The following is a 70,488-nucleotide window of genomic DNA, read 5'->3' as shown; positions in this document are numbered from 1 at the left end:
CCAGGGTGCTCTGTGCCCAGGTACCTCACTTGTCACATCTGTCTATGAAGGATGTGGAACCAACCTTTGTGGACAGCAAAAAAAAAAGGGGGGGGGAATCCTTAGTTCCCATTGGTCTTCACTTGTACAAATCCATCCCCAAGGGCGGGGTAAGAACCCTCCAGAGGCCAGAAAGGTACTAAGAACAGCATCGTCCCCCACGGAACCATGCAGCAAAGATTATATATGTGGGATGTGTATGCATGTGAGTGCAGGCACATGTGTGTACCTGTGTATCTGTGGGGTCTAGTCTAAGACTGGTGTGTCGGGGTATTTGTATTGAGGGAGCATGCTGTTCTCCATAGACTGGAGCATGTATCAGACACACAATAAAGACTTCATACTTGATAAACATTGCAGGCTTTACCAAGAGCCAAACTTAAATCCCTTCAGTTACAGGTAGGGATGAGGGCAATCCCTTGCAACAGTAACTTGGAGAATATGCTGTGAGTGACGTTCTGCTCCTGGACCTGGCATGTAGGAGCAGTGGAGGCTGTGTTTATTTTTAAGTTATTTATTGAGGTCTCAGCTGTCTTACCTTGCTTGAATGGGGAGTATTGTAAAGATGAAGTTTGAAAGTTCGGGTAGAACAGTCGGTCAAGTATGTGACAAGTGCTGTCCTTCCTAGGAAGAAGTGACTTCTTCAGGTTGTGCAGCTGGTTAGGGAGCAACCTGAAAAACAGCCAGACTTCTGAACTCAGTGCCATGTGCCTTTTGCTCTGGGCCAGAAAAGAATGCAGAACACCATCCAAGTGGAATTTAGTTCAGAACTGGGTAGTATTATGCCCTTGAAGGGGAAGCTTAAAGAAATTATGTTATTCATTGATAAGTACCACGCACCAAGCATTACCTTCCACTCCGTGCCGGAGGTGCTATTCATGCCCTGGAAACGCCCCGGGATACTATTATTACCCCTGTCTTACAGAGGGAAAGTAAGGGTTAGGCAGCCAAAGAAGTGTGTACAGACCTCAGTTTGTCTGGCTGAGCCCAAGCCCAAGCCTGTGTGTACTCTGCCCTGTGGGGGACAGAGAAGGAATGTTGACACAGATTGCCTAGAACTGCAGGTAAACCAGAGCCAGAACAAGGCTGCATCAGCTAGCCCTTTGCCACAGGCAATCTCTCGGGTGGCTGCTGTTTTCAACACATTTGTGGAGGCGGATAGTATGCCTGGAGCGGATAGGGCTGGCTTCCCTGGGTAAGGGAAGCTGGGATGATAAATGAAGAACCTGTCACCATCTCACCCAGAATTCCACAGGACAAACTCGGAATGTACCTTGATGTCAAGCAAAGGTGCTTCGGTTTCCAGAATGGAAAGCCAAATAGTCCAGGAACGATAAGATCACCCTAGTTTTTCTTATGAACTCCTAGAAGTCATCTTTGTTGGTATAAATGAGATCATTTAGCCTAATTAGTTCCAAGCTTAATTAGCAGTAATTATCCCAACATGGGAGTAATATCCGAGCAGGAAGTGCCGAGTCCTCCATTAGATAGATCTCTAATTGGTGTTACAATATTGTAATTAAAGCGTGTTTGTACGCCTGTGCCGCAGCACGCGATTTGTTTCATGTCTGATTAAACAGGGAGGAGCTGCAGCCTTTGAAGGGGCCAGGATTTTAGATCTGATTCATGGAACGTATTAACCCTGTGACTAAAGCGCTTTGGGGACCTGCTCTTGTGGTCAAGGTGAGCGTCCCTCACAGGCCAAGGGCAGGGTGAGGGAAGGGTGATTCTCCCATGGTGCAAGTGCAGGGAAACGGAAGTATTTGGTTGGAGGGTCACTTTGTGAGTGTTGCGTTTTTTAGAGAAGATTCTCGATATAACTTGAAGGCTGTACAAAAGTAGTAAGGACAGCTGTCATTTACTGAGTATTTACTGCAAGCCAGAAGCTGTGCTGACTGCTTTAAATTTCAACAGTCACTAAAACTGTTCAGAGGGGACCCCCCCCCCCGAGATAGCTTATTATAATCCCCAATTCAAAACAAGGACCGACCTGAAAAGGAGGAAGTGGCTTTTCCAGGTGAATTCTGGGTTATCTCTTCTGGGGATAACCCTTCAGGCTACTTCTAACTCCCAGACCACATTATCTCCCCAATATAGACCAGGTTACCTCACCCATGTAGACCAGGTTAGCTCCCGAATACAGACCAGGTTAGCACACCTATGCAGACCAGGTTAGCTCCCAGATACAGAACAGGATAGCTCACCCATGCAGACCAGGTTAGTTCCCATATTCAGACCGGGTTAGCTCCCAGATACAGAACAGGTTAGCTCACCCATGCAGACCAGGTTAGTTCCCATATTTAGACCGGGTTAACTCCCCGATACAGAACAAGTTAGTTACTCCATACAAACCAGGTGAATTCCTTCATACAGACCAGTTTAGCTCATCCATGTAAACCAGGCTAGGTCCCCAGTACAGACCAGGTTAGCTAATGCATGCAAGGTAGGGTTAGGTCGGGTTTTTATTGCTATGAAGAGACACCATGACCACGGCAACTCTTATAAGGAAAACATTTCATCTAGATGGTGGCTTATAGTTCAGTTCAGTCCGTTAGCATCATGGTGGAGAGCATGGCGGTATGCAGGTAGACATGGTGTTGGAGCTGAGAGTCCTATATCCTGCAGACAACAGGAAGTGAGCTGAAACACCGGCTGGTATCCTGAACATATATGAGAGCTCAAAGCTCAACCCCACAGTGACACACTTCCTCCAACAAGGCTATCCACTCCAAGAAGCCACACCTCCTAATAGCCACTCTCTATGATATGATGGGAGTCAATTACATCCAAACTGCCACACCAGGTTAGCTCCTCCATGCAGGTCCTTGCAATTCTTTTACACTCTTTTTTTTTTTTTTTAACTTCTCTATTTTCCCCACAAAACCATGATATTTCTGCTCCATTCCTTCCTCTGTGTCCAGAACCTAACAACATGCTAGCAATATAGTGATTATTGAAAGTATGAAAGACAGATTAATGGTCCGTCTCCCCACCCCCCACATACGAGTCACCTGCCTTATAGGTTCAAACCCAGGTGACTGGTGATTTTCTGGTGTGGTTTCCATGCTTCCTTTTGTGGGAAACAAATCTAAGGTGGCGTTTCTGGGTAATGCAAGTATAATAAATATACATCTGGGGCATGGGTGGGAGAGTGGAAGTCTTACCTTTGCAAAATGCCGTCTTATAATCTTTTAGTAGATCCCTTAACTCCTCGTTTATGTTTATCTGCTTAATGCTTCGACTTTATGCTACAATTTAGGGATGTTTTTTAACCCATATCTAATAATTGGTAATTGAATCTAATAGCCCTGAGAGAATTGGAATAAACCAGATAGAATTGATGTGTCTTTGCACATCCCTGGAGTCGGCAGATTCTTTAAATGTACCTAGCACTCCAAACCCATACTTCAGGTGTCCATAACAATGGTTTTGACACATTTCAAGAATGTTTGGTTATTATGATCAGTGACAAAAAAAAAATTCTCAAGCATTTTTTTCTACTTAATGTTGCTAAATATTTAAATAAATATGTTACCTGGTGCATTGTGGAGGAATAAGAGGCAGGCTGGATCAAGATGGAGGCAATGGCTTTAGAGTTTGGAAGTCACTGCTCTTTTATTTTTTTTTTAATTACTTAGTTCGTGTGTGTGTGTGTGTGTGTGTGTGTGTGTGTGTGTGTGTGTGCAGGTGCACATGTGCCATGGCATGTGAGTGAAGGTCAGAGGACAACTTGCAGGAGTTGGCTCTTGCTTTCTCCTTGCTGAGTCGAATCTGTCCTCTCTGCTGCTGGGCTGTGTATCCCAGGCTAGCTGGTCCTAAGCTTCCATCTCCATCTCCCATCAGCTCTGCCATTTCCATCCTCCCCCATCTCACCGCAGAGACACTGGGGTTATGGAGGGGTAGCCTCGACCACATCCAGCCTTTTAGGTGGATCCTGGGACCACATTCAGGCTGTCAGCCTCAACAGTGAGCACCTTTACCTTCTATGCTGGCCCTCTGCCTCCAAATCATTGCTGTTTAATTTTAGTCCCCCACTGAAAAGTAGGGACGAGGAAGCTCAATGATAATTTTTGTTTATTTAAAACATTTTATTTATTTATTTTATTATGTGTTGCTCAGGATGCTCCCAATCTGACCAAACAATTTTGCTTCAGATTTTCAGGTAAATGGGACTATACTTGTGCACTACTATGCCCATCTAGCACTACATTTTACAAACAATGTATAATGAAATCTGGTGTATACATAAAATGGAATGTTATCCAGCTCCAAGGAAAAATTAAATCACAAAATTTTCAGAAATATTGATGGACTTAAAATGTGCAATATTAAGCAAGGCCACATTAGCTCAGAAAGAAAAAAAACCATGCATGTTCTCCCTCAGTACGTGGGTCCTAACCTATATTATACACATGTATATAAGTAAACATATAGGTAGCTATAATACAACATTTAGGAAGGAAGACAAGAAAGAATAATTTTTAAAAAGACAGGGATTGGAGAGCAGGCTCAGCAGTTAAGAGCACTGGCTGCTCTTCCAGAGAACTGGGGTTCAATTCCTAGCACGCACATGGTAGCTCACCAAGGTCAGTAACATCTGTTCTAGGAGATCTGATGCCCTCTGCTGGCCTCTTCAAGAACTGCATGCTCCTACTACACATACACGTAGGTGAACATTCCTACAATCAAATCAACAACAACAAAAAAGACAAAATGCTTAGTAATGAATTCACATGTGCAGTATACTTTCTGTAGGTCATTTGAATGCTCTCTACAGGTATACTACATTGTCACTGCAAAATACCTCCATAAACAGTGACGCCCACATATGATTCCATGAGGGGCTGTCCCTCTGCTAGGAGACCTGGCTTTTCAATCATATTTCACACTGACTATTCCTGCAGGATGCAGTTCTTTGTGAGCACCATTAAACTTACTGCATTTTATTCTTTAAATGTAGATTTTAGCTATTCAAACTATAGCGGGTAAAGACTGTTATAAGTATGCTTAAAATGTGTTTGAAAACTCCGAGACTATCTGGGAATGCTGATATGTTGTTCCTGAATCTCAAAGAGTAGCACGCCAGGAATCTGAAAACACCAAGAAACTTTTTGTTTTCACTGAACAATATGATTCTGAGTTGTATCATTGTTGATGAATAAGCATACTTTTAAATTAAAAAAATAAAACACTTAAATATATAAAGATTAACATCTTCGTAGAGATCTGGAGAGATGGCTCAGCAGTTAAGAGCACTGACTGCTCTTCCAGAGGATCTGAGTTCAATTCCTGGCAACCACATGGTGGCTCACAACCATCTATAGTGGGATCTGATACCCTCTCCTGGCATAAAGTTGTACATGCAGATAGAGCATATATATATATGTGTGTGTGTGTGTGTGTGTGTGTGTGTGTGTGTATGTATACGTATGTGTGTATGTATATATGTATGTATGTATATATACTTATGTGTGTATATACACATATATAATGTATATAAATTATAAATATATTATATATAATAAATCTTTAGAAAACCATCTTAGTAGATATATACTTGCCCAAAGTATTAAACTCACAAGCAAAGTAGAGAACCCCTTCCTCCGTTACATAAGCAGTTCCCTATAATCTGTATGTATGCTGATACATGTTTTGGTCAGGGGCAGCATAGGGTACTGAGCCCTGGGTTTCTCACAGGCAAGCCCTTAAGCACTGGCTCACATCCCCAGCCAAATCTAAAGGTATTAGCTTAGCTGGGGAAGGAGCCCAGGGCCGCTGTCTGCTAGATACGTACTGGGTCACTGAGCCACAGCCCCTGACTTTAGATGAAACATCATGGTTCACCCTGAACTTAGAGGTAAATTAACTCTCTCTCTAGTCCGGGCAAAAACAGAGAGTGAGAATGAGAAACTCATTATATAGAAACCAAAATCACAGAAGCTCCTAAAGACAATTTTCTTGCATCACGATTCTGAACCATGGTGGCGACACTTGGTTTCTAGGGGTGCATTTAGATCCAGTACTAATGAGTAAGAGGTGCTGCTGCATTGTGACAGTGGCGTCATCCAGGGTGGGCTCTGGATCTTCCTGGGGTTTTGTTTTGACTAACCTCGTTGAGATGATGTTTCTCTCAAAATCAACAATAATGAGGCTGAGGCGAAAGGGTGGGATCGCTGTTGTAACTTCACTTTCTCCTGGTCTCTTGTCGTTGGAGGAGTGAGGTGAGAAACTGAGGACAAATCTCACAAACTGTTACGACCAGAAGAAAAGTGTCTTATTTATACAGAGGGCCTCATCATTGCATCATTTTATGGGGCCAGCGCTTGGTGGATCCGTAGGAAGCCTATCTGAGCGCAGAAGTATGCATCAAGCTTCCTGCAACAATTACATGAAAATTCATTTGGTTTTTTTTTTTTTTTTTTTTTTTGGCTCCTGAATAACCATGACAGTAAAACAATTAGATTTGCATTTTGACAAGCGACAAAGTGGGCTAAATTCATGGCAATGTGAGCATCTTATGACACCCATGCAGCACATTAGCCAAGGTCGTTGTTGGCTTATTGTAGGTATATTTAGGGTTTACTGAGCCCTGCAGAGGCTAGCCCTGTAGAAAGCTGGTGTGGTCTGGTGGTCCTAAGTTATTTCTACCTCGCTTTATTTATCAAATACCCTACCTGCTATCTCTGTGGTTTTTTGTCTCACCTGTGGCTCTCTGTGGATGGAATTTGACTCTACAGTCTGATATTTCTTTTGTGACTACGGAAGACTCTCACAACTGAGCAAAGCGTGATCCCCTTATGGGAAACGAAAGGGAGGGGGGTGAATGCAGCAGAATGTTCTGGAAGCATTATCTCAGATTGTTGTAACTTTTAATCTTTATTTTAAATATTCCGTTCCAGTGTGTGCACAAGTTTATTTTGTGTCTTAATTTTGGGCTTGGACAATACAACTAACTGATGGCTGGAATAGAGTGGTACTGGTTTCAGCTGTACACGCTGTTTTTAAAAAGGCCAAGTTTTTGCTTTGTTTTGCAGACCTTGATTTCTGTTTTTGTTTTATTGAGACAGGGTTTCTCTGTGTAGCCCTGACTGTCCTGGAACTCACTTTGTAGACCAGGCTGGCCTTGAACTCAGAGATCCGCCTGCCTCTGCCTCCCGAGTCCAGTCCTGAGGCGTGTGCCGTCACTCCTAGCTCTAGATCTTGAACTGCCGTCTAATGCTACTTCTGGAGTTTTCTGAGCCTGGCATCTGAGCTTTTTAAAGATATATGTATTGTGTGTGCTGTGTATGTGTGTTTAAATGTCTTCCTGGCTCCAGTTCTAAATATGACTACAACCAATACGATGAATAAAATCTTAATATCTGTAGGGACTGCATTGGTCAGAATTCTGAGAGAGTAAATATGCATGTCAAATGGGGGCTTATATATTGGCTCATCGTATGTAGTTCCGGGTAGTCCACCAATGGCTGCCTCACACTGGAGAGGTCGAGAGTCCAGGAGTTGCTCAGTCTACAAGGCTGGATTCTCAGCAGTTCAGATCAGGTGTTAAAGGCCTGGAGGATTGTTGGTCTTCTGTCTGTACTTCTGTCTGTACTAACTTCTGTCTGAATCCTGAAGAAGTTCATTCTAACATGGGTGATGGAGTACTGTGGCATCAGGACAGATGAATTTCTCAGTGAGAGTGAGGGTGAGTAGGCAAAATACAGTTTCCTTCTTCCGTGACCTTTCACGTAAGCTGCCGTCAGTGGCCGCTGCCTGAATTTAGGGGGGTCTTCATAGTTTCAAACACACCCGATCGAGAAAATCCCTCCTGGGGGTGAGTGACCAGCCACTTGTGTTGTCGATAATTCCAGATGCAGTCAACTTAACAACCAATATCAGCCCCCACAGCCAAGCATTTTAAAAATGTAAGTTGGTTCCCCCACATCACACACACCTCACTTTCACTCAAATTAAATTTAAAAAACTTCTCCCTCTGAGGACTTAATACAGTGGTTCTCAACCTTTCTAATGCTGCGACCCTTTAATACAGTTCCACTCCCAACCATAAAATGATCTCGGTGCTACTTCATAACTGTGATTTTTGCTACTGTTATGAGTCATAATGAAAATATCTGATATGCAAACCCTGTTGGGGGCCGTGACCCATGAGTTGAGAACTGCTGCCTTAATGCCATTCTTTCTTTAGATTGGTTTATTAATTATGTATACAGTGTTCTGCCTGCCTGTATGCCTTCACACCAGAAAAGGGTGCCTGAGATCACTATAGATAGTTGTGAGCCACCATGTGATTGCTGGGAATTGAACTCAGGACCTCTGGAAGAGCAGCCAGTGCTCTCAACCACTGAGCCATCTCTCCAGCCCGCTGTTTATATTCTTTCTCTCAAGTTATATTCTCTCAACATTCCTAGGCAATAGTAGTAGTTATTGTTGTTGAACAGAGCCTCTAGGTAGCCCTGGTTGGTCTGGAACTAAGAGATCTGCCTGCCTCTGCCGTCTGAGTTCTGGGGTTATAGGTGTGCACTCTGAGTTTCAGCTCCAACTCCGACTCTGGCTCCAGCTCTGGCTCCAGCTGGTTTCCTCTGCTGTCAGCTTTTCCCTCATGCTGGCTAATGGTTAGTTACTCCCGTAGCTGATAAATTTGGACAGCTGTCTTTAGAGCAGGGCCCGGCCATGAGGTTCCCTGGCCTTCCTTCCCGCTGCGTCATATGCTTTGGGTGTATTAGGCATTCCAAAGATGGCTCTTGAATTGAAGAGAGTGTCTGACAGTCCATACACATCAGTTTCTTGGGCTTTCGGCTGAGGAAATCTTTCCAGAAGAGCTCACTTAAGACTTCACATTCAGCCGTGTTTCTGAGCACGTGGTTTGTGGCACACTGCAAACATAACTTATTTTCTTATTTGTTCCACTTACTCCTTCTGAAGTATAAGGAAAGGACCGAGACTGAAATTGGGAAATAAGGTTCCATCTCTGCTAAGTTACTGTGACTCGGGGGATGGTCACTCAGCTCCATTAGGTTTTAAATTTTAAAGTTTTAATCTGAAAGACGGAAGGAAGGGCAGGCCCAGGAAAGACCAGTATGCCTAAGGTCCTCTCTAGACTTGAAAATTCTGATTTTTAGCTCAATCCCTAGTACCGCTGGAGGGAAAGTTCTGATTTAGGATATATTGGTTCCCTGAAGGGGTCATAAACCTTTCAGAAGCAGACTTCTTTTTCTGCCAGTTGAAAGAGAAATGCTCTTGACATAGATGATGCTTAATAGATTCCTCAGATCTGACTGCTGTCCTACCCCTCTAGGAAGGAAGTTACACCAGAGGATGGGCCTCTTATGGGCCCTGCTGTCCCAAAGGGCCTCTCAGATCCAGTCTGGGAAATGCTGGGCGGCGGAGGCCATCTCGGTGTGACTCATGAGCAGGGGCACACCTAAGAGCTTTGACTTTCTAAGTAGTTGTGTTTATGGTTTGTGCTGCCGTCCCCAGTAAGATCATTACCTTGCAAGTAATGAGAGCTGTGTGTGATATGGTTGAAATCCCGTCCCTCGCCTGAGATGGAGAACTCACGTGATGCTGAATGGGGCCCATTATCCCAACAGCACTCGCAGGAATGCTAAGTCTGGCAGATATTAACCGGAGAACGGCAGCAGCCGGCAGGACACAGGCTTGCCACCTTGTCACTTTGGGGTGTTTTCTGGTTTTCCTTTCCTTGGCTTGAGCATTGAATTCATTTCTCCTTTCTTTCATCCTTCTTTCTCTTAGGAAGCAAACACAGCCCGGCCCATTTCCTCCATGCGTCTCTACCTAGAAATCCCGATGTTCTCATTCATTTCAGAGCAGAATGTGTTTCCTCTTTCCACTAAATGATGCACAATCCGCTTATTCATCCTCTTGCCTCTATGCCCCCGGCCTGGGTATTGAAATCACTCTGAAGAAGACGCTCCTGCAGGCAGCTGTGCATAAAATAGATGAGCCAGGAGAACTGCTCAAAACCGCTGCTGTGTGCTGGAGAAGCTTTCCTGGGAGGACCAGACTCGGAGGACGTGCCTCCATATGGTGGGGGAAGCAAGGGGCAGTCGAGAGGGAAGAGAGCCCAGCTCACATCTCAATGTATAAAAAGCAAATGCTCGGAGGGGCTGGGGAGGAGCCGTGGTTTAGGTTTAAACCGCAAAGGAAATGAAGGACGTTACCACTTTACAGACTGTCCTTTGGCCATCTCTGGGGCTCTGTGAGATTCGGGCTGCCTCTAGGAAAAGCTGCTCACCCCTACTCAGCTGCACAAGCACCATGTACAGCCGTCTGTGGTCTTACAAAGTTTAGACTTGATTTTTAAAGGGTAAACACGTTATAAAGTACATCCATTTCCACACCTGTTGTCCTAAAGGAGAAAAGGAAAGCCTTGGAAGACTGGGAATGAAGGGGGAGAAAAGCCTTCTTCCCCGTGACTTCACAGTTGCCCCCCTTCATGTCAACTCTCCTTTGTGTTCTTAATAGAGACCTTGTGACTGTTTTGACTTAGCAAAGGTTATTAGTAGTTCTGGTCCTTTTACTGAGGGTCTGTTGTGTGCTGTGAGTTTTTTGTTTTTTTGTTTTGTTTTGTTTTTTCTTGTATTACTTCTGAGTAGAAGGCGTTATTACTGCTCCTGTATTTTTATATGTGAGAAATTGAAGTGGAAGAAAGAGAGAGAGAGAGAGAGAGAGAGAGAGAGAGAGAGAGAGAGAGGGAGGGAGGGAGGAAAGAAGGAAGAAAAAATCTAGTAAGTCATCCTATGACCTTGAACTTTGTGCTCCAGATGTATTTGATGGTAACACCTTGCCACAATCAAATCTAGTTTTAGAAGTATTTCGGGCATCAGCGTCACATCCTTGAAATTCAGCTTTCAAATCTGGATAATTACAAAGATGACCGGGGGCTAATTATTGAACCCCTTTAAGCTGCAGGTGGTATGCAATGTCTGCCCAGTGTGACCTCTTCATTGGAGACTTTCATGTAGTGAACTCCCCCAAAAGACAGATACCCAAACCTTCCCTGCGTGCTGCGCGTTCACCTTCTGAATGAGTCTGTAAAATGCTAAATTGCTTAGGAGAACCCTCCATTCCCTAAACAGCCCGCCCCACTCCCTGCTCCTCTCACTTTTGAGAAAAAGGTACATACATCAAGGTCTAGAGGACTGTTAACTGCTGGAAGAGAGAAGCCATGCTCTCAACAGCAAAACAGAAGAGTCGGCTGTTGACTTCCATTCCTCTGAAGTCTGAAGGGGGAGTTATTTGGGTTCTATTGTTTGGGTGTAGGAGTAGGAAAAAGAGGCTTCCAAGTCCCCCAGCCTCCCTGTGCACCAGACCCTGGACCCTCATGAAGCCTTTGGTCTCAGGTCGCTTGTGCTGGATGCCTTCACTGAAGGGCCGGTTGCAGATTCCAGGCCTCAGCTGCTTTTGATCAGGCCACTACCCAGCCCCCGCCACCACTACTTCTGTGGTGATTTTGCATGAATTTTAGACCCTGGTGACTTTCAGTTGCCTGGGTCTGGTTTTCATTGCAGTTTTATCAGGATTGTACATCTAGGTTGAATTTGAAAAGCTTTTCTTTTTTTCTCCCCTAAATATTCTTTACCAACTTCTAAATCTGGATGTTTCTCCAGATCTTTTTTTTTTTTTAAGATATAATATTTGTATGTTTTCCTGATCACAAAAGTAGAAGCCATGTACAGTAGAGAATCAGAACAGTAAATAAGTAAGTAAATTGGATTTGAAAAGAACTTTTTAAAAAGAACTCCTGAAAAGACTAAAAATACAAATGACCTGAATTGAAAAGGAGTCGGAAGGAAACGACCCTCTCCGAGTATGTTTGCAAACTGGCATGGGGAGGTAAATCTATTTTTCTGTCCTGACTTTTTCAGGTGGTTTTTGTCCTGAGCATTTTCTTGCGTACCATAAAGATTTACATCTGTATAATATTTCATCATATGAATGTACTGAGGTTTAATGGTTCTAGATGCCTGTGTATAACATTCTGACTGCATTTCCTATTTCCTTTGGCCTTGTAAATTTTCCCCAGAAAAAGAATTATGACAGCAATTAGGACAAGGAAGATGAACTTGAACTTTTTATTTTAAAGGATGTTTGCACCCGGTTACTTCATTGCTGACAAGCCTGAGGATGGCCTTTTTAAAGCCTCTCTTGTAGATATGGCCAACTGTCAGGGCTCAGGTGGCTGCTTTGGGACAAGGGTTGTCAAAAGAAGGCCCGAGGACCAGATCTGTCCCGTTTGTGTGTGTACAGCTCCTGAGCTCCAGATGTTTTTCACCTGTTTACATGCTTAGCAAAGTACAAAAGGAAAGTAACATTCCAGAACATAAAAGTGGTGTGAAATTCACGTCAGAATGTCCATGAGTTCAGTGTATGTGAAGCTCGGCCATATTTCTTTGTTTACATACCATCTTTGGTTGTTTTTGCTACAGAGACTGTATGACCTGCAAGCCCCCAAATAATCACTAGCAGCCCTTTACAGAAAGCAGTTTACTGATTTGTGCCCGTCTGCAGTCTTCAACTGCGTTTGAAAATGTCCATTTGATAACACACGCATTAGGGAGAGTGCAGCCCTGGGCTCGACCCCTCGGCATTGTATAAACTGAGTGTGGAGGCTTTTGCTCCAGTCTTGGTGCTCTGGGGGGAGAGAAGCAGAGATGGAGTGTTCAGCGTCATCTTCGGGTATATGCTGTGTTTGAGGCCACCCCGGCCCTACCTGTGACGGTGTCTGAAGAAACAAACAAATATTTACCATGTGTTCACCACGTGCCAAGCCCTCATGGGAAATAAAACATGGGTATATTTTCTTGATTATTAGTTACAAGCTTTTTCACAAGTTAAAGTGATTTTTTTTCTCGGTTGATATTCTGTATGAAATGTTAAAACTAGATTTGGGCCATTTGTATTTTATTTGTATTTTTCATCTTTTTATGAATTCTTTTCTTAAGACTTTAAAAATTACATGTATTTATTTATTTCTGTGTAGGTGTGCATCCCCATATGTATGTGGGTGCACACATGCCATGGTGTACACGTGGAGGACAGAGGGCAACTCTTGAGACCTTTAAAACGTGAGTTTCAGAGCGGAAACTCAGGTGGCAGCAGGTGCTTTTACACACTGAGCCATCTTACCAGCCCAAGAGTTCTATACTAAGACATTAATTAATTTTCAGTCACGCTTGTTAGAAATGCTTTGTTCCCATCAGGTTCTCTGCCTTTTAATTTTGTGATATTTTCACGTACAGAGTTTCATATGAAATAAAATCCTTTTTTTTTTTCCTTTGAGTTTATTCTAAGAATCTCCATCTATCCCTGTGGCCAAGTTTATATAAATATGTACCTATATCCTCCTCCTTTTATTTTAACGGATTCATTTCTATTACATACTTATGTCTTTAGCTGTGGAATTTGTGTTGTATGAGATGAGATCTTAAATTTACTCCTGAACAGGAGAGCAATTGTGCCAATATTATTGTTGAGTAAAAATTTTTCTCCACTTAAATGTCACCTCTGCTAAATTCTTATTGTCCTGTGGTATGTTTCTGTTCCACATTCCAATTATTGTCAAGTGTGTAAATGTGTGTGTACATAGTCATTGCTAATTCCTTGTGACAGCCACTTTATTTTTCTTCCTTGGGTCTATACAATACAGAGGCTCTGGCTAGAATTTTGGATTTATGTTTAGTTTTTCCGTTCCTCTCACGTGGGTGGAGTTGCCTGTTGTGTGGACGTTGATTCTGATTCGTCCATTGTGATTGTGAGTTTTGGCCGTGGCATCCCCTCTCTTGGTCAGTAAGTCAGGAACGTATTATCAATTTATCTGTGAAAAGTACACAGACTATCAGGAGCAGTCCTCCCAACCCAGAGATGGAGCAAGGACCAGATCCCCACATACTTGAACCAGGAGCCACAGGGCTCCTTCATAACCACTCCAGGCGATAAAGGCTTATGCTTCGTAACCTCACAGGTTAGAGGTTTTCTGGCCAAATAGTATCAACCAGCATAAAAAGAGCAAATCTCAGGAAGGAGCTCCCAGAAGAGCCGTTACATGGTGCTGAGCCCCTAACCTTCTGTTAGCGGCTCACCCCAACCTGCCCTTGGTTCACAGTGGAGTTATTTCATTTACCAGGTGTGAAAATTGGATTTTACCACAGAGAAAGGGAGTTATTACCTACCAGGTCTGCTCTTCGGGGAAGCGGAGCTTGTGGTGGGATTTATTAGAAGAGCTTTGCTATGCGTGGAACTTATAATTAGAGATGTGTTCCTTCCTTTAAAACTGGATTTGCTGTCTTTGTCATGATAGTCGTGGATCCTTTTTGGTTTGTGTTTTTTCCTTTCCCTGCGTTTCTGTCTGACAGCCATCTCCCCTTGTAGCTTGCGTGCACTCTACCTAGGGTCTGAATATTTTATATGGCACCATTCTGCCAAGAGACGGACCTCAGGGGTGTGACAAAGAGCGCGGTGTGGAGATGGGGACTGCCTAATGTGTGTCTGTTGACATTAGCGGCGTAGCAGGGTACTAAAAAAGGAAAGGGATGATAAAGTAATGTCCATGTTAATTAATTGCTATATAGTCTAGGACTCAGTTTGATGAAGGTATTAGGGTCACTCTGAGACCCTCTAATGAGAGAACTCAAATCAGGAGTTTAGATTTAATTACCTGTTGTTAGAGGCTATATAACTCAAAGTTAGTACCTGGTTAACTACATTTGCTCTTTAAAAAGACACCTTGTTTACTATCTTGGTGAAGGGGGTGGCTGGATTTATTATTGTTTAGCATTTCCAGCACACTTCGTTCTTGCTGAGAGAGAGCTTTAAACTTATTTATGTGTGTGTATCAGTTGCTCTCTGCAGCATTCCCAAGAGATGAGTGGGTGATACGTTTTTATCATTGCCGGGTTTTTACAACAAGAAAACAGACCAGGAGCTCTTGGGAAGAAAAGGGGCAACTTGCCCGAGTTTACAGCCCACAGCTCCTGCCTGCCCTCTTGTTAGGGGACCCTTAACAAAATGGTAATAAGTTCAGCCTGTGTCCAGTGCCCTTGTACCACCTGCGCCCCATCCTGCATCCCACTCATTACAGTGGGATGCTCACCCCAAGTCAAAATTATGACTTAGTGGGTTCTCTGTGCTGAACACTTCCTGCCTGACATACATCATCCCCCCCCCCAAGCACCTTACTCCCCTGCTCTCCTCATAGAAGCCCCAGGTATTCCCAACACCCATCTCAACTCTCTGACGTCACCTGTGACTCAGCTTCCCTTCGCACTTCATTGCCCAGTGAGGCATGGAAAGCTCGTCAGCCTGCTGTCAGCTACATCTGTCCTTTCCTTCCCTTCCTCTGCCGTTTCCACAATCGAGCCCCCATTATCCTTATGTGGGTCCCGCGGAGTAGCCCTGAGCTCCACACACTGCCTTCTAAATTGGCCAGCTCCCTTAAGTCCTGTTCTGGCCCTGATCCTTCTGACCCACCCAGCCCCGCCCCGCCCCTGCCCCGCCCCCGCGGGGTGTTATAAGTGCACCCTTCCTGTTCAGCCCACCTTTCTTTTCAACACGGAGCAACGAGAACACCAGTGGAGTTAGGCAAGCCCACTTTGCCCATAGAGGATCTGACTCAACAGATCTACTCTGCCGCCCCCCCCCAACGCCCCCAGTCATGAAACTTTCAGGTGGACCACCCAATCTGTGTTTTGGGGACCCCACAGTGCTCTGGTTCAGTTTATACCTCATCTCATCAAGCCCGGAAACTCTTCTCCCAACCCTGTCCCAACTTGTTGAAATTTTTCCCATGCTAAATGTAAGGACAAATCATTTATCTCCTGCTCCTGTGAGAGCCTTCTGATTGGAAAAGGAAGGATAAGAAGCACTCCACGTTGGTGTCAGGCCTTCCCTCGGTACAGAGCAGTCCATCTCTTGTCCAGCTCCCCACTAACCGGAAAACCCCCAGCTTCCTCAGTATAGGCCCCTAGTATGCCTTCAGGAACTCTACTGGATCCAGCTCACTTCTTTGACACATTCACCTCTTCTCGGTACCTAAGCTCTAAGTCACTCCCGCTGTGTTTCCTGTTCATCCTCAACCCTGGGCAGTGAATTTGGAAGGCTTGTATTCTGAGGACCTAGCACAGGCCTAGCACGGAGTCCAGACTCAGCCCTTCTAGAACACAAACGGAAATGCTTGCCTTGTCTTCTCAGCCATCTCCCGCAGAGCTGACTTTGCTCTTTGCAAGTCTGGGAAAGCAGGTTTTTCTGCTCTGTCTCTTTTGAACCTGTTTTATTTCCCCTGCTAGACTGCAAAGATCCTCGAGGGGAGGGACAGAGGAGGATCGATGGGCTCCCTATCCCCAAGCCTGGATCCTTCCCCGTGGCCGCAGGTCAATAAACGCTTGTTTAATTGAATTGTAGGATGCTGCGCTCAGCTAGCTGCTAAACAACCCCATTTAAGGGGTTAACTAATAACACTCAGAGAAGTTCTTCTCCTTCGGGGGCATTTGCATTTTAATGGGAATCTTAAAAACCCAAAGGGAATGTTCTCTAATGGTGGGATCTCAGGCGTTGGGAAAGGCTTTTTTTTTTTTTTTGGTAGTAGTTCAGGATGGGAACCAGGAAAGGTCCCTCTACCCCAGGGTCATTGAGGGCGTATGTGCAATGGGACCCCAGTCTTGTAAAGCATATGAAAAGAATTATTTTAAGTACATATAATTAAATACATACGATTAAAAACTAGTTATAATGAAATACAATGGTCTAAATAGACAAACAAAATTTGCAATATAATAATATTTATGCTTCTTATTAAGGCATTAATAAAGTCTATGGGCAGGTCCAATAACTACTGTAATATTGTCATAGTGATAACTAGTTACAGTATTTGGATTATCTGTGATTTTATTGGCCAAAAAAAAAAAAAAAACCTAGACTGCTCATACTACCTTGGTCTGTTGTTATGCATCTGGGGTGGGGGTGGGGGGTACTGGGAATGCATCCCACAGCCTCATGCATGCTTAGCAAGCCCTCTGCAGCCCCAGCTCAGTTACATCTCCCTGACCGAAGGAAGTGAGTTACACAATTCACCTCAAAGTCTCTGAGTTCCTTCTGGTTTCAGAGTTCAGCACTGGGACAAACAGCTGGATCCCAGGGTGGTCCAGCAGGCAGCCATCTTGGTGGTTGAAGACTGAGGGGCCTATCATTCCATGGCTGAGGGGACACTCTCTAATGCTGGTGTGATTACTACTTTGAGTCTAAGTGTTTGTATAGTTCTGTTTTTAACACCAAAACACAGAGAAAGGTTTTCAATCCATTCCAAGCTACCCTGTATAATTGAGAAGTCCAGGCAAATAGCATGACAGGCTCCTAGTTAAGAACTAGGCCTCAGTTCCTGCCTCTTGAAACAAGGGGAACTGCATATAGTAGGCCTGGGCCGACCTCCGCACCCTCAGGTGATAACCAAATAAGGACAAAGCCTGGGACTTTTCCAGATTCACCTAAGAATGGAAAGGCTATAGCCTTAGCCCACCCCTGCTAGCCCTAACCAATTAGAAACGTACTAATATGATTGCCACTTGAGTAAGCCAATCCTAGATAGAACGAGCTCATTGCTTTTAGAGTTCGCTTAGTTGTGTATAAAATAGCTTTTCTTGGGGTGGGGGTGGGGTCTCCATTTTTGCCTCTGTGTTGGATGCATGGCCCCGGCATGCTGGTACCTTTATTCTCGAGATAGTAAACGCTCATGCTGATTGCAGGGTGTCTGGTGGTGGTCTTTTACGGGACTTCTCGAAGACCCTAACAGTAGGTCTATAAAATAGTCGTACCTCTCAAACATTTACTGACAATTTATCATAAAAATATATTTTAAAACAGTTCTTTGATATGCATGTAATTTTACCATTTATTAAGGATGAAAGCAAATTTGCATACTAATGAGATGGATGTGCTTGCTTATTTTTATATGGAGAATTAAATCCTGATTGAATATTTGATACTGCAGGATGCAGAGCCTCTCTAGCGCTTTTCAGTGTTGGTCAATATGTTTGATTTTATGACTGTCAATGTTGAGAACGCCACATCCTTAAATATTTAGTATATAATGGCAGAAGTATGTTCAAGGCCACTTTCGAAATTCTGTCCTAATCCCAAACCCAAATTCATCTAATGGCTTTTATAAAGCTCACGCCACCCAGACAGGAGGTTTTTCAGAGAGTGATGTACTTGGAGCTCCATACACAGCAGAAGCAAACCTGGCAGTGATTCTCTTCAGTTTTACCAGGCGTCCTGACAAGCACTGTGCTGTTTAGGAAGAAGCCACATGAGTTACTAAACCGCTACCAGACAGATTACCAAAGAAGACAATCAACTAGAGCCACATTTTTTTTTCCAAATTATCTTCCCAAGAAAACAGCAAAATCCACTTTTCAAAGTCTGACAGATTCAGTTACTCAAATTAGCTGGGTGGTGGGAGGAGTGCATGGCTTTAATCTAATCCCAGCACACAGGAGGCAGAGGCAGGAGGATCTCTGAGTTTGAGGCTAGCCTGGTCTACAAAGCGAGTTCCAGGACAAGCAACAAACAACAACAAAGAGTTATTAAAACTAAAATCTTGAGGGTATAACAGACTCCAAAACAGAATGAAACCACGATGAACATTCACGTCTTTGTATTATACGTAAATGACTTTCTCTAAATGTTTCCGTACAAAAGCAACAGATAATCTGTACAGTTCTATCTCTCATGCAAGCAAAACAGATAATATGATTTTACTAAATACGTGTGAAATTAAGGGCATGGATAGGAGTTTCTTTTTTTTTTTTTTTCTTCTTTTCTTTTTTTTTTGGTTTTTCGAGACAGGGTTTCTCTGTGTAGCTTTGCGCCTTTCCTGGAACTCACTTGGTAACCCAGGCTGGCCTTGAACTCACAGAGATCCGCCTGGCTCTGCCTCCCAAGTGCTGGGATTAAAGGCGTGCGCCACCACCGCCCAGCGGATAGGAGTTTCTTAAACTAATTTGGTATTTACACGCTGAAGAATGTCAGTAGGAAAATATGAAAAGTCTTTGCTTTCCATAGACCATTATGTTCCTACAAAATCAGAAATCTTTGTGTGTGCAAGAAAACCCATTGCAGTTCATAGCATATGATTGTCTCATGAGGGGAGGTATTTCAAGCACCTTTTAGTGGTGTGCTGTGATATGGACAGGGCAGACTGAGCATGTGTTGTGCTCAACTTGGGCTTATTACGCATTTGATTTTTGAAGTACTTTTGATTTTGTTGTGCATTTAGAAATCTTTCACTATTGCCAATGTTTTTGTGATACCCCTCGTCCCCCAACTTCCAGCTGTGCCACAGCAGGCCACAGCCCACAGTTCAATCATCCAGGGCTTAAAGGATACAAGTAAAGTTTAATAGGAGCTGGGTACATTGTTAGTAAGATGTTGACATTGTCTTCTTAAAACTCTGGTAAAGATTTGTTTGTTTGTTTGTTTATTTATTTATTATCATGTGCATGACTATGTGTCTCTGTTTGGTATATGTGTACATGTGTGTACAGTTGCATGTGCCTGTGTATTCGTACAGAGACTAGAAGAGGCCATTGAGTGTCCTCCTCTGTCACTCACCAGCTATTCCTTTGAGGCAGGGTCTCTCACTGAACCTGGAGCTTGGGTTTCCTCAGCTAGGCTGGAAGACAGCACACCCACTACAGAGCTGAGGTTAGAGGCAGCACAGACAACCAGAGCACTGGCTTGTCATGTGGACGCTGGGCTCTGGACTCTGGTCCTCATGCTCGGGCAGCAAGTTCTCTTACCTACCGAACCATCTCCCAGCCCTTACATCGTCTTACAGGTAGCGACCCTGAGGTGTTGCCTGTGGCGTCTTCTTAGTCTCTTGCGTGCCTTTTCTTCTGGGGAGCTCATCCAGATGTCACCTCTGGTCTCCAGCTTCTGCTATCACCTCCCAGGGGGTTCTTTTCTTCCATGTCCAATAGACACTCGTAATTCTAAATTTTAACTCTCTTTCTTCCTTCCTAAATCACCTGTACTTTCCTAAAAGAGGCCAGTTCCTTGTGCTGTCATCTATATTCTTTTGTATTTAGCCAACACCGTCATCATGTGGCTCTAGAACCTTTGCTTCCTATGATCTCTGCCCATTTGTAGGTAGGGGAGATAGTTCAGTAGATGATTACATGCCTAGCACACAGGCCCAGGGTTTCATTCCCACACGACCCTCCTCCAGATTCCTATTGTGGTCAGTCCTCATTCCCCCCACACTAAATCACTTTCTGTATGAATTCTTTTCTAGGCATTTCATGTAAGTTAAATCAAGTAACATGCAGGGTTTGGTTTTGGTACCTCACATCTTTCGTTTAGCATAGTAGTTTCAAGATACATTTATACTCTAGTGTGTCAGTGGTTCATTTTTTTTATATATACAGATATACCACACTTGGTTTATACATATATCAACTGAGCGTTTAGGTTGTTTCTTCTTTTTTACTGAGAATAATGCTACTGTGACTGCTCACAGGCAAGTTTATAGTATGTATTTTTACTTCTCCTAGGTAGAAACCTAGAAGTAGAATTGTCGGGGCACGTGGAAAACATGAATTTAACTTTTTTTTCCAAGACAGGGTTTCTCTGTATATAGCACTGGCAGTCCTGGAACTCACTCTATAGACTAAGCTAGCTTCGAACTCAGAGATGTGCGCCACCACCACCCAGCCAGGTTTAACTTTTTAAGAAACAAGTGAACTATATTCAAAGGTGGCTGCATTATTTTACATTCCTATACGTAAGGAGAGAGAGAGAGAGAGAGAGAGAGAGAGAGAGAGAGAGAGAGAGCGAGCTATGTCTTTACCAACACTTGGTATTGTCGGCTTCTCATTGTAGCCACCCCTAGTTGGTATGTGGTGGCATCTCACTGCAGATTGGAGAATTTTTCAGCCCTCCTTTTTCTGACCCCAGCGCCCCTGTTCTCCCAGTTTCTAAGCTAGAAATACAGTTTATGCTAGTCCTGCCCCTCGTGACACCCCCACTGATGAGAGCTGCTATCTCTTTGTTCTCGGCCAGCTCCACAATGTCCTCCCCTCCCTCTCGCGGTCTGCATTATTTCATACCCAGGTATCTCACCCTAGATATATATTTTGGCGGCTTTCCTTGCCAGTTGATCACTCTGCAAACCTCCCTTCCCAAAGCGGCAGTTTAATAGAATAGCAACAAGCCAAGAAAGGCCAGGTATGGGTGTGACACCAGGGAACTGTGCGCATGCTCAGCCACAACCCTCCATCGTCATGTGAGCTAGTCCTGCAACTTCTCAAAGCCCAGTGCCTTCATTAACCTCCCTGAGCCCCCATTTTCTCCTGAGCAAAGTGAGCTAATAATAGAAGCTGAGATATAGAGTTGTTCTCTAATAGAATTAGCTCAGAAAGCCCTTAGCATGATACCAGGTACAAGGAGAGCACTCAAATCGGCATTGGCTTAGAGTGCTAATGACTGTCTTATTATTGCTTCTTAGGAGCTCGCCATCTCCTGGTCCTGGCACACGCTTTGCATAAGGATCACACGTGTACACGGGTTTCCCTTGCTCAAAGGGAGGCAGCTACAACACGGGTCTTGCCACTAGCCTCACATTTGAGTCTGGACCTCTGTGTTATTTAGCAGCTGTGAGGCCTGAGCATGTTATTTACCCTCTCCAGACTGGTTTGTTCATCTGTAAAATGGGTACACAATTATAAGTCACAGCCAGAAGGAGGCTGTTGCACAGTGTTGAGTCAACTGTAACCTTTTCGTTTCTTTTTTTTTTTAATTAACAATGTATCTTTTTATATGCTTTCCCTAGATTGTTTCTTTTAATTAATTCTCACTGTATCTTTAAAAAGAGTTTTAATTTTTTTTTTCTTTTATGTCTATGTGTATAAGTCTTTGAGGACGCATGCCCTTGTGTGCAGGTGCCCTTGGTGGCCAGAAGAATGCATAAGGTCTCCTGAAGCTAGAGTTGCAAGTGGTTGTGAACCACCTGAAATGGATGCTGAGAACCAAACCGGGGTCCTCTGCAGCAAGTGCTCCTAACTGCTGAGCCACCTCTGCGGCCCCAATTCCCGTTACATTTACCCAGCTGTACTCCCCAGTGACCCCACCACGTGTCCAGACAGAGGCCACAGCGCGGATAGAGCCGGCTCCGCCTCAAACCGACTGGTTCGAGCCTCAGCTCCACGCTTCAGCTGCAGGCTTTAGGACGGTCACTTACCTTTCTGACTAAGAAAGGTCCTTCTCCCACAAAGCAGCTCTGCGTACTAAGTGAGATCTTGTCAACTGTTGAGGCTTGGGGTTGGCCCGTCTGACGGCTCTGTGAACGGCAGCTGCCACTCTGATCTTTTCTAACGCACCCTGCCATTCCTATTTTATGATTCACAGCTACTGTGTTCTTGTCCAGCGTCTGACATGCCCCTTGTCTGCCCCTCCTGGCCATCCTTTCCTCCTGCGTCCACCAAGTCAGATTCTTACAAGGCCACTTTAACCTCTGGCCCTTTGTCACTCCTTTCCCCAGACTCTTGACTCACGGTTTGTTTTTCTTGTCTCTGGAAGCCTGTGGTTTTTAGCATGCTTGTAATTCAATTAAGGTCTTAACTGTTACTAAACATTTTTTATTGTTGCTTCCTCCATTGAACTATAAGATTCCTTCAGCTTCTCTTGCACTCTCCCCCGCTCCTGCTTAATTTAACACAAATGATCAATGATAAAAGATCAAACATGTAAAGTAATAAAAAATTTAACCCAAGGTCATTGGCCCATCTGCATAGTGCCCTCAATTCCTAGGACTCAACACTGATCCTGCCCAAAGTTGCTTATTCTCAAACAGCACAAAGTGGAGAGAGGGGTTGATGAAGACTCCCCAAATCAAGGTCAGAGCTGTTTGAGTTGGCAAAGCCTGCCTATCTGGGCACTAAAGACCTCGTTTTTATTTTCCTCTGACTTCTTGGTGTCTCTCTGTAATTTCAACCCCTTCCTCCAATCCTCGAGGATTGAAAGGCTACCCTCGAAAAGGCCTCGGAGCGTCTGCCTGACTTCAATTTCTGAAGAAGGACCTCTTGGTTTCAGAGTTAGCCTTTTCTTTCTTCCCGTAATATTCTTTTGGTGCAGTCTGCAGCTACGGAGGATATGACTGTGGCCAGATAATTTCCTAGAATACAGCAGGGTTAACCCTTTATTGTGTTTCCCTCAAAGGCTTGGGGAAGTGATAGCTTATATCCAAAGGTATGAATTTCTAATGGCAGAATTTAAAGGAATGTACCAGGAGCTTTAAGGAGATCTTCATGAGTGAGATTGTGTAGAAGTATAAAGGGAGCATTGTGGGGAATTTCTCGGTGCTCCTAAAATCTCTCTCTCTAGCTCATCCCACTTTGGACAATCTGGAGATAACCAAACATAACAATAACCGGCATCTATTGGGTAGTTATTTTGTCTTGGGCACTATTTGTATGTAGCCACTCATAATCATTTAGTCCCACAGTACTTGAGGAAGAAAAATATCATTACTCTATGCCATGAGGTCTGGCCTAGCCAAGTTCATTTTCTAAGGCCCCAGCTTACTGATGGCAGAGCTGGGGTTCAGATTCAGGCAGTCTGACCAAGAGGCTCTCCACCCAGAAGTAGCTCTCCCCAGACAGGCACTGGGGAAAGCCGAGGAGCACACTTTATGAGGAGAACCTAGATGTCGTCATAGCAGACGACAAGGTGCTGTCCCTCTGCTGTGCAGGACACTGCGTGGAGTGAGGTGACAGTTTCAGCTGCGGGTCTGAGCCAGCCTGACCTTCAGTTTGCCTCAGATGCCTCCACCTCAGTGAAGCAAGGTGGACTTAGCCCTTCCCCCGTCAAATAACGGATCTTTTCTTATTGCCATTTTGCTTCTTTGCCTCTGCTGACGTTCATTCATCACCTCCTTTCTTACTTTGTGGCTATTTATATACATTGTCACACAGCTGAGCCCTTGCCCACTGCCGCGTCCTCTGCTGCGCTGACTCCTACGCAATCCTTAAGATTCCGCTTGGATATTTTTGCATTAAGTCTCCTGTCTACCTAGATACATCTCTTCTGCATGCACCCAGCAACCCAGTATTTATCCGTATCAGTTATTGTAATTGATCATAAATGTTTATTTATCACAGTATTCCTAAGTAGGTAGACCCCCCAGCTCCCAACATCGGAAATAAAAATGCCTTATATTTCCTTTTCTATTTCGATTCTTTAGTATTTTGCACGAGGCACACAATGGGCACTTACTCAACATTTTAATTTTTAAATGAATGAATTCCCCAAGTCTGATGAGCCTCAAACACAGGATTGCACATCTAAATTTCTCTCTTTTTTTTTTAATGTGTGATATCTCAGTATGCCCTGCATCTAGTAGATGCTTGATAAATATAGCAATGATAAATGATTCAAAAACAAAATAGGCATAAGAACCTGCTCTGAGGTTTGGGGGTGGGGGAAAAGGGACGTACAGTAAGAGGTTGGTGGTGTTCAAGGTTGCATATTTAGGTGTGTTTTCAAATTGGTGATATAAAGAACTGAAATGAGTGAGAAAAAAAAGGGGGGGGGGTTACCTGAAGTTTCTTGGCTAAAAAGTGTAGTTTAATATTCAATATTCAGGTTCTCATAGCTATAAAGTCAGTGTTATTGCTGTTATACCGTATTGTTAGGCTCTTGGAGTAGATGGGCACCAAAGAACCAAGGTGACCTCAGCAGTGACACTTGGCTAGAGGAACGGGCACTGTATAAACTAGAGTCTGTATAGACATCTTTAGAAAGTTCTGTTGGGAAAGAGTATGTAACTGATTGACAAAGGGGGAAACTGGAACCAGGATGTCTGTCCTACAGTCCCGACTTGGAAAGAGGAAAAAAAAAAAAAACAATAAATTGGTTAAAGGAGGAATTTATGAACACTGGTGACTAGGAATATATGGAGCAGGAGGGGTAGAGTCAGGATTGTCCCCAAGGTTTGGAGCCTACATGAAAATACAGGGAATTGAAAAGGGTGCCAATTTTGAAAGATGGTGAATTCTGTTTTGACCTCTTCACGGAGACAAGCTGAGCAGCTAGAAATCCAGCATCAAATTCAAGCGAGGCCTGAACTAGACCTTGGGTTTGCTGATCCTATGCAAAGAGGGGATGGCCAAGCTGGGGAGAGCAGGAGAGGGAAGGACCAGAGGAGGTAACCGCCATGGGGGGGGGGGGGCGGGCAGAGGAGCTGAAGTCAGTAAAGAGATGAACCCAGAAAAGCAGAGCCCCTTGGGAGGTGCAAACGGGAGGAAAGGCTGAGGTGGGGAAATCGGTGGTGGTGGATTTGGCAGCTGGGTTAGGCTGTAGCAGGAGGCTATTTCAGTGACCTGGCTGGAGTGTTTACAAACAAGGAAACCACTGCCTTTTGAATGGCTTTGGAGGAAAAGAAAGGGGAAGAGGGTATCACTTTAAGATGTTGCTGAAGCCGGGTGGTGGTGGCGCACGCCTTTAATCCCAGCACTAGCGAGGCAGAGCCAGGCAGATCTCTGTGAGTTCAAGGCCAACCTGGTCTACAGAGCGAGATCCAGGACAACCACCAAAACTACACAGAGAAACCCTGTCTCAAAAAAATAAAAACAAAAAACAACAACAACAAAAAAAGATGTTACTGAAGAAAGAGACAAAAGCCAAACAAAAGGCAAAATCTTTGCATGGTTCTCCCAAGCAACGTAGGAGCAGGTCAGATGAAGATTGGAATCCTTTCTTGGGAAATGACACCGACAGCAGTGAGAACATATGAAGGGATAACGGGTAATAAGTGATGACGTTCCATTTGTGTTTTACTGTCCGAATTTCACCTGGGACCCGCTTTCTGGCTTAAGAGTGTGCCAGTGCTGTCTCGCAGCCCAAATGGAGAAACGAAGGACAGACACACACAGGCAGCAGTGACTTCCACTGATGGGATGGTAGATGGTCAAGGGTTCGAGGGAGGCTGCTTGGCTAAGGCCAGCGACCTGCATACACACCACGGTAGTGAAAGCCAAGCCGAAACGATTGGGCGACAGTTCCGGAGAAACGAAAAAGAGGTTGTTTGTGTGAAATGGGAAGGGCCCAAGAGCAAAAACTAAACATGCATAGATAAAGGACAAGATTCCTAAGAAAACGTCTGGAAGGTAATCAAATGAGGTAGTAGAAGCGTCCAGAATCGTTGCTTGGGGAAGCAGTTAAGAACCAAAAAAGTGGGGGCTGGAGAGATGGCTCAACGGTTAAGAACACTAGCTGTTCTTCCAGAGGTCCTGAGTTCAATTCCCAGCAACCACATGGTGGCTCACGACCATCTGTGATGAGATCTGGTGCCCTCTTCTGGTCTGCAGACATACATGCAGGCAGAACACTGCATACATAATAAATAAAAATTTTAAAAAAAAAAAGAACCAAAAAAGTGGAATAACAAACTAGTGGAAATTGACAAGGAGAGGACGTGGGACTCTGAGGACAGGCTTGAGGAACTAGTATGAAAACCAAGGTTGTAGTTCTGTGGTAGAGCACCTGCTTGGCATGCATTAGTGCCTAAGTTTAAAACTCAGCAATGCAGGGAGAGCTCAGCAGTTAAGAGCACTGCTGTGCTTCCAAAGGACCTGGGTTCAATTCCCAGCACCCACACGTTGGCTTAAGATCATATTTAATTCAAGTTCCAGGGGATCCAACTCTCTCTTCCGGCCTCTGAGGGCACCAGGCACACATGGTGCCTAGACACACATGCGGGCTAAATATCCGCACACACGGTTGTTGTTGCTGCTGTTGTTTTTATGTATGGAGATGAGGGGCTTTGGGGAGAAGCGGTTGAAGCACATGGCACTCACGTTGCTCCTTGTCAGGCTGTGTGGCCTACAGTCAGATTGGAAAAGGTGAGGGGGACCATCAGCACCGCGCCAGCCACTTAGAGCTCTGGAACATGGCAGGTTGAATGCCACACAGCTGAAATTTTAGGGAGTAGGATGATGAGGCCATATAGGTTGGTGCACGGAATAAAGCAGGATGTTACTTTATCGGGGGATCTTCAGGTCACCTCCGAGAGAGCTTTGCAATTAGAATGATTCTCTGCAGAGTGCTGGTGGCTCCCTGGGAAGGTGCAGGAGGGAAGGGGTTGGGGACACAGACTCCTGTTTCATGAAAAAAGGCAGTTAGCCCTTCATTTTTCAGGCAGGGGTGAAGCTCTGAGATTCTTCCATGGACTTTCATGGAGAGCTGTTTCTCCTTCATGGCAGTCTAAGAAGTGGTATCTGGACTACCTCACCATAGCATTGAGCAAGTGACAAGATGCCACTCCAGTCACCCTGCATTTTCTGTCGCCGTGACCCTCAGCGGCATTCCCTCAGCATTGGAATTCACTGATTTGGAACAGTGAGGAGGATGGATTGGTCATGATCAAGCCCTAGCAATAAACCTATGGGCATGCTGAGGGCCTTGACCATGGCAAGAGCTTAGGAGCTCCTGGAACCCTGACACCAGCAGGCTGAGTGCCTCAGGCTTTCATAGTTTTAATTCCATGACTCCTAAGGTAACTCACTGCCTGCTCTCTCCTACAGTCACTCATAAATACTGCTGGGAACCAGCAGTTCCTAGTAACTAGGACAGTGCTGTGGGGCACTGGGTTCAAACTCATAGTGAGTGCAATCTTGGCAAAGCATTACATTTCCGCATCAAAACTGTCATCTGAGAGGCTGGAGAGATGGCTCGGTAGTTAAGAGCATTGCCTTGTTCTCCCAGAGGACCTGGGTTCAATCTCTATGGTGGTGGCTCACAGTCTTTCTGTGACTCTGGTTCCACAGGATCTGACAGACACCCTCTTCTGGCCTCTGTAGGCACTGCACACACATGATGCACAGACATACAGGCAAGTAAAATACCCACACATATACAAAAAATAAATTTAAAAAATATTATTAAAATAACTTGTCATCTGAGAAACAAGATGGATTCTTCTCAGTTATAGTATCTAGGCTTGCTTATCAAAAACTGAGGAAACAAGAGCATTTGTTCCTCTAACTTGAAAATAGGTGTCTATGGCTGGGCAATGCTGGCACATGCCTTTATTACCAGCACTCAGGAGGCAGAGACAGATGGATCTCTGAGTTCAAGGTCAGCCTGGTCTACAGAGTGAGTTCCAGGACAGAGAAACCCTGTCTTGAAAAACAAAAAACAACAACATCAAGAAACACAGAGGGGGGTGGGGGTGGGGAGAATAGGTGTTCAGAAAGCCCAGAGACAAACTTAAATAAGACTGCAAAAGCATGATCTGTTGAAGAACTAAGAAGTCCCACTTGCATCATCCCAGCTTGGAGGCCACTGCATGTTTATCGTCCTTATGAGAAGCAAGACTCAGTGAGAAATTTCAAACCCGGGTTCTGAGACGCCGTTATTTCTAGCAGTTTTACCATTGGGAGGAAGGAGCTTTCCCAGAGTTGCTGGAGTAGCAGAACCACCATGAGACTTCTGTTTACAAGATGCTTGTAGAAGGATTCTCCAGTATCCGTTAGCGTTTATGCATATACAGTGTGTCAGGCCCTCCACACCAAAGGCAAGTCTTTGTCCAGTGAGAGGAGACGTGTGGAGGTTAGGAATCTCAGAAAGCAGATACTCTAGTGAAAGAAACTATTGAGTGGAATAAATGATATTTTAAGACCACATTTCTGTTCTGTGTGCAATACAGCTGAACTACCATTACTGTGATGCTAACCTTTACATTTCCTGCTTTTTAGCCTGATTAAGGCGTTGATGCTACTGCTTTTACCCCAGTGTTGTGTCTGTGATCATCTTCATTTTACTTCCGAGTCAGTAAATAGTTTTGAACTTTAACTCATGGCTGCCTAGCAAAAAGCAGTTAAGGCTCTTTTTCTTTTTTTCAAGTACATTATTGTCATTATTTCTTGTTTAGCTTGCTGACTAGTAGTGACCTGAACTGCAATACCCTAGTTGTGCTGGCTAGTTTTAGGTCAACTTGACACAAGCTAGAATTATCTTAAAGGAGGAAAAACTACAATTGAGATAATGCCGCCTTAAGATCCGCTGTGGGGCATTTTCTTAGTCAGTGATTGATGGGAGAGAGCCCAGCCCATTGTGGGCGGGGCCATCCCTGCCACCGGTGGTCCTGGGTTCTACAAGAATGTAGGCTGAGCAAGCCATGAGGAGCAAGCCAGTAAGCGGCACCCCTTCATGATCTCTGCATCAGTTTCTGCCTCTATGTTCCTGCCCAGTTAAGAGTTCCTGACTTCCTTCAATGAACGGTGATGTGGAAGTGTAAGCCCAATAAACCCTTTCCTCCCCAGGGTGCTTTGGTCGTGTGTTTCATTACAGCAATAGTAACCCTAACTAGGAAAGTATTTTCCTTTTAGGGATACAATCTGTATGATCTGAGAACCTTTTACTTCCGTTAGCAACCCCAAATGTCTCTTGCACATTTCTGGTTTGGTTGTCTTTTCTCATATTTATACCCGACCTTCCCTCGTGCCTCTTAGCTATGTTGAATCCCATGTCTAAAGCCAGATGTTGACAGCTCCCCCACCCCCATGTTTTTTTAATTTTTATTTCTTATTTGGACTCCTTCGTTTGCTCTCAGGTTTATATTATTTAGATCTACCTGACTCTTTATAATGTATAAACTCAGTCTCAATAGAACAAAAAGAGAACATACCTTGCCACAGTTGTTCAGATTCTAAGCCAGGGAGAAACTGTATGGAAACCCACAGGGCCAGTCATGAGTTTTGAGTAGTTTGGGCCCTGAACGAACTTCGTTCTTTTAGGGTTTTCTCTCTCTCTCTCTCTCTCTCTCTCTCTCTCTCTCTGGTTTTTGTTTGTTTGTTGGTGGTTTTTTTTTTTGGGGGGGGGGTTGGTTTTTTGAGACAGGGTTTGTGTAGTTTTGGTGCCTGTCCTGGATCTTGTGCTGTAGACCAGGCTGGCCTCGAACTCACAGAGATCCGCCTGGCTCTGCCTCCTGAGTGCTGGGATTAAAGGCGTGCGCCGCCACCGCCCGGCTTTTAGGGTTCTCTTATACCACCCTTTACAACAGCACTGTTCCTTAAAAGGACACCACAAGGAAAGTGCCCTATTTTACAGACAGAAAAACTGAGGCGCAAATGGCTGTCCTGGTTAAATCCACAGGCAACAGAAGAACAGATCTATGTAAGTCTTTTGGCTGTGTTGCTTGCATCCACTTTCGGGGAGATTACGTACCTTTTCAGATAGACAGAATTCATTCAGCCGTGTTAGAAAAGCTTCGGACCAGTGCACAGTTGCAGAAACATCTTTAAGATTGACTCCGCAAAGTACAAATTCGCAGATTAGTGGGGTTCTGTGGGGGAGGGCGGACAGTAACGACGGCTGGTCACGGTAGTAACACCAGCCCCACAAAATAGGACTAACCGGAATCTGAGCGTTAAACCATGATGTGAAAAAGTGTAAATCTAATGAGCTCACACTCACTTCACTGGGGATAGTGCTGAACGTACCGGCTTCGAATTCTCCACCACAAAGCTCTTGGGAAACATGAAGGGAGTAATCCTGTGGTTGGGAGAAAACCTGGGGGCCAGGGCAGGAGGTGCCCTCTGGGGACCCTAGGTGGTGATGGCCCGGCGGGGCGGGGCGGGGCAGGGCCCGAGGTGTGAAGGAGACCTTGCACTAGCCACCGCGCCTGCAGGACCCCAGAGAGTCTGCTCTGCAAAGCAGGAGAGGAGTGCGAGCCGAGGGGGCCTGCTCTCCAGAGGGGAGAAAGCCTGCTCTGGCCAAGGTAGAGCCACCGAGCGGCGGGTGGGAGGGCTGGTCGGGCCAGGGCGGAATCGCAGCAGAGAGGTGTGAGGAGGTGGCATGAAGATTGGGGACTAGGCCCGGACCGGAGCGGCGGGAGAGAGTGAGGGCAGACCGGTTCCTTCGGCGGCTCCAATTAGTTTCTGTCAAAGATGGCCAAATTCCACTCTGCCCTTCCCCCCTTCCGCGCCTTTTCTAGTCCCCTCGGGTGGCTCCCAGTTCTGCTGGAGGCCGTGGGGAGTCCGGGTGAGTGAGCGTCGGGAGGAGGGCGGAGGGAAGGAAGAGAACCACCCCGCCTCACCTCCGGCCCCGCGGGTCCTGCGGGAGGATCTTTTAGTTGAGAAAAGAGGGTTCTGCGGCTTTAAAGCGGGGGAGTGGGCGTCACCGCCGGGACCCGGTGACTAGCCGGGGCGGGGCTGGGAGGGCGGGGTTATGCAAAGCAGGAGGCGGTGCCGACAGGGCGGGCCCTCGTGTAGCGCGGGGGCGGGGCTCCGGGTGGGCGGGGCGAGGGCGGCTTCTCCCGGGCCAGGCGGGGGAGAGGGGGGGTGGAGGCCGCGGCGGGCTGGTACCATCGAGCGCCTTCGGGGAGGGGGACGGGTGCCATTCCCCCGGAGGGGGCGGGCCCTGGCGGCGGCGGCGGCGGGGCCAGGGCCCCATTCCCCGCCGGGCGGGCCGGGGGAGGGGCGCGCCTCCGCTCGCGTCCGAGGCGGGGCCCCGCGGTACCTTTCGTGGCGCGGTGCGGCTGGGGGGGGAGGGCCGAGGGGAGGGGGAAGGGGCGGGCCCGGGAGGGGGAGCCGGAAAGGGGGAGGCGCCGGCGGACAATGGAGCCTATGTGTGCCTGCGGGAGTGGGACGGTGCCGCCGCCGCCACCGCCGCCGCCTGGGGGAGACGCTGCGCCGCCGCTGCCGCTGGCCCCGGCCCCGGCCCCCCGGGGCTGAGAGCAGCCCGGGACCGCAGCCCCCGCCCGCGCCCGCCCCCTCCCCGGCTCCGGCCCCCGGTAAGTGGCCCCGGGGAGGGGGAGGGGCGGGCCGGCGCGGCGGGGGCCGGGTCCGCGTGCGCGTGTGGCCGGGGGGCCTCCGGGGGTCGGGGCGCTGGCTTGGCGAGTTGAGTCTGGAGGAACCTGTTGGGGGAGGCAGGGAAGCCTCGGGAGCTGTGGGAGAGATCGGGGCATCTCTCGGGGGTTTTAGAGGTTGTGTCCCAAAGCTGTGCTTGGGAGAGGTTACCTGAGGGGAGAAGACCGTCTCGGGGTCCTGGGATGGAGGGGCGATGGAAAGGAGAAGGAGCGCGAAATTAGGGATTTCTGGTTGAGTTTGGTGGGGTCTGTAAGACCCCGGAGATGCGTAGGGGGAAAGGGGACTCCTCAAGCCAGTGACTTGTTGAGGGGTTGGGGGAGGTGAAAGCCTAGAGGAATGTCTGGGTTGTAAAGGGTTCCAGCAGGTGAGTTGGCGATGTCTAGGTCACTGAGTCATTGTGGGGGTCGTAGAACACACCAGTGATTTTCAAAGTGGAGCCCTAGACGCTGACTGGCCTTTGAAAGTTGCAAAGACTATTAAGATGTCACTGGTAAGTGTTGGGTGAGCTTGGTGAAGTGGAGATACCCTAAGAGTTGGTTGTTAGTCCAGAGGGCAGGATAAGGCCCGTAATAGTACTGCTGGGGACCTTATGTTAAGGTTGCCAAGGATGAGAAAGAAGTCTTGGATTCTGTCCTCCAGGAGCTTTGGTCTGCTGCGGGAGGTCAGGAAGAGCGTTCTTTTAAGTGTTAAGAGTGATTCCGAGGCTAAGATTGGAGTCGGGTGGGGACTTAATAAAGTCATTACCACAGGGTAGAGAAATGGACGAAAATATGTGTCTGTGGAGGTAGTCTCCAAGGCAGAATGCAATTGATGTAAAGTTAGACTTTAGTTAAGGCAAGCACAAGTCAACCCCTGGCAGTGACTTCAGTGGGAAAATAATGGAGTGGCCGTGTAAAAAGTCAGTGTGATAGAGTATTTGTTAGCATTTGATGTATTATGGAATTAAATGCTTGTTTGGGTGACAGAGGTTTGGGCTCTTGTGTAGGAACACAGAGTACTGAATTAGTTATAGCAGGTAACAAGGTTAAGTAAAATAGTTGAGAAGTGGAACCAAAGGGTGTTGGAAGGTAAAACAGTGTGTAGAACCTGTGACTGGATATGGTTCAATATGGTTGTCTTGTTGATTTGAAAGTTTTTGACTGGACGCTAGCCATCGGGAAGTTTAGCATTGAAGAAATTTTTGTGTGCAAATCTGATAGTCCTGGGGACCAGTAACAAAGCCCTCTTTCTTCTGTTGATAGAGATGGAGTAAGAAGAGGGTCTGTTCGTTAGGTGTTACAGACACGCTTTGAGGAATGAGGGCTCCATTAACGGTGGGTTTGGATAAGTTGAAGCAGTGTGGAGGTGTATGTATGGCGTTTGACAGTTTGGTGACCTAGAAGTTTGGTGTTGAGCCATGAAAGTCTTTGTAATCAATGTGCTGAGTATAATAGTTTCAAAGTATATGATAGGTGGATAGGAAAGTCATTGGCCTAAAGATGAAAGCAGAAAGTCTGTATAGTTTTCTATTTATAGGGCACGTACCATGGAACTGGTTCTTGAGCAAAAGGAATTTTTTGTTCTGGATTCTAGTTAACCAAGACAAGCAGAAAAGGACTTATATGCATTGGAATTTTTTTTTTCCCTGTGGGTTATTTCCCCTTGACCTTCAGAAATGTCTGCTGCTGTAAACCGAAGAAAAATGCTGTACAGTGTGTAGGGGAAAGACCCAGAGCTTTCACAAGCATGTTAACTGGCTGAATATTGGATTGTGGTGACCTGGTACAGTGGTAAAAATCCTTGAACTAGGAATCAAGATGTTAGCTCTCTGGTTGACTGACTTTCAACTTTGAACAGATCTCTGGTTTTCTTGTTTTCCTGCCTGTGGCATGGTGATGCTGCCTGCTCTAACCACTCGGAGCTGCCTTTCAGCCTAGCAAGTTAATGCCTGTCCGAAAAGTTCTTTGAACACCTCTGGATGAGAGATTATGTAGCACAAGTTTTTTTTTTTCCTGTCCTATTTTTAACTGTCTCACTAACAGACCAAATTCAACTTTTGTATAATTATGGTAATATGTTTAATCAAAGAACAAAAGGGAATGTTTTGTATACATGTTTTGGTCTGTTGTGTGAATTTAGAATTTTAGATTAATTTTGGAAGATAATACCTCCTTTTAGTGTTCAGTGGCAAGACAGTACTTTCGATGGTAATTGTAAATGTGCGAGCGAAAGTCAGCATGCCGAGTGAGAAAGTAGATGCTCTGGTGTTGGACTAGGCTACAGGAGCCTTGTGTTGTGGCCTAAGGCATATTCCTTGGTTCTTGGCTAGGCCTCTCCAGCCATGAGATAGTGTGGGTAAAATGCCTTCTCTCTCTGCCTTCAGGAATATAATGGGAGAGTAAGCTTCTTAGGGTTTCTATATCCCAGTACTCTGGCAATCAAGTGATATAGGGTCCCACCTGAGAATGTTTCTGAAATGCACGAAATAAAATACATAGAAGTACAAAATGAGTTGTCAAAATGTTCGAGGTGATATGGTAATGTGTCTGCTGCTTTCTAACACACTGAATAATGTCTAATGAGACTGTGATTTTGAGTAGTGATAAGGGAAAAGTATGTGTCATTATGTCAACGTATCTTCAACAACTAATGTGACGTGAAAAATGTGTGGTGGTACTTACTGTTGGTGGCACAGTCACAGCGTTGCTAATCCTACACCCACTGTTGAAGGCTGTGCTAACTTCATCACTTAGAGATTAGTCAAAATGATGAGCTGTGGTATCTATCCCCTGAAGACTCCAAGCCACTCTCCTCTCCCAGGTCTGTGTACAGACTCTGCAGGAGCCATGAATTGTGGAGTTAAGAACTACCTTAGACCAACTGATTCTGATTTTGTTTTTTTAGACTGTGATTTTTGAAAGTTAGCTTAAGGCTGCTTATATTTTGGGCTTTGTGATATTTTTAAGTATCTCCATCGTGTTAAGAACAGGGACATAGAGACCACATGAAAAGCCAAAGACCATTTTGCAACCTGTGATGGCCATTCTTGGTTGTCGAAAAGGTTAGAAACAAGAATTGAAAGGACGCTTTTGTGCCTGGTAGATCTTCCTTTTCCAGCTAATGGCTGCCATTAGCACAGGTAGTTCCCCTGTGGGGTAGATTGGCAGTCCCTTTCTCTGACTTGTGTCTAAAGTTTTCTTGGATTTGCCTTCCTGCCCCATTGTTGACTAATTGCTTTCTTACCATTTCTTCTTCCAGGTGTCCATTTGGCCTTGGCCCACTGGGGAATGGGTAGTTTTCCTTGGAGTCAGTGTGAATGTGAAATGAACTTTTCCTTCCTTCTTATCGTAGGACTGCATGTGGGACTAACTGGTGTCGTTCCGCTTTGACCTAAAAACTCCTGTGTGGTGGGGTGACAGTTCTCCTCCTCTGTCCGTCCCTCCCTGCCCCAATGTAGAAGACAGGGCAGAGTGGACAACTAAAAGGTAAAAACCTCATCATACGCTGGAACTTCTGTGAATATGTTGGATTTTTGTCTCTCTGGGGTTTCTTGTAATGTAAAACTGGACTGCTGTCTATTCTAGAAGTTTCCCAAAATTAAAGTCATCAAGTCAGATGCAAGTCAAAACTACATATGCCATTGCCCTGGGTGATCTGGGGCCTTTTGCTGGACTCAGCTCAGAAAGCTGAGGAGAAAGGCAGACAGTGAGAAGTGGAATAGTATTTATCATGTCCCCTTGGGTTTGCGTGAATATGACCTAGGAGTAGCAAGCTCACTGTAATACGTCGATCAACCCTCAGTTGTTGGTTTTTTGCTGGGTCCCAGGTGTCGAGATGATGATTGACACTGTCCTCGGGGAGTTCCCTGTCTAACTATAGCAGTGATACTGTTTTCAAAGTGTTAAATAGTGTGAGTAGAGTACTAGGGGTCCTGGATGACATATATGGGTAGCTAGCAATCTAAGAAAATTTCACAGAAAAGGGATATAGGTGGCCATTATTCTTAAGGATGATAGTTAGAATTGACTTTGAACACTTGAATTTTGTCAGAATTCTTTAAGTTGATATGAATTTGTTTTCTTAAACTTTAGTAGCCATTGAAGAACAGTAGATGCATTTTGCCCCATGAATACTAAAACACACAATAATATCTCATGTGCACTGAGGTTTTCTGCATGTGCCCACTGAACCATTTGTTTTTCTCTACATTCTGGGGAGAGATCGGCTCTTCCTTTTGTGTGCTTGAAGAAGCTGTTGCGTTGTTGGCAAGCCAGAAGTTAAGAATGAACTGGGAATGGAATCCTAAGGCCTTTTAGTTCCACGTTCTAAGTATGACACCATGCCTTTTATGGAGTAGTGGTCATAGCATAGAAATGAAATTTGTTAAACATGACATAGTTCTAATAAACTTGACTTTGTAGAGCAGGGCAATGGGAAAGCGTCATCGGGAGAATGGAGGTTGGAATTTTGGTTCTGAGCTCAGTCAAATTAATTTGTGAGTTTACTTAAAACTTTGCTAATCCTGTAGCGTGCACTTTTAAAGATCCCTAAATAATTTGGCTCTAAAGCCTGCTGGAACTTTGCTGCCCTTGCAGTCAGAACACTGTAGCTTCTGCAGTGAGATGGCTCAGCCGGGAGGACACCTGTGCCAAGTCAGACAGTTTGAGTTGAACCGACAAGACCAGAACCCGTGTGGTGGAAGGAGAGGACTGACTCCCACAACTTTTCCTTGGACCTCCACACATGGACCATAGCACACATGTGCATGCATGCACACACGTACTAAATAAATAAATAAGTGTAATTTCTTTACACATTTTTGGCAAAGCGTTATAATTCTAGTCTGCAGAGGTTGACGTTGGAAATCGTTCACGTAGCCAGCTCTCCTCAGTTCTCAGCACATCACTTTGTGCACACACACAGTAGGCATTGAAGGAAAGCAAGTTGGTTCAGTTCTAAGCTCCTACCAAAGTTTGGAGATACATTTTCTTGCCAGCCTTTGCCACACAGAGTTGCGGATGTGCAGAGGGAGTAGCCGCACGTGGCCCTCAGATTGTAAATTGAGAAGCACCCTTGGTGTTTTGTCTCGGTGCGCCTTCGCGGTTAACCTTTAATCTCGATACTGGTGGGAAGTGGTAGAAGCAGAAAATGTGAGCTTTCTTTTTCTTCCATTAAATGCCTGGAAATTTCAAAGTAGAAAAGTTGATTTTTATCTACACTCAGTATCGCTCCAGCCTCTGGAAACAGAATGTGTAGTTGGGAAGGAAAGGAAACCGCAAGGGCCTTGAAATATCTACAAGCTCTATATACATCCTAAACAGTTGGAAGTCGATTCTGTTTATACGTGAGATGGCGCCCTCCTCTTTGAAATCCTAGAGTAAATGGGAAGCTTGTTTTTCTCTTGTTATTCCACGATTGTCGCATCGATATTGTTGACATTTTCAGGTCTACTTAGGAACTCTCACCCACTTGATTCTCTTCTAGGTGAGGGTCACCTTTGAGGAAGGGACTCCCGACTCCTCACCCCCAGGATGAACTCTGCAGTGTCGTGACCCTTGGGGTTTGGGTGAGTACACTTGGCTGGTAGCGTGAAAACGTGCCTGGCTTAGGAATGTGATCTTTGCAGAAACCTTTAGCTTTCTCTCAATAGTTGATGTTTTTTCCTTCTCTCGCTCAGCTCTGCCTCCCTCCCCTCATCTCTGGCAGCTGCCGTGTTCTCCTACCTGTTTCTGAGTTCAACTTGTTAAATGTGTGTGAAATCAGACGGTATCTGCCTTCCCGCGCCTGGCTTATTTTATATGTCCTCCAAATTCATCTGTGTTACATATAACAGTGTTACAATGTTTTTTAAGGCCAAATAGTCCCAGTGGGGAGGAGGGGTTCCTCATAGTTTTCAAATCTATTCAGCCATCGATAGCTGCTTACATAGATTTTGTTAAGAGTCGCGCCGTGAGGACTGGGTGTGGTGGCTCACGAATTTATTCCGAACATTGGGAGGCAGAGGCAGGCGGATCTCTCTGAGTTCAGACTAGACTCTATATAATAGAGAGTTTCAGGCCAGCCAGGGCTACATAGTAATACCCCATTCTCAAAAATAAAAAATAAATAATAAAAATAAAAAAAGAATTCTGCTGTGATAATACCTCTTGGACATACTCATTTCCTTTTCTTGAATAGTAGTTTTTGAACCAATACCTAATACTCTGGGCGTCATAGTAAGTGGTAGGAATGGAAGGATGAGTAATGTCAGTCTTGGTCCCTACCTTCATGGAGCTTATAGTCTAGTGGGAAAGACGAATGTTTCACGGTGATCACATAGTGACCTCTACAGTTAGGAAACATGGAGAGAATTCTGTGCGGCAAACCCAAGGTGCTCCGAAAACTGATGGAGGAGCTCATGTAGGTGGGTGGTTTTAAGGCAGTGGTTCTCAACCTTCCTAAGGCTTCGACCCCTTAATACAGTTCCTTGTGTTGTGGTGACCCCCCCAACCATAAAATTATTTTGCTACTTTATAACTAATTTTGCTACTGTTATAAAACACAATGTAAAAAATATCTGTGTTTTCTGATGGTCTTAGTCGACCCCTGTGAAAAGGTCATTGACTACCCCCAAGGAGTCATGACCCGGAGGTTGATAACCACCGTTTCAGGGGTCCTTCTCCGAAGAAGAAATATTTAACCTGTGACTTCATGCAAGGTGAATGGAAGAGGCATTAGTTAAGATGAGGAAAACCGGAAGGGAAATAGTTTGGGAAGGAAGACTAAACGAAGGTGGATAATTCGTGTTCATTCCTGTTGGTTCTGAGGCATCCGGGGAAGCGTCAAGTAGCAGTTGTGCTTGCAGGGTACAGGCCGAGCCAGCTGTGTGAGTCTGGGAGTTGTTGGCATAGCAGGAACTCACTGAAGGAGAAGAGAGCCTCAGGGGATGCTGCATAGGAGGAGTAGCTGGAGAGAGCGAGAGCAAAGTGCATCTTCGAGAAGGAAGGAGTTGCTCACAGAACGACTGGGGTGTCCAGCCTGTGGTGTCAGGTTGACAGCGTCGTCTGTAGAGTCCGAGCTTGAGAACCAGAGTGGAGGGTTTTCCAACTGAACAAAGAAAGTCATGTCACGTTTTCAGTAAGGTTTTCGTTTTTGTATTGGGCCACATTTACAGCAACCGTGTACATGCCTGATAGATGATGGAGTGAGGTGTTAGACCAGTGGCCGGGATGACCCCCACAGAAACAGTGGTCCTGTGATCTGGGGATGGAAGTTAATTCCATATGGTGAGCGGTGAATGGCAAGAGAACATTGTGTCTCATGTCACGTTCATAAGAGAAACTTGACTCTAAGGAGAGCAGAAGACTAGATTGGCGTTGGGTTTGCTTTATTTATTTTTGTACATTTATCCGCTCTGTGTGTGGCTCATCTGTGGACAACCCTTGGGAGTTGGTTCTCTCCTTCCATCTCACTGGCCCTTCTTTTTTTTGGGGGGGGGGTGCTGGAAGGATACTACAGTGGGTCTGAATGCTAATTGGCAATATCTGATGGACACGGGAAGTAGAAGGGATGGCCAGAGAACAGAATAAGAGCCCTCGGCAGGCAGAGTGACCCTAGGCATGAGCCAGACCACCTGTTGGTGGACTGAGCTTTGAGGAAAAGTAGCTAGGTTTTGTTATTTGTTTTGAATATAATAAAGCAAAAAGGGATGAGTAGTACTGGGAAAGAGATTTGCAGGTTTACTAATTGGGATGTCCTACTTGGTAAAATGTCTTCTTCCTATTAAGTACTAGCCAGGACCACAGACAGGGGTCCCAGCACTCAGGCTGTGGAGGCAGGAGCCACAGACAGGGATCCCAGCACTCAGGCCGTGGGGGCGGGAGCCACAGACAGGGATCCCAGCACTCAGGCTGTGGAGGCGGGAGCCACAGACAGGGATCCCAGCACTCAGGCCGTGGGGGCGGGAGCCACAGACAGGGATCCCAGCACTCAGGCAGTGGGGGCAGGAGGATTTATGCAAGTTCTAGGCCAACCAGAGCGACAGAGTGAGACACTATATTAAAGCAAAACAGACAAAAACAAACAAACGAACAAAAAAACAAAAACCAGTAACCCACAAACTAGGGCTAAGGGGAGAGAGGATGATGGGGGGTAGACAGAGCAGATGGAGAACGTATGAGGGGTACCCGCAGGAGCAGTGAGCTGCTGCAGAGCAGTACTAGTCACAGCGAGCTGGTGAAGGACTAGCTCCCCTTACTGTACAGGGCACTGCAGTGTGAAGAATACCCACCCCAGAGGCGTGGGCCAGACACCAGCTCTACCACTAATGGAGCAAACAGCGATTTCTTCATTGTTGAGATAGGGTAGTAATAGCCGTCTTGTGGGGTTGCTGTGAATGAGCCGGTACGTGTATGAAGTGCTTATGAACAATGCTTGGGGCTTAGTAAAAAAAAATGCCGGGTTTCTGAAGAAGAAGAGGGAGAAGCACGGGAGTAGACCTGAGGAGTGAGGAGTCTTCCTTTTAGAGGGAAGCCCGTCTCAGGCTGTGAGGATTCTGTGCAAGATCTTTTCCAGTCCGTCACCTGTTGGAGAGTCTTGTTCTTTGTGGCTGTCCTAAGACATCTGATGGGTTTTGCTCAGTGTTTGTACTCTCAGAGGCAGGCTAAAGCTAGGCATGACGTCGTTGAACACCTCTCTTAGGTTAGGAATTAGACGCCTGGACTCCGTTCTCAACCCTTCCAAGAGGCCTCATGTTCCTTCCAACCCTGTTCTGTCTGTCCATCCACACACTAAGGTTAAGGGAAGTGGGTTAGAAAGGCGAGCCGGGGTCTGAGAGCACTGATTGGCTAGAGAAACCATTTGTGCCTGTGAGCTCTGGTTCATTCAGGTGGAAAATACCTGTCGATCAAGGTAGGGGAAATTGTGAGAATTAGAAATTGTATGTAGAAGTACTTTGAAAATAAAAATGTTTTATGTTCATGGCATCATTATTAGAAATAATCTTTGCTACCAGCTCATCATCAATGCCTGGCAGATTAATGAGGCAATTTGCTATTTGTGATGCATTTTGCATTTCTTAGGAAGAAATGTGCAGCACAAAGGCCAGGTGCTTGTGTTTTCTGAGGAGCTGATAAGTCACGGAGGAACCAACTGTATCCTTAGAACATCATGCTGAGTAGTATAGAGAAACCAGAGAACTTACAAGAAGATTCTTGTCTTCAAAGAACACAGTCTTCACAGGGAGGAAATATACACAAAGGATTGTCAGTGCCGGTGGCTGAGCACTGGAGTGTGATGCAGACAGAAAGTACCGAAAGTTACACTCGGATTAGAGAGCTGATAACTGCTTTCCTTGGCTGAGGTAAACCTTCAGCCTTGCCCACCCAGGATTCATTTGCTGCTTCTACTTTACCAATGGTTACAATTTCTGAAAAAGGATGTAAAAAATGGTTTATGATCTTAACTGGTCACACTTGACAGCCTATGGTTTAAACTGTAAAAGAAAAAAGAAGGTATTAGGGGATAGGAATACGACCTTAAATGTAATTAAGGTCAACATGTTCTTTAGAATTCTGCTTCTTGAGGCCAACATAGAACCACTCCAGAATATCTTTCCTAGTTCTCCTTCCTGCCTCCTTTACTAAAACAGGAAAAGATTCGTGTCTGTACTCAAAACTTCCATAAATTTCTTTCACTGGCCCAGGTAAAATAGTTGGGACAATTGGAAATGCCTAACTGAAGGGATTTTGCACTTGGTGTTATCATACCACCATGATTTAACTATAACTAAGGTGCCTTCTGATTTTAGTCAAGTCTTTGAGACTCTCAAAATATGTGTAAGGTGTAACACCTGAGCTGTTTCTAGCTCCTTTGACTTTTGTGGCCACTAATCCTTCACCTGACACTCTCTCCTTCAGTCCCACCCTTGGTCAGCAGGAGAGCAGCCTGTAGAGGAGAGGGAAAAGCAGGTCACAGGGGTTACAAAAAGATGCTTGTGGAACTCCTGGGGGGGACCCGTGACGTAGAGTGTATACCATGGTTCCCTCCCCCACTGTCTGGGCTTCTCTAAATAAAGGGCTTCTTCGTTTGTTCCATAGCTAGGTTTGGGAATATTTCATTGACCTTTACGCTTCAAATTAGCCTTGCAAATTGGCTCAAAAAATACCTTAGCCTTCAAAGGTGCTCTTTTGCCTTCAAACCTGTGGCTCATTGCCATGCTTGCCCATGTCCCTGTCATTGAGGTCAGAACACAGGCACAAAATCTGCATAATTTAATAGAAGGATCATAGAAATCGGGGCAGAACTGATAGTATTGGTATTAGCTTAATGTTTGTTTCCAGAAGTGTCTCCTTCAGTGCCCCATCACCCTCAAGCCCGCTGAGTAAAAGCATTGATAATTTGCTACATGGTTTGAAATTGGGGTGGGTTTGTTATACTTCTCTTCCATTGTTTGCCACCGCAGCCCAAACACCAGAGGTCAGCGCCCTCTGGTTTGAAGGCATGATTTCAAAGCATGATTTGGAGGAGGAGGAAGAGGAGGAGGAGGAAAACCCAAACCCATTGAGACTTTTATATTCAGAAATAAACACAAGGGAGAATAAATGGCTAAAAATGTTCTGTCCTTCAAACAAAGGCTGCTTGGATGGGAGCCCTGGTGCTGATCACAAATTCTTAGTCCCCTTCAGTTGCTGCAGCAGGAGAGCTAGTGGCTATGACATGGCTGTCACCCTTCCCCTTTATCCAGTGGGAGCTGAAGCATAGCCCAGATGTCTCTCGTTGCGTTGGTCCTGTTGAAAGGCGTTTTCTGTCTTTGTTTTTCTCTCACCTTTTTCCTCGTGTGTTCTTTTCCTGTAGTGTGCCCTGGAGATGCGAGATTTTCCTTTGGCAGCAGGAGGCACACACTCAGAGAATGCTGGAACTTCAAGGAGGAAGGACCCACTTCCACAGCAGAGAAAAACAAAGAGGAAAAAGGCGAAGCGGCAGCCAGCACTGAGGGACGTACCAAGCAAGCAGTGGGCAGCTGCCTCTGCCCCCAGCAGCTACTTCTGCTGCAGCCCGAGAGGAACTCGGTGAGCCCGTCCCAATTAGTGACCGAAAGCTCAGGATTTCAATCAATGCATTCCAGTAACCCTAAAGTGAGGAGCTCTCCATCAGGAAACACACAGAGGTAAGGGCCTGTACCTCGCTGCATCTCTCAGGGATGGCACATGGACACTACACACACCCATCGGTGGATCAGTGTAGGATTAGAAGCACAATAGTCCCAAGTGGAAAGAAAGAGGAAACGTAATGGAGTACTAACAGCTGGTAGCCAGCCCTGATGCTACCATTTTTCAGGGTTACTCTCTCAGCCACCATTCCCATGTCTCCCACCTTTACCACTTCCCTACCCCTTGCAAAGCACAACCTCAAGGACCTTTAAAGTCCAGCCAGTACCATCTGAGGAAACTGAGGCATAGAGTGATGAGATCTTAGAACTAGACCACCCAGAGCCTTTGCTGTGTTTCTCAGTTCGCAGGCTGTTACCTAAGAGAATGTTTTCCATCTTCCCTGGGGGCGGTGGTTGGCTCACCCTGCTTTGGTGCTGTGCTGCTGCTGGGAAGGGTCTGGATGCTGGAGGACTTCCTGACCTGGTGACACCCATGGGTTTTCCTTCTGCCTTCCTGGGCCTGCTTGCTTGTTCCAGCAAGGGAGCTAGGCTTTCATTACAGCTGTTCCTCGTCGTCAGCCTGGGGGTGGTAGTATTTTGATCTTAACGATGTCTGTTTGTTTACTCTGAGCTAGTCTTAGAGTGAGAGTCACTTTTCTATGTACATAGAAACGGTTGTCCTTTATTGACAGAAGCCCTAGAGATAGGTCCCCATGTGACTCTAGTGTTCCTGAGCCCTGGAGGCCATTCTGTTTGATCTGTTGATAGCTCCAGGATGGGGGCCAGAGTGGCAGGGGCAAGCAAGTGGGCAAGGTGCAGTGTGGGGCGGTGATTTAGCATGCAGGGTCTCCTTAACCCGTTATGGAGACCCTGATTTGTGCTGACCATATCTGCTTTCTGATCTCTCTTTATTATTTGTCTCTTTTAGTAGCCCTAAGTCAAAGCAGGAGGTGATGGTCCGTCCCCCTACAGTGATGTCCCCATCTGGAAACCCCCAGCTGGATCCCAAATTCTCCAATCAGGGTAAACCGGGGGGCTCAGCCAGCCAATCCCAGCCATCCCCCTGTGACTCCAAGAGTGGGGGCCATACCCCTAAAGCCCTCCCTGGCCCAGGTGGGAGCATGGGGCTGAAGAATGGGGCTGGAAATGGTGCCAAGGGCAAGGGGAAAAGGGAGCGAAGTGTTTCCGCCGACTCCTTTGATCAGAGAGACCCTGGGACTCCAAACGATGACTCTGACATTAAAGGTATGTCTATAAGCTTTTTGAGACTCAGAGGGAAGTAGCTGTTCCCTGGGGAAGGCTTCTGACATTTCCTAGAGGCCAGAGGCTGCTGTCACTCAAGTGGGAGAGTAGGTGGCAGGTTCAGGAACCGTCAGACCATTGCTTTTCATTTTTCTCCTCATTAAAGAAGAGTCTAGAACACCTCGTTGAGGAGTTCTTGCTCTTGAAGGTGCATGTGGTTTGATCAGGTGTTTTACAGTCCTAGGCCATGTTCATAAGCGTATTTCCGGCCTGTGTGACGTTGTCCTTCAGTCAAGCTGGTAGCTGCAGTTCTGCCTGTGGCCCACACTGGAGCAGGTTCTCCGGCATTCCCTCCTCTTGGAGAAATCCTCCACGACTTGGGTTTTGTGTTTGCTGGTTGCCACTCTGCCGGACTCATAGACACAAGGGGAAGCCTTAATGGCCCTGGCACTAGTCCAGAGCTGCCACAGCTGATTTCAGTGTGGTAGGAACGAGTGGCTACCAGATGTGGTAGAAGTTTGGCAGGCACCACAGTGTAATGAGCCAGGAAACGGTATTGGTGTGAGGCTTTAGGCTTTTTCCTTCCTACAGTAAAACTTAAAATAAAAAAATAAAATTAAAAAAAAAAAATCTTAGGAGGAGGAGGCCAGAATGGGAAGTTACTGTTTAAGAAGTGAAAGTGAGATTTTCCCCAGCCCCAAATGAAAGTGAAAACCTGAGTAGCTGCTCCCTGCTTCCCTCTCTTCCCTTTCCCCTTCCTTCCTGAAGTGTCCTTGGGATCCTGTTACAAATCCCAGCACTCTCCTGTCACTGGGGGTGCAGTCAGCAGGACAAATAGTTGTCATCCTTTAGAATTTGAGTGCACCTAGAAACCAGTTGTTAGACCATCAGTATGAATGTGATAAATGCCAAAATGCCAGAAGGGGGCTATGCGTTGGATTAATAGGGCATCCTGTCATGTCTAAGAAGTTTCAGAAAGGTTGTCAGGAAGGAAGAGCATTTATGCTGGTATGTGTGCTACAGACATGCTACTATGTACACTATAGACATGCTACTATGTGCACCATAGACATGTTAATATGTGTACTGTAGACATGCTACTATGTGCACTATAGACATGTTAATATGTACACTACAGACATGCTACTATGTATATTATAGACATGCTAATATGTACACTATAGACATGCTAATATGTGCACTGTAGACATGCTAATATGTGCACTGTAGACATGCTAATATGTGCACTATAGACATGTTAATATGTGCATTGTAGACATGCTACTATGTACACTATAGACATGCTAATATGTGCACTATAGACATGCTAATATGTGCACTGTAGACATGCTAATATGTGTACTATAGATATATGCTAATATGTGTGATACAGACATGTTAATATGTACACTGTAGACATACTAATATGTGTACTAAAGACATATGCTGCTATGTACACTACAGACATACTAATAGTGTGTACTATAGACATGCTAATATGTGCACTGTAGACATGCTAATATGTGTACTACAGACATAGGCTACTATGTACACTATAGACATGCTAATACATAGGCTAATATGTGTACTATAGACATAGGCTAATAAGTGTGCTACAGACATGCAAATATGTGTACTACAGACATGCTACTATGTACACTATAGACATGCTAATATGTGCACTGTAGACAGCAGAGAGGATGGGAGCAGTCTATAGAGTGAGCCGTTTAGGGAAAAACGTATTTGAGATACTCGAGTAGGAGAGATGTTCTGTCTTAGCAAGGAACTTGCTCTTGAAGTTTTCCAGGTAGATTTATGTTGTGATGCTATAAATACTGATGGGAAGGCTGGGGGCAGGGCAGTTAATTCTCCCTATGACAGCGAGTCTTTCGTTCGTTTAGAATGTAATTCTGCAGACCACATCAAGTCCCAGGATTCCCAGCACACACCACACTCCATGACTCCATCAACTGCTACAGCCCCCAGGTCTTCCACTCCCTCTCATGGCCAAACTACTGCCCCAGAACCCATACCTGCTCAGAAGACTCCGGCCAAAGTGGTGTATGTGTTTTCTACTGAGATGGCAAATAAGTAAGTTGGTGGCTGTATCTTAGGGTTGAGCATGCCTTGTGTGTTTTGAGAGACCAGAGTTCTTATTCTGCTGCTCTCTGCTGACCGTGCTTTCTCGGCTGTGCTGAGAGAGAATGGGGCTATGTGAAACACGGGTTGAGTGCACAATATACACTTTTCTGCGATTTGTGTGTTCTTTAAAAAAAAAAAAAAAAAAAAATTCCACAAACAGTAAATGTCTATGCTAGAATAATAAGAAAATCTAAGGAGAACACTCTCCGAATTCAGCAAAAGTAGCTCCTGTGAACAGTCCCAAGTGGTTGATGAAGCAGTGAGTCTTCGTTTACTTATCAAGAATACTTTTACACACTTCACCCGCCTCCTCCTTTCACAAGGTACAATGTGGATCTTCACAGTCCCATGCTCTCTCTGGGTGTTTGGGGTTCCATGTTGGCCCTTCCTAGTTGGTGTTTGAATGAGGATTTTCCATAGAATACCTGAGTGGATTGGACTGAGTCGAAGATCTTCGGCTTCTTAGTGTTTTTTGTTGTTCTTGTTGTTTTTTGAAGTGCTTCTGTGGCAATTCGCTCGTGGCCGCTTCTGACTTCAGGTATTTGATGGTAAATGATAAGCATAAATAATGAAGTGTGTTTCCTTTGATTTCTTCTCATTCAACATTCCTAGTGGTTCTGCAGACGCCATCCAGAGCCTTGGAAGTGCAGACCAGGGTTAGCATGTCTGGGATCGCAGCTCCTGGAACAGAAGCAGGTGCTAGTCCATTGTCTCTTGTGTCCCTGCAGGGCTGCAGAAGCTGTACTGAAGGGCCAGGTGGAAACTATCGTCTCTTTCCATATCCAGAACATCTCCAACAGCAAGACAGAGAGAAGCACAGCCCCCCTGGTATGTTGTTTACAGTTGGAATAAAGGCATCAAGGTTCTGCAGTGCCTGAAAAGAGATGCTAAATTAATTGATGGCACAAGCAGCATTCTGGGTGTTAACGGTAGGATCTTAGGCTTACCACCTGACTAGTCTCTTCTACCAGAAGAGGCTGAAGAACATGGTAGAAAGTGACAGCTCAACTTAATGACACACTAAGTAGAGTCTGGTGACTCTCCAAATGATTCTTATTTGTTTCAAATCAAGGCCTATTGAGTGTTTTGTTTTGTTTTGCTTTTTTAAAATATTTTGTGTGTATGAATGTTTGCTGGCATGTATTTCTGTGTACCACGTGCCTGCTTGGTACCTGAGGAGGTGAAGAACCTCCATGTGGATGCTGGGAATCCAACCCAGGTCCTTTCCAAGAACAAGAAGTACTCTTAACCACTGAGCCAGCTGCTTTTTAATTGCTTCATATTTTCACAATTACAGTAAGTCTGTTTCCTGCCTGGATCTTAAGCACCCAGTATAAACTACATTAGAGAAAAAGGATGCGATGTTTCTTGTAATCATATATAGTTCCACGTGAAATCAAAACCTATATGTCGTGTACCAGATCCTGGTGTCAGGTTGAGATTTTAAAGTTCTAGACGCAGTCCCTGCTTTCAAAGAGCATCAGGTCCAGTCCTGGGATGAGTCGTAGACATGAAAAAAAGTTGAATGGCAATAAGTGGTCAGTTATAATTCAAGATAAAAATAGATAGCACCTTGTCTAGTTTGTGTATCAAAGAGGACTCATCTTCAGGATACAGCAGCACCTGGGCTTTCCTAAGCTCAGAAAAGGAACCCTACTCTTAGCATGCCCCTCTACTGTTTCGTGGTGGAGGATGGGTAAAAATCCCTGGTCCTGGAGTGCACTGGGAATGTTGCAGTGCAGTCCACTGCTTTATTGACTTAATGACAGGTCCTAATACAGCTGTCACCCCCACCTTCGCTGGTACTAAAATGACATTGGACTAGGAGTTGAGGAGGGGATTGGGAAAGACTGAACGGTCTCCTCTGCAGTGGTTGTTTTATGAAATCGGTACCCACCTGCAGCAGACTCATCCAAACTGGCAGCAAAACCAGACCTGAAATAGCAACTATAAGCAAAGGCGACCTCCACTGAGGAATCAGACACGGAACATGCTTTTGATAATTCAGAGACATACATATGCAGATCACAAGTAAACACACCATAGACACTTGTAGATATGCATTTATGTATGAAGCAAACTTCATATGCATAGCTACACATGAAGATTCATGTACACATTTACACACAGACAAACATTCCAGCTCAGTTGAGAACGAGAAAATGGACATCTTCCAAACAGAGTGTCCATGTTGTCAGTGAGCATGCTTTTATCTAGGATGCAGTGTAGCAGTGGTCCTTAATAAATGATAAGCAGTCATCCAACCTGTTAAATAGGGCAGCCTTGTTGATTGGAAAAAACAGATCCAGAGACACTGTGTGCTAGATAGTCTCAGGTTTCTCTACTGACACTTCCTGCCTGCAGATTATCTTACTACAGCCAGTATATAAACTCTTATCAAATATGGAATCAGTGATCACAAACTGAAACCAGAGACACCAGGCCCGTGGAAACTCCAGGAGGAAGTAAGCTGGTTGTCACTCTGCCCAAGGAGACGTTGACATGGAGCAACCCTCCCTACTGCTCTGCCTCGTTGAGCACAAAGCCACAAGTGACTTTTAGTTTCTCTTTCAGTTGGAAACATCAGACCTTTTGATTGATATTGAGAAGTCCGTATAACCAGGGAAAAGGTGTTGGACATAACCACCCACATACAGAGAAACGAATCTTTCCCTAAGTCAAAAGCACATGATAGACGTGGGATCTCAAACTTGTTCCTCAAAATAGATACTCGGAGGTATTCAGTAAAGTAGCTCTTGCCTGGCACATGTATGAAGTTATTGAAGCCTAATTTTCAGGAAGGGAAAGAGGGTGCTATTTAGCATAAGGTTTAAGAAGGAGAAAAAAAGAAACAAACATGTTTCCATGTCCAAAAATGGGTTATCCATGGACAGTTTGAAAGGCAGTATCAATATGGATTTATGTTATTGGGACACAACTTTTATGTCTTATTTCTGTAATTGCCCTTCTGCTCAGTTCACCACTATGTAATACAAAGCGTATTATTTGTCTTCAGAACACACAGATACCCACCCTTCGGAATGATCCAAAACCTCTCCCACAGCAGCCTCCAGCTCCCGCCAACCAGGACCAGAACTCTTCACAGAATGCCAGACTGCAGCCAACTCCGCCCGTTCAGGCACCAGCACCCAAGCCAGCTGCAGCCCCGCGTCCCCTGGACCGAGACAGTCCCGGGGTAGAAAGTAAACTGATTCCTTCTGGGGGCAGCCCTGCCAGCTCCACTCCACTGCCCCCGGATGGTACTGGGCCAAACTCGACACCCAACAATCGAGCAGTGACCCCTGTCTCCCAGGGGAGCAATAGCTCTTCAGCAGATCCCAAAGCCCCACCACCACCACCAGTGTCCAGTGGTGAGCCCCCGACGCTGGGAGAGAACCCTGACGGCCTGTCTCAGGAGCAGCTGGAGCACCGGGAACGCTCCTTACAGACGCTGAGAGATATCCAGCGTATGCTTTTCCCTGATGAGAAAGAATTCACAGCAGGACAAACGGGCGGTCCCCAGCCGAACACTGGGGTTTTAGATGGACCTCAGAAAAAACCGGAAGGGCCAATGCAGGCCATGATGTCTCAATCCCAGAGCCTAGGTAAGGGACCAGGGCCCCGGACAGATGTGGGAGCTCCATTTGTCCCTCAAGGACCTAGAGATGTGCCCTTTTCTCCGGATGAAATGGTTCCACCCTCTCTGAACTCCCAGCCTGGGCCCCTTGGCCCCGACCACCTGGACCATGTGACTCCCGAGCAGATAGCATGGCTGAAGCTGCAGCAGGAGTTCTACGAAGAGAAGAGGAGGAAGCAGGAGCAGGTGGCTGTACAGCAGTGCTCGCTCCAGGACATGATGGTCCATCAGCACGGGCCCCGGGGAGTGGTCCGAGGGCCTCCCCCTCCATACCAGATGGCCCCCAGTGAAGGCTGGGCACCTGGGGCAGAGCCGTTTCCTGATGGTATCAACATCGCACATTCTCTGCCCCCGAGGGGCATGGCTCCCCACCCCAACATGCCAGGGAGTCAGATGCGCCTTCCTGGGTTTGCAGGAATGATAAATTCTGAAATGGAGGGGCCAAATGTGCCCAACCCGGCATCCAGACCAGGTCTCTCTGGAGTCAGTTGGCCAGACGATGTGCCAAAAATCCCAGATGGTCGAAATTTCCCTCCTGCCCAGGGTGTCTTCAGTGGTCCTGGCCGAGGGGAACGGTTCCCAAACCCCCAGGGCTTGTCTGAAGAGATGTTTCAACAGCAACTGGCAGAGAAGCAGCTGGCTCTCCCCCCAGGGATGAGCATGGAGGGCATCAGGCCCGGCATGGAAATGAACAGGATGATTCCAGGCTCCCAGCGCCACATGGAGCCAGGAAGTAACCCCATTTTCCCTCGGATACCAGTTGAGGGTCCTCTGAGCCCTTCCAGGGGTGACTTTCCAAAAGGAATGCCTCCACAGATAGGCCCTGGTCGGGAACTTGAGTTTGGGATGGTTCCTGGTGGGATGAAGGGAGATGTCAGTCTAAACGTCAACATGGGATCCAGCTCTCAGATGATACCTCAGAAGATGAGAGAGGCTGGGGCAGGCCCTGAGGACATGATGAAGTTACGCCCTGGTAGCTCAGACATGCTGCCGGCCCAGCAGAAAATGGTGCCCCTGCCATTTGGTGAGCACCCTCAGCAGGAGTATGGTGTGGGCCCCAGGCCATTCCTTCCCATGTCTCAGGGTCCAGGCGGCAACAGTGGCTTGCGGAATCTCAGAGAACCAATTGGGCCCGACCAAAGGACTAACAGCCGGCTCAGTCATATGCCACCACTACCTCTCAACCCTTCCAGTAACCCCACTAGCCTCAACACAGCTCCTGCAGTTCAGCGTGGCCTGGGGCGGAAGCCTTTGGATATATCTGTGGCAGGCAGCCAGGTGCATTCTCCAGGCATTAACCCCCTGAAATCTCCTACAATGCACCAAGTCCAGTCTCCGATGCTGGGCTCGCCCTCGGGGAACCTCAAGTCCCCTCAGACTCCATCACAGCTGGCAGGCATGCTGGCAGGCCCAGCTGCTGCCGCCTCCATTAAGTCCCCTCCTGTGTTGGGGTCTGCTGCTGCTTCGCCTGTTCACCTCAAGTCTCCATCACTTCCTGCCCCATCACCTGGATGGACCTCCTCTCCCAAACCTCCCCTTCAGAGTCCTGGGATCCCTCCAAACCATAAAACGCCCCTCACCATGGCCTCCCCAGCCATGCTGGGAAGTGTAGAGTCAGGTGAGTGTGCTTACATCCTCACCCTTGTAGCTAGAGGTTGCTAGAACCCGAGTTTGTGTTTTAAGAAAACTTAGGTCTTCATGGTACAAGCGGCCTTTGTCAAAATTTGTTGCAAGGTGCGTGATTGTCAATACTTCATAGAGTTATTCACAAGCGTCCGTCCGTTCGTTCCTGGCAAAGAGTGTGTGAGGGACTGTTGAGAGGCATGAAAACAGTACCCATGTTAGTTCCCTGAGTAATTGACATTTTCGCCTGAGTACATGATGGTGAAATGGAAGGTTAACAGTGGTTAAATGTGGCTGCCTCCAGTGCCGCAACCACTCACTTCAGGGGGCTGCTGTCCAGTCAAAAGAGGGAATATAAGCCCAACCAGAGTGAGGGGTGCTGCTCTAAGACCTAGGGGGGGTCCTGTGAGTATGTATCAGCTGCAAAGACGGCACAGCTCCTTGGTGACCTGCTGCAGTCACTTCCGCTACAGTATGTTACGGTGTTTTCTTCCGAGGGGAGGCTCTGGCTGATGAGGATGTTTCCTAAATGGGACCGAGGCGGTCAGTGAAGTAGCCCTGGGGTGTTAACTACTAGGCTGGTGCCATCTCCACTTGAGAAACACTAGAATCAGAGTAAGGCAGGCGATTTACCCTAGAAAGCTAAAATATCTCTCTATGGGGTAACAGTTCACTAGCGCAGTCGGGCGGAACAGCCAGCCACCTCAGACATGTTTGTCATGAAAATTAATAAGAGTCTGTGCAGAGTGCTGGGGTTAGTACCTGAGGTTAGAGTACAATCCTGTCTTCTAGGCATGCAAATACCTGAGTCAAATTCTAAATTACGATTGGCCAGGGAAAGAGATCCACTTGTTTCCCACCCTTCACGAAACAGCTGTCTGAAGGTGTCCTCCAAGCTTTAACTAATATTTCTAGCACATTGCTGGCATGTTTGTCTTCACATCTGCTGATCCATCACCTCTCCATCACACTGTGGTCCCCTCTGTACACAGAGCTTGACTGGAGGACTGATGATTCCTGCCCTGGTTCTAATAACCCTGCACTGTTCATCAGTCTTGTTTCCAGCCTTGCTGGGTCCTAGCCGTAGCACCCAGCACCCTTCAAGAAGCATCTAATTCCATGCCTACTTTTGCCTTATTGTGCTTTGTTCTCTTAGGTGGCCCCCCGCCTCCTACAGCCAGCCAGCCTGCCTCTGTGAACATCCCAGGAAGTCTTCCCTCCAGCACACCTTACACCATGCCTCCAGAGCCAACCCTTTCCCAGAACCCACTCTCGATTATGATGTCGAGAATGTCCAAGTTTGCAATGCCCAGTTCCACCCCATTGTACCACGATGCCATCAAGACCGTGGCCAGCTCTGATGATGACTCCCCTCCAGCTCGTTCACCCAACTTGCCATCAATGAATAATATGCCAGGTAAGACATGGAGCTGGAGCTGGTCCTGGGTAAAGCGGCGGCTTCCTCAAGTGTTTACCCAGCAGCTGAACACCCACACAGATGGAAGTTTGACACGTTGAAAAGTACGCCCTCTCAATTTCTGTAAAACTGCCGTGCCTTGAGGAGAGGAGTGAGGCTGGGTCAGTGTGGTTCTGAGCTTGTCAGAAGGAAAGGTGGGTGCGGTCTGTTGCAGTGGTGATCTTGTGTGGGGTGCATTTTGGTTTGGGTTCTGCAGCAGTACCGAAGAGCCTCTTCACTGTCTTCCATGTCCAAGTTTCCAGGCTGTTTTTCTGGGAAGGCAGCTTCAGCTCCCAGGTCCTTTCCTCACGTTCTGTATGTCCCGTGTCCGTCCCCCCGTGTGCACTCCTGCCAGCCTCGCTAACAGGAAGTGACCTGGAATGGTGCCTCTGAGCAGCAGGGAAGCCATGACTTTCTAGCCATGAGTATCTGGTTCCACCCTCATCCTGATGGTTAGGCCCGCTGTTTGTTCATGGTAATCGTAATGGTTCAGGTTAGGACGCGCTCTGATGTCGCAGCCTCCCCGCTACCAGACTTGGTTTTAGTTCCCTAGCGAGCAAATCCTTACGTCCCCGAGTCTGCAGCACTGTCCCTTGTCCGTCAGTTACTGTTTCTTAGCGGTTTATAACCTGGGGCTCTATTACCCTCTCTATGGCAATACAAAACAATACTAAATTCCAACTGGAAACAAAAGACCGTGTGGCTGCCTTCTTGGTATTTGCGTTGCTTGAACTTAGAGACTGGTGAGTCCTTTCTCCAAAACGGCCTGCCCTTGACCCTCCCAGACAGACTCTGTCCTGTGTGAACCGGCTCCAGTGAAGAAGACACGCTCCTTTGAAAGTTAGCTTAGACCTTTTCAGAGAGCATGTCTTCATGCTGTCTGCACGTACAGTTAAAGACTGACCCATGTGTTGCCTGTTTCCCAGTGCTGCTGGTCTGTGTGCCTCCAAGTGTGTTACCAACTTTTGGTGACAGGGATTCTGTATTTTCCTGGCACAATGAACATTTGGTACATAATAATTTTTTTGTTAGTGTTTTGTTAATAATTGTTTTGTTACAATTTTTGTGAGTTGCTTTTGGTTGAGTTGATTCCTTTGGTATCTTTATTTTTCTAGGAATGGGCATTAATACACAGAATCCTCGAATTTCAGGTCCAAACCCCGTGGTTCCGATGCCAACCCTCAGCCCGATGGGAATGACCCAGCCACTTTCTCACTCCAATCAGATGCCCTCTCCTAATGCCATGGGACCCAGCATACCTCCTCATGGGGTCCCAATGGGGCCTGGCTTGATGTCACACAATCCTATCATGGGGCATGGGTCCCAGGAGCCTCCAATGGTACCTCAAGGACGGATGGGCTTCCCCCAGGGCTTCCCTCCAGTACAGTCTCCTCCTCAGCAGGTTCCATTTCCTCACAATGGCCCCACTGGGGGACAAGGCAACTTCCCAGGAGGGATAGGATTTCCAGGAGAAGGCCCGCTTGGTCGCCCCAGCAACCTGCCCCAAAGTACAGCAGATGCAGCACTTTGCAAACCTGGAGGCCCAGGGGCTCCTGACTCCTTCACTGTCCTGGGGAACAGCATGCCTTCGGTGTTTACAGACCCAGATCTGCAGGAGGTAATCCGACCTGGAGCCACCGGAATACCTGAGTTTGATCTCTCCCGCATTATCCCCTCAGAGAAGCCCAGCCAGACACTGCAGTATTTCCCTCGAGGGGAAGTCCCAGGCCGCAAACAGCCACAGGGTCCTGGACCTGGGTTTTCACACATGCAGGGGATGATGAGCGACCAAGCCCCTAGAATGGGACTAGCATTACCTGGCATGGGAGGCCCCGGGCCAGTAGGAACTCCAGACATTCCTCTTGGTACATCTCCATCCATGCCAGGCCACAACCCAATGAGACCACCAGCCTTTCTCCAGCAAGGCATGATGGGACCTCATCACCGGATGATGTCACCAGCACAATCTACAATGCCCGGCCAAGCCACCCTGATGACCAATCCAGCTGCTGCTGTGGGCATGATTCCTGGCAAGGATCGGGGGCCCACTGGGCTTTATACCCACCCAGGGCCTGTGGGTTCTCCAGGCATGATGATGTCCATGCAAGGCATGATGGGACCCCAACAGAACATCATGATCCCACCACAGATGAGGCCTCGGGGCATGGCTGCTGATGTGGGCATGGGTGGATTTAGCCAAGGACCTGGCAACCCAGGAAACATGATGTTTTAAGCTGCTACGATTGGATGTTGTCGACATGAGATTCCAGGTCCTGTGAGCTGCTCTGATGGAGTTCCAGGAGTCCTCACTGTTGGTCACGCGATAGGAGGAGAAGCGACCCGGGGCTGCTTTGGGGGGAAGAGGGAACCAAGAATGTATGGGTTTACCGGAAAACAAATTATTCATTTAATCAACAGGTGTGTTTTTTTTTAAGATTTATTTTTTAAAAATTATTTTTGTGGACTTGGGGATCCCGTGATGGCACCTGCTTTGGGGAGTCTGTAGCCGTCTTGGAGAAATGCCATCAGTCATGTGTTGCTCCATTCTTGTGTGTGTTTACGTCTTCGGACTGGCTTCTCCCGGAATTCTTTTCTGTTCTTGACTTTTGATTTGGGCTTTATTTTTTTTGGTGTGTGTGTGTGTGTGTGTGTGTGTGTGTGTGTGTGTGTGTGTGTTTACTGTACTATATTGTAAAAGGGATTTTAGCAGAGACTTTAGTCTTTGGGGCAAGAGGAGAACAGGAGTGCTGGGCTGTTTACTTTAGATGGAAAATCCATCTTCAGACCTTGGACTATTTTCTTTCAACTCCAGTGTATAGAAAAACCAAACTACGACCTCAGAGCAGAGTATTAATGAAAAGCACAAAAAAAGGAACTACGTTCAGCGCGGGGTGGGGGGAGGGGGGAATTTTCTTTTTAAAAATACTGATGCTTGGGTTCTCTGTTCTTCAGTTCCCTGCCTCTCCCCGTATACAAACCCACCCTCATGGTTCTCTCCCCTCCTCTCCAATCCTCAGTTCCTTGGTTAAGTGTGTTTCCTTCCCTGTGACCCTGCTGGTGACCCTCGGCTTCCCCCTCTCCTCTTCCCTTGGCAGCTGCAATACCCAGGCTCTCTGGGGGAACACTCTAGGGAGGCCTGGCCTCTGCCTCCGGTGCCCTCCGCCTCTCTCCCCTCCGCCTTCCCCTCCCCGCTGTGCTCTTCCTGCCCACCTTGTTTCTTGTTCTCCTTTTCTTAGGAATTCCCAAGTGAATTTTATTAATGTGGGAATGGAACCAATGCTAAAAGCTATCCAGGATTCTGTTTTTGTTTTCAATTTTGTGTTCCTTCCCTTTCCTCCCTCTTCCCATGCGTGAAACGTTCTGTGTAATCTTCATTAAATTTGGTACAAAACCACTTGCCAGAGCTGTGGTGTCAGAAAAATAAATATATTGTTTCTTACAAAACTGAACTGCTTTTTTGTGCATTTGGATTCCTGTTCCTTTAGTCTGAGACGTATTGGTTTCCGTATGACCAGAGTCCTCATGTTGGAGTTGGCGGTAGAGATGGGGAAGAGGACCTTGCTGTCAATGACCGTCCCTTGGGGAGGTTTCGCCTGTTCTGTTCTCAGAAAATCCAGTCAGAGCCGAAGAGCAACCCTGGCCTCACAGCTGACCTTTCCCTCTAGAGCGAGAACTGGTCCTCACTAGGGTCCTGGGTGAGAGCCAGCAAACCGGTGTAGACCAGTTAGGAAGGCCCAGGTATATCTTTAGTTATTAAATAAGCTCTGAGCCCTCCTTGGGTCTTCCTGGGGTAAAATATCACCGCACCTACACAGCCTGTGTTTTGACTGTCCACAAGATAGTGTGGTCCCTTCTGCCCACCCTCCTCTCCATCCTGCCCCAGGCACTTCTGCTGACCACACTCAGTTTATGCACACTCCACTTCCCGCCACACGGGCCTGGCACGTCAGGGTGTATCCTGCAAGGTGCACTGGGAACTCACTCTTAGATTCCTGTGCAGCTGATTTTGTTCTGGCGTGTGTATTGCTTTCGAGTTGTAAGCACTTGGAGCGCAGTGAGTGGGCGTCTGTGTGTGCATGTTCTTAGGCGAGAGAAGCCGAGCCAGGAGCAGCAGGTGCAGTTAGCTGCCGCCAGACCTGGACAAATTAGACTTCGCTGGTGTTTCACACTCGGTTGGTGGTGAATCCTGCTCTCTCTGACGAGCTTCTGAAAGCGGCTTTCGTCTTCAGCTCCAGCGTCTGTCCGCTCAGTAACACAGGAACCCCAAACAACAAGAAGGATGTGAACTTTGGGGAATCCAAGCTGCCAGTCTCCTCAGTGTGTGCTTTCCTTTGGGTTTTAGGTTTTGGTGTTTTGTTTCGAGACAGGGTTTCTCCATGTAGTTTTGGTGCCTGTCCTGGATCTCACTCTGTGGACCAACCAGGCTGGCCTCGAACTCACGGAGATCCACCTGGCTCTGCCTCCCGAGTGCTGGGATTAAAGGCGTGTGCCACCACCACCCGGCTTTTCCTTTGGTTTTTAAGAGGATCTATGAAATATGTCATAATCATCTTTACAGATGGGGCAATTGAACCCAGAAGAGTAAGAAGTGACCTAGCCTGATCTATTCTGTTGATGTTGGATAATACATGTTATGTTGTAGAGACATTAGGCTAGGAAAATGATCGTGACTTGTGACCTCAGCTGCTCTCCTTTCTGATGTTTCTGGCCCTGAATTATATAGTGGAGCACTGGGTAATACGCATGGGGACCACGAGATAAAACTTGCAAGAGACGCTGGTCAGCTGGTCTGGCTGGGGCAGCTCCACTCCTTACTGCATCATCTAGTATTACAGCCCCTAGTGGAATTTGGTTCCATGGCTACCGTCGCAAGCAGGAGGTTGATCTAAAAGCAGAGGTTCACTCGGAGGGGCAGCAAGAGATGGGTCGCTAGGTGCGGAGGCAGCCGCAGCCTGCTGGGGGCTGGTGGGTGTGGCGCGCCTCTCCTGCAGCCCCCTGCTGGAGAACTTGGAGTGGTGCAGGTCAGCGTCCCCCGTTTCAGAAGTTGAGTTCCAGAAGAAAAAACTTGTAACTCTTTCTTCCTGTTCCTCATCAGTATCCCCCAGCCACACTTCATCACAAGTGTCTTTGATGAGCCAAGTTTACGTGGGGTTAGGTGTGATTTCTAACGTATTAGGATTATTGTAAAAGCACACTTTTGAGAGATTGAGTGTGGGTGCGTGGAAAACCTAACAATGCAGGGTTTTTTTAAAAAGCGGTGGCAAAGGTGTAATAATGGGGGAGGTATCACTTTAGCATTCTTAATCTAGAGGTCCCGTGTTTCCGTTTTCCCCTGGGCTCCACATACTATTGAGCTGACCGTGGCGGTTGTGGCTAAGCGAAGTAGCAGCGCTCCATAGCGATGCTGAGGCCTGCTCTCTTGATTTTTTTCAGCCAGCAGCCAGGGGCACCCTGGGAAAGATGGCTGCTGTGTTCCATTTGAACTCTTCTCGGTGTTAGTCATTTCTTTTCTGAGTGCTTTTAAAGGGCTGAAAGGAGAAAGAAGGCAGCCTTAACCCGAGGGCTTATTTACTTTCCCACACTGACAGAGCACCTACTGTGTGTCGAGAATTGCCAACTCCAGCATAAAGAAACAGTGTAAATTTGTTACAATACAACACGGTGACCGCCGCAGAGAAAGTGCAGACAAAAAAGGAACAAGCAGCCGGAAAGGAAGTTTCTTCAAAGGAAAGGTGATCTTTGAACTGACTCCCGGAGGAGGGAGGTTTCCTGGAAGACAGCAAACAGCAAGGGACTATTTGAAGGAAGGCGACGGGGAAAATGCTCAGGAAGAAGGGCTGGATCCTGCAGACCCTGGTGTGGCCCTCTAGGACTTGGAACTTCAAGTTTTAAGCAAGGAGGGCTTGGCGGTATTGCTCCAAAGTTAATTGACTTCACAAGGCTGGAGTTTGACGCCCAGCACCATAAATAAGTCTTAGGCAAGGAAATCAGGTGATTGGATTGGCTTAGGAGGAATATAAAGCTGGGTGTGGAAGACAGGATGGGTGGGGGAAGAGCCACGGGAAGACGGGAAACCTGCTTCTACAAAATCCTTAAATTAATCTCTTCTTCAGAAAAAAAGTCCCACTTCCCCAGTTCTTCAGCCTTCTAGTCCCTTTCTTGTTTTTAGCTTTTCTGTAATTTTTTTTCAAAGTCACAAACTTGTATTTTTAAGAAAAGTAATGGAATCTTAACTTGTTGGTAGACTCATAATAACACATTTAAAGCAGATCATTAGTAATACACAAAATTCAGTGTGTAGACACTTCTTATTGGAGGGAGATGCGCTATAAGGATCATAATGAATACCACTCCCTCCGCCTAACATGCCTGTCGGGGCTCCTGTTAGGCGGGACTGGTTTCCACCCTCTGTGTGGGTGACCACACTTCAGCTCTGGCTTTCTGGCTGTGCTTAATTGTGCTTGGCAACTGACCGGCCCTGCTAGCGAAGGCGAGCGGACCTGTGAGCCTAGACGGCTCAGAAGTGACTGCCTCGCGCATATTGAAAGCACGGAAAAGCTCAGTGATTTCACCAAACACAAAAGACCAGGTGTCTCTTGCAAAATACTCCTCCAGGGCCCCAAGCAATTCTGAGGTGTCCCACAGTGTCAAAGCCGAGGTTAGAGTCCAGCTGGGAAAGGAAAGTGCAGCTTTTAGCTTGCTTGTCCAGGCTGGTGCTGGTGGGGGAGGGGGCAGCTGGGCCATCCCACCACGGGCTTTTGGGTCGCTCTGTGAGGATTTTAAAAACTGCTTGCTCGGAAGCAGTCCCGGTCATAGCTGTCTGTGGCAGCTTAGCCTTTTGCTTGCTCCAGCGGCTGGAGTGCAGGTGGGGGCACCCAACTTAGAAATCTCTCCGTTATCCAGTGTTCAATTAATTAGTGTGAATTTACGTTTGCAAGATTTCGTTTATTTATTTACCCCTGCAGAAGCTCTTTCTATTAAGGTCTCTGGGGAGCCTGTGTTTATTTCTCTTCTTTACCACGCTTCCAGGGGCTTTCATTTCTCTCACTTCCCGCCGAAGCTCCTGGGCTACCTGGGGAGTGGCTTCCCCTGGAGACTCCAGCCCCACAAATCCGTCTGTGATCTCGGCGCTTGCTTTCTGCTGTGCTCTGAGGGCTGTGGCAGTCTTAGCTGCAGGATGCAGCGTTACCAGTCCACGGGGCCCAGTCCCTGCTAGAGCCCTGACTCATCATCCCTGCTGTCTTCACTCAACAAGGATTTGGTCACAAGGCATTGGAGGTGGCTGTGATTTCTTTTGTTTTCAACCACAGAAGGTCTCCTAGGTTTGCGTAAAGTTGTGTATAATGGCTGTCAGTAGTTGAGCGACTCGAAAGTTTTAGACTTTGAGCTGGAGAGATGACTCAGCAGTTAAGAGCACGGAGGACCAGAGTTCAGTTTTCAGCACCCAGGTCAGGTGACTCACAACCGCGTGTTGCCCGACTGTAGCAGGAATCTTAAAAGTTCTTATTAATAAAATCAAACCTGAGCCAGGTATTGGGGTGAACTGGAAGATCAGAGAACCAGCACAAGCCACAGCTACCTCACCTCGCCAGATCCTCAGCTGGTCCTGTTTCCTCAGACTGGAAGCCTCTGAGTCCTCATCTGAGGCCTCAGCTGAACTGTGCTGCTCGAAGCCTGAAAGCTTAACCAGCCTAATGCTTCTAGTTTCTGGTCCTCACGCCTTATATACCTTTCTGCTTTCTACCACCACTCCCTGGGATTAAAGGCTCGCTTTCTGGGATTAAAGGTGTGTGTCACCATGCCTGGCCATTTCCAATGTGGCCTTGAACTGACAGAGATCCAGAGGGATTTCTGTCTCTGGAGTGCTAGGATTAAAGGCGTGTGTGCCACCATTTTCTAGTCTCTGTATCTAGTGGCTGTTCTGTCTCTGACCCCAGGTAAGTTTATTAGGGTGCACAATATTTTGGGGAACACAATACCACCACACCCGACACCACATATCCCACAATAATTCAAAGTATTTTCTTAAGTTTTATACAAGCATACAGATATATTTATACAACCACGTATGTAGCTAGAGTTTTCCTGCCTGGCCCACAGTCAGGACAAATCTTTGTCACCCGCCAGTCCCACAGCCGCTCAGACCCAACCAAGTAAACACAGAGACTTATATTGGTTACAAACTGTATGGCCGTGGCAGGCTTCTTGCTAACTGTTCTTATATCTTAAATTAATCCATTTCTATAAATCTATACCTTGCCACATGGCTCGTGGCTTGCCGGCATCTTCACATGCTGCTTGTCATGGCGGCTGCTGGCAGTGTCTCTGACTCAGCCTTCCACTTCCCAGAATTCTTCTCCTCCTTGTCCCGCCTATACTTCCTGCCTGACTACTGGCCAATCAGTGTTTTATTTACTAACCAATCAGAGCAACACATTTGCCATACAGAACATCCCACAGCACACGTAAATCACTATGTTTATTAACTCTTTGAGACATCGTGCCATGTATTTTGAACCTACTCACCTCCCACATGGTAGAAGAGAACCAACCCCTCAGCTGTCCTCTGACCTCCTCCACATGCACACCATGGGTTATGTGCACACTAGTGTTCACATTCCATATTGAAACCATTGCCTGAATTAGGCAGTAAGGACAGCGTGGACATAAGAACATGATCAGACCCTTTCTGCCATATTAATCTTGCCCTTTCCTTGGCCATCCCATCAGCAAACAGACTAGGACAGTTCTAGGCTCTCTTCTTACTCTTCTGGTTTGTCCAGTCACGATCAGTAAATACCTTCTGTGTGCTCATAACCGGAGAGCTTTTAACCTCTCCGCATAGCATGAGTTCTGGACGCACAAGTCCCCTCAACACCTTAAACCACCGTTTCAGTTCCCCATGACGCCGTGCACCAGCACAGTAAACAGCATGTCTCTCCACTGAGTTCTCACGTGGGAGACATTCTTTTTCTAAAATTATGTTTATTAATTCTTTGAGACTATCATATAATGTATTTTGAACATATTCACTTCCCCCATCTCCTCCCATAACCATTCCCTCATCCTACCCCTCCTGACTAAGTTTTTTTCTCTTTTTTTTTCTTCCCCTTTCAAGTCCAGCTTGTACTGCCCAGCCAGTTTGGGAGTGGGGCCTGCCCTGGTGTGTGACTGACCTACCAGTGGGGGTTGGGGGTGACGTCATTAACTACTGACTCTCCCTTTCCGGTGACTCCCCAGCAGGCATTGCTGACCCCTCCCCGCAGGCTGGGGTTGTGTCAGGTTGGAGTTGCACAGGTCTTAGGCATTGTTGTCACGGTCACTGTGAGTCCATATATGTAACTGCCCTGTTGTGTCTGAAAAAAATACGGTTTCCTTGATGTCGCTGGCCACCTCTGTCTGGTTTTTATAATCTCTCTACCCCCTTTTCCTCGAAGATCCTGAGCCTTGGGAAGAGGGCTGTGATATGTATGTCCCATTTAGGGCTGAATCCTCCACAGTCTCTTAATCTCTGTACACTGACCAGTTGGGGTGGTCTCTGTTTTAATTGCCATCTACAGCAAGGAAAAGCTTTTCTGGTGAGGCTGGGGAGATGCTCAGATCTATAGGTACAGTAGTAAGTACTAGGAGTTGTTTTAATACTATGTCCATTTCGCACAAAATAGTGTTGGACTCTCCCCTAGGCCCTGTGACCTGCCTAGCCACAGGTTCTTGTCTCCACTAATGGAGCCTTATACGGATTCCATCTCTTGGACAAAGCCACTCAGAAAGGGGTGTCCCTAACATTCATGCCACTGCTGCACCGATAGGCATATCTTGTCGGGTCGGTTGCAGTTTGCAGGGTTCATCGCTTGGTGAGACTGAGACTTACTTTTCTCCTCCAGCAGTGTGAACAGTACCATCCAACACCATGAAGGCTGGCCAGTAAGGGTGACGCTTCCAGGTGGGTGCCAACTTGGTTTTTAGGTGCTATTCTTAATCCTTTGCTCTTAACAAACTGTCAGCATATCCTCTTGTGTTTGTTTCCAAAATGTGTCTTTAAATTCAGCCACTTCCCTCCCATCACGTTAGTTCACATTACCAACTGTCACATGGTGCTAGTTTCTTTTTCTTTTAATTTTCAAGAAAGTTACTATTTTGTATGTGTATGTGTGTGTGTGTGTGATGTGGGGAACTGAGGAGCATGGCATGGCATGTAGAAATCGGAGCACAGCTTTGTGAAGTCGGTCCTCTCCTACCTTTACATGGGTTCTGGGGATCAGACCAGTCACTGGGCTTATACAGCAAGCACCTTTACCTGCTAAATCATCTCTCCATCCCTCTGCTGGCATCTTAACATCTACTTCCACCTGTCTTTCTATTCAGGGTACTTTCCACATTGTAGAGAGAGAGACACACAGACACACAGACGCACAGAGACACACAGATACAGATATACACACAAGACACAGACAGACACCCACACCACAATTCAGTATCAGTGTCTATTTACATCCCTCTTAGCAACAACTTATTGGAGCCACTTTATGAAGTCAGGGGCTTGTTTTCTCTTGCTCCTCGCTTGTTCACTAGCATCTAACATCTGGTGTCTGCACTTGGCAAGAGGTCAGTAAACATTTGTTAAATGGACCAGAGGACAGAAAGATCAGTGTGGGCACAGGTCGCTAAGGAGGATTTCATGGTGGTTGTGATACATGGAGGGGAGCCTGAATGGGAGAGGCACAAAGGCCCAGCACAGCGAAGGGAAAAAGAAGTGGGAACGGACAGGTAGAGGCACCCCAGCCAGCTGACATCAAAGGGAACAGCTTAAGTACAACAAATCCGTTGAGTCATAGACTATGGAATTGAAAAGATGGAAGGAAGAACAGCCAGCCTCAGGAGCCAAGAGAAGGGATTTCAGCTGGATGTGGGAACCAGCTGGGATGCACTCTTCTGTCTCTACCAAGGCAGTGGGGTGGTGCATTTATAAAAACGAGTCTGGCAGGTACCTGCAGAGTGAACGGAGAAGGCGAAACAGAAGACAGGAAGAGCTTATAGCCATGTGCTCGGTCTTTTAGTGCTGGGAGGCGAGGCTGCTGGAAATGGGGTGGAGAGAAAAGGGAAGAGCTCTAAGACTTCACTAGACACTGGGAGAAAAGAAGAGTCGGACTCGATCCTGTAGCTTTGAGACTGAGCAACTGAAAGAAGAGGGGATTGGACTGCTGCTCTGCAGTGGTCTAGGCCTCCACTGAAGCCACACAGTAACATGGGCTGCTCCAGAAAGGCCACCAGTTCCAAAAGATGTTTAGAAATCTGAGCCACATGATGAATTAGGCCTCTGGTGGTTTAAATGAAACTAGCCTCACAGGCTCATAGGGAGTGGCACTATTAGGAGGTGTGGCCTTGATGGAAAAGTATGTCACTGGGGGTGGGTTTTGAGGTTTCAAAGGCTCAAGCCAGGCCCAGTGTCACTCTCTCTTCCTGCTGCCTGCCAATCTGAATGTAGAACTCTCAGCTCCTTCTCCAGCACCATGTCTGCCTGCATACTGCCATGCTCCCCACCATGTCAATAATGAACCTATCAGCCACCCCCAATTAAATGCTTTCCTTCGTAAGAGTTGCCTTGGTTATGGTGTCTTTCCACAACAGCAGAAACCCTAACTAAGACAGCCTCTTTTGGCTTTTTTGCCTTAAAAATGGGTCCCAATTCTGTGCTTAAGAATAGATACAGAACAAGGATGGTCCTTATTTCACATGCCAGCCTCTAGATAGTTAAAATGACCTGATGTTACTCCCAGTTATCTCTGTCCCATAAACTTCCCTCGTGTATCAGCTGAGACCAGTGAAGCCTGCCTTTATCTCCCTGGGCCCCTCATCAGTTTGTACACACCCTGAAGGAAGTGTTTGGGGCCAGTCTGATCCCCATGTCATGCACCAGTTATCCCAACTCATCTCAAGCTTCATTTTGATCTGCTGTTTCTTAGTCTCAATGATATTGGAAACTGATCCTAATATTCCTTATGTTGATTCCTTATAATTTCATATTGAAGAAGCAGGCAGATCTACGTGAGTTCCAGGCCAGCCTAGTGTACAAAGTGAGTTCCAGGACAGACCAGGCTACAATGAAGCCCTGTCTCAAAAGATCTATATATATATATATATATATATATATATATATATATGTATATGTATATGTATATGTATATGTATATGTATATATGTGTGTATGTGTATACACATACATTAATATATATATAAATAAAATTATATAGATATAATTTATTTATATATATAAATATATTATTGAAAGTGAAGCTGTTCTGATTTTCCTGCAAGTGATGAAAAGACCCAGAATGATCGTGATATTTTGAGGCTTTTTTTTTTCACCCATATTTGGTTTGGTAGTGAGAAACAAACGCACGGCCCATGGTTTCCCATTTTAACCATTTAGGTGCACATACAGGTAGGTACATTGAGTACATTGGAGTCACTGCATCCATCACCACCGTCCACCTCCAGGGATTCTCCAGGATCAAAACTGAAGCTGAGCGTTAAACAACTGCCCATTCCTGTTCCCTGGACTCTGGCAACTACCTTTTGACTTTGATTTTAGAAATTCCCCATAAGTGGAGTCCTATAATATTTGTAGTTTTGTGACTGGCCTGTACCACTTAGCATACTTTAAGGTTCATCCATACTGTAGATGTGTCCGAATTATGTATCCCTTTTATGGAATGGAATGATACTCCATTATATATGATATGTCATATTTTGTATATCTACTCATTGTTCATTTTTTTAAGATTTATTTTTTATAAATGATGAAATGACCTAGAATGATCCCAGTGCTCAAACTTTTTTCCCAAAACTGTTATACTTAGAGCTAATCTTTACATTGACATCGATTCAGTAATTTATCCAAATTTTCAATGTACTTGTATAATAATTATAAGTTTACCTATTATCTAGTTCACATTACCCATTTTCCCATCAAGTAATTCATTCTCTCTGTCTCTCTTTGTCTCTGTTTCTATATGTCTTTGTGTCTCTGTGTCTCTCTCAGACAAGGTTTTGCTATGTAGGCCAGGTCGGCCTAGAACTTTCAATCCTGTGTTGTTGTCCCCAAGTGCTAGAATCACAGATGTACATTACTATGCCTAGCTCTATTTTTTCTTCCTTCCTTCCTTCCTTCCTTCCTTCCTTCCTTCCTTCCTTCCTTCCTTCTTCCCTCCCTCCCTCCCTCCCTCCCTCCCTCCTTCCCTTCCTTCCTTCCATTCTTCCTTCTAATTTATGAGTGGGGGTGGGGTGGAGTGCCTGCAGAGGCCAGAAAAAGGCATTGTATCCCTTGGAGTTATAGGCAGCTGTGAACTGACCTATAGGATGTTGGAAACCTAACTTGGGCCCTCTGGAGTGGAAATGCTGGTAACCATTGAACCATCTCTCCAGCCCCAGGATTCTTTTTGTTTGTTTGTTTGTTTTTTTGTTTTTTTGAGACAGGGTTTCCCTGTGTAGCTTTGTGCCTCTCCTGGAACTCAGTTGGTAGCCCAGGCTGGCCTGGAACTCACAGAGATCTGCCTGGCTCTGCCTCCCGAGTGCTGGGATTAAAGGCGTGCGCCACCACCGCCCGGCCCCAGGATTCTTTTAATCAGAACCTACAAGGCTAGGAATTCATCCAGCAGTGAACTGACCAGAGATGGTCCTACCCTACTCCCACCAAACTCAGAGTTTAGTAGGGGTCAAAGTGTAGCACACAAGCTCAGGTATAATGTGAAAGAAGGGAAGGAAATGGCTGTTGTCGAAGCCAGGTAACCTAACACGACTTCAGCAGATTTCCCGGGAATCTTCCATCTGTTGGCAAGGAAATCATTCAAGTGCCATTTCCAGAGGTGATTACTGCTTTCATTCCCGAATGTTCACAGCCTTCTGTTTCTGGGAACCAAGGCATCACCCGTCTTAGATTCTGCAGTCCATGGTGGGTTTTAAAAACTGAAGCCACTAGCCGGGCGGTGGTGGCGCACGCCTTTAATCCCAGCACTCGGGAGGCAGAGGCAGGCGGATCTCTGTGAGTTCGAGGCCAGCCTGGTCTACAGAGCGAGATCCAGGAAAAGGCGCAAAGCTACACAGAGAAACCCTGTCTCAAAAAAAAACAAAAAAAAAAAACAAAAAAAAAAAACCTGAAGCCACAGCTGGGTGATGGTGGTGCACGCCTTTAATCCCAGCATTCTGGAAACAGAGGCAGGAGGGTCTCTGTGAGTTCCAGGACAGCCAAAACTGTTACACAAAGAAACCCTGTCTCAGGGAAAGAAAAGAACAAAACCAAACCAAACTGAAGCCTCCTTAGCCTTTGCGTTCTCATTCTCCGGGACAAGACCTAGGGGTCTCCGGGTTTTCATGAGTTGCTGTCCGACCCAACCTGGGTGAGTTCTCTATCTGCCTTGGGTATTGGTCATCAGATGTGAAGATCGGAACTCACTGAAAGCAGCCCCGTGCTCTGCTCTCATGTCCCTCTTAACAATGCCCACTTGGCCGTTCGGCCTGAAGACAACGTCCTTATTTCGGAGAGATTTATTATGAAAGGAAAGGCTTTGAAATCGTGCTGGTTCATGCCGTGTCAGCTTGACACAAACTAGGGTCATCTGGGGAGGTGGTAGCCTCAGCTGAGGAAAACGCTTCCATCAGATTGGCCTGGAGGCAAGTCTGTGGAAATTGTCTTGATAAATGATGGATGTGGGAGGGCCAAGCCCACTGTGGGTGGCACCACCTCTGGGCAGGTGATGCTGAGTGGCATAAGAAAGGTAGCTGGATGTGGCCCTGAAGAAAAAGCCAGTAAGCAGCACCCCTCCATGGCCTCTGCATCAGCTCCTGCCTCCAGGTTCCTGCACTGACTTCCTTCAATAATGGACCTTAAGCTATAAAATTAAAAAACCCTTTCTTGGCCGGGCGGTGGTGGCGCACGCCTTTAATCCCAGCACTCGGGAGGCAGAGGCAGGCAGATCTCCGTGAGTTCGAGGCCAGCCTGGTCTACAGAGCGAGATCCAGGAAAGGCGCAAAGCTACACAGAGAAACCCTGACTCAGAAAAACCCTTAAAAAAAACAAAAACAAAAACAAAAACAAAATCCTTTCTTTCACAAATTGCCTTTGGTCCTGGTGTTTATCACAGCAGTAGAAAGAAAACCAGGACTGGAATTAACTGGCTTTCCTGGGGATTGAACCCGAGGCCTAGCACATACTATGACAAGCACTCTATCAACTAAATATACCCCCGGCCCCAGTCCTTGGCTTTTGAGGTAGGGTCTTGTGATGTAGCCTGAGCTTGCCTGAAATTTACAGTCCTGCCTCAACTTCCCAAGGGCTGAGATTATAGTGTGCACCACTGCTATGGCTCCTCTGTTGGACCTTTCCCCTGTATACTGGGCCTGCTTTTACCTTCATACCACACCCCCTCCCCCAGCATAAAATCCCTTAGTTTTCCTCCCTGCCTGACTTGACTAAGGTTTATGGCATCCTCATTAAAAGCGCAGGAATCTGGGGACAGGGACTGAGTAGGGCTGAAGTGGCATGCGGTGACCAGTCATCTGTGTGTGGACAACTGAAGGTAAGGGGCAGCGAGAGCTGCAGATCTGGACGACCTGTGGAGATGCGGACCCTCTCTCCATGAGCGTGGGAGAAGAGGAAGCCAGGCAGAGACTGAGAGCTACGTCTTGCAAGCTTGGCAGTCTGGAATGGGAGGGGTGGGTGGTGTGTGAGGCTCCAGCAGAAGGAACTCAGACTCATGGGAAAACATGAAAATGATCCCACCCACCTCCACCTCTGGACAGGCGAGGGAAAGGCAATTCGGGTGGAAAAGAATCAGCCATTAAAGCTAAGAAAGTACTAAGTTGCAGAAAGCCCCAATGGTGGGGACAGTGACTTCGAGAAGCAGAAGAGGTGTCGCGGGGCCAGTGCCCTCAGGAGTCAAAGAGGGGCACTAGCAGTGGTTCTTGAACATGATGGCTGCATTGCTCTCCCAGAGAGCAGTTGTGGTCAAGCAGAAGAAATGGAAGCACGTGCCTGCGTATGCGTGCGCATGTGTGCATGTGCGCGTGCACGTAAGTGTATGCACGAATGTGTGGACATGCTCTGCACATTCTGTGGACTAGTAGGTTTGGGGGTCAGCCCGAGGCAACAGAAGTAGAGAACCAAAGGAAAACAGAAGTAAGCGAAGTGTGAGGCCACGGAAATACCGTTTGAAGACAGAAAAGAAGGAACCCGCTGAGTGAGAAAGATCGGACAAGAGAATTCCCGCCATCCTTGGCAGAGAAGTCACAAGACACAGGGGAGGAATCTGGGTGTAGAGTGGAAGATGCCAGACAGCAAAAAGGAGCAGGTGCCACTTGAGGTAAAGGAGGCAAAGCCGAGGGAAAGCCCATCCCAGAGGACAGAGTGGAGGAAGGTGTGGGGAAAACCCAGCCCACACCGACGACGATGTCAGATGGAATCTCAAGCCTGTTCCTGCCTCCCTGGGTGCTTGATGGCAAAGATATTTTGTGAAATTGATGTCAGATAACGCAGGTGCATGGGCTCAATGAGAGTTTGGGCATTTCTGAGTCACCTCAGAGCTTTCAATGCCAAGACAAGATCTGAAGTGGCTGCAGCAGTGAGTTCAAAGACTCACAGATGCATCCCCTTGTCTCTTACACACACACACACACACACACACACACACACACACACACACACACACACACACCTACAGTCCACTTCTGCTTTGTGAGAACTGCTCTCTGGGACAGCAATGCATCTATCCTTTTCAATGCTGTGCCTCCTGGTGGCCATCTACTTCATGAGGGGACCCAGGGGTGACAAATGGCTCAGCATTCCTGACAAGCCCAGCATGGAGAAGCTGGGACACCTGGAGAATCGGGTTAGATTGCTCAACATCTTCCTTAAAAGGGCTCTGGACCACTCGAAGGACAAATGAAGGTCAGCTGAGCAGCCTGGGCTGAAGGCTGCAATTTAAGATCTTGGGAGAAAAACAGTGGCAGACAAAGAAAGCAGCTGTCCCTATCTTAATAAACTGAGCAAGAAGACGCTGCCTGATAATGGTATTTCCCAAGGTGCTTTGACCTCAGGAGCCTGCTGGAGACGGGAACAGTTACTCGCGTAAACTGTGTGAAAATGTGCTAGAAAAAAACCACACTTTTTTTTTAAGCAAACGATATAACCGTATTAGCTATTTGGTCAGAGAAATATGTCTGCACATAGAATAAAAGTGAGTTTTTCTAAGCACTTAAATGCAGTTATTTTTAAAGTTTTTAAGTAGAGCCAGTGTGAGGGAGAAACAACAACACACCCCACTGAGAGTCGCCTCCCCTGACGCCTTCACATCACCCTTAGTACACC

General features: G+C 46.6%; 3 protein-coding genes across 5 annotated transcripts; 2 read left to right on the top strand and 1 right to left on the bottom strand.

Moving 5' to 3' along the window:
* Positions 1-31,276: 31,276 nt before the first annotated feature.
* LOC131913820 (basic proline-rich protein-like) lies at positions 31,277-38,869 on the bottom strand. Its single transcript, XM_059266597.1, has 3 exons — positions 38,800-38,869; positions 31,689-31,966; positions 31,277-31,588 (listed from the first exon to the last, which is right to left on the bottom strand). Exons 1-3 carry the CDS (start codon positions 38,867-38,869, stop codon positions 31,277-31,279), a joined length of 660 nt encoding a protein of 219 aa, XP_059122580.1.
* Positions 35,256-42,950, top strand: LOC131913337 (uncharacterized). Its single transcript, XM_059265932.1, has 3 exons — positions 35,256-35,383; positions 37,383-37,464; positions 42,732-42,950. Exon 3 carries the CDS (start codon positions 42,744-42,746, stop codon positions 42,948-42,950), a length of 207 nt encoding a protein of 68 aa, XP_059121915.1. The 5' UTR covers positions 35,256-35,383; positions 37,383-37,464; positions 42,732-42,743.
* Bcl9 (BCL9 transcription coactivator) lies at positions 42,938-56,575 on the top strand. 3 transcript variants are annotated; one of them, XM_059265931.1, is made up of 7 exons: positions 42,938-43,044; positions 43,955-44,049; positions 46,170-46,359; positions 47,139-47,238; positions 49,427-51,665; positions 52,827-53,087; positions 54,242-56,575. In XM_059265931.1, exons 1-7 carry the CDS (start codon positions 42,992-42,994, stop codon positions 55,357-55,359), a joined length of 4,056 nt encoding a protein of 1,351 aa, XP_059121914.1. In that variant the 5' UTR covers positions 42,938-42,991; the 3' UTR covers positions 55,360-56,575. The 3 variants fall into 3 exon arrangements, with proteins under 3 accessions (XP_059121914.1, XP_059121913.1, XP_059121912.1); XM_059265930.1 differs by having other exon boundaries at positions 43,955-44,271; positions 54,278-56,575; XM_059265929.1 differs by having other exon boundaries at positions 43,955-44,271.
* The last annotated feature ends 13,913 nt before the right edge of the window (positions 56,576-70,488 follow it).

Source organism: Peromyscus eremicus, chromosome 6 (genome assembly GCF_949786415.1).
Source record: "Peromyscus eremicus chromosome 6, PerEre_H2_v1, whole genome shotgun sequence".
In the NCBI taxonomy this organism is placed as follows: domain Eukaryota; kingdom Metazoa; phylum Chordata; class Mammalia; order Rodentia; family Cricetidae; genus Peromyscus; species Peromyscus eremicus.
Note: the sequence above shows the minus strand (reverse complement) of the source record. Positions and strands in the feature narration are given on the sequence as shown.

What these genes read in the sequence shown, in the direction of transcription:
- LOC131913820 (XM_059266597.1), bottom strand. Translation starts at nt 38,869, where the DNA reads ATGCACTTTGCTCTCGCTCTCTCCAGCTACTCCTCCTATGCAGCATCC. An exon ending in TGAGGCTCTCTTCTCCTTCA is followed by an intron (nt 31,967 to 38,799) that starts GTGAGTTCCTGC and finishes CTCCCCCAACAG; the next exon opens with GTTCCTCCAGACTCAACTCG. An exon ending in GGCGGCACCGTCCCACTCCC is followed by an intron (nt 31,589 to 31,688) that starts GCAGGCACACAT and finishes CTCCCCCCCCAG; the next exon opens with CCGCACCGCGCCACGAAAGG.
- LOC131913337 (XM_059265932.1), top strand. Translation starts at nt 42,744, where the DNA reads ATGCGAGATTTTCCTTTGGCAGCAGGAGGCACACACTCAGAGAATGCT.
- Bcl9 (XM_059265929.1), top strand. Translation starts at nt 42,992, where the DNA reads ATGCATTCCAGTAACCCTAAAGTGAGGAGCTCTCCATCAGGAAACACA. An exon ending in AGAGAAGCACAGCCCCCCTG is followed by an intron (nt 47,239 to 49,426) that starts GTATGTTGTTTA and finishes ATTTGTCTTCAG; the next exon opens with AACACACAGATACCCACCCT. An exon ending in GCTGGGAAGTGTAGAGTCAG is followed by an intron (nt 51,666 to 52,826) that starts GTGAGTGTGCTT and finishes TTGTTCTCTTAG; the next exon opens with GTGGCCCCCCGCCTCCTACA.